The sequence below is a fragment of the Triticum urartu genome, chromosome 7A, assembly GCF_056163025.1.
Source record: "Triticum urartu cultivar PI428250 chromosome 7A, HENAU_Tu73, whole genome shotgun sequence".
Classification (NCBI taxonomy): Eukaryota; Viridiplantae; Streptophyta; class Magnoliopsida; order Poales; family Poaceae; genus Triticum; species Triticum urartu.
This window is the reverse complement of record NC_141879.1, coordinates 660,986,830-661,058,918: the sequence shown is the minus strand read 5'-3', so window position 1 is coordinate 661,058,918 and position 72,089 is coordinate 660,986,830. Positions and strand designations below refer to the sequence as shown.

At 44.9% G+C, this 72,089-nt stretch overlaps 2 protein-coding genes and 1 pseudogene across 2 annotated transcripts; 1 reads left to right on the top strand and 2 right to left on the bottom strand.

The window, feature by feature from the left end:
- The first annotated feature begins 44,290 nt into the window (after positions 1-44,290).
- On the top strand, positions 44,291-47,481 carry LOC147961175 (uncharacterized). The gene is made up of 2 exons (XM_087533704.1): positions 44,291-44,404; positions 46,600-47,481. Exons 1-2 carry the CDS (start codon positions 44,291-44,293, stop codon positions 47,479-47,481), a joined length of 996 nt encoding a protein of 331 aa, XP_087389830.1.
- A 1,133-nt stretch (positions 47,482-48,614) lies between these two features.
- On the bottom strand, positions 48,615-49,397 carry LOC147961174 (uncharacterized). The gene has a single exon (XM_087536797.1). It carries the CDS (start codon positions 49,318-49,320, stop codon positions 48,868-48,870), a length of 453 nt encoding a protein of 150 aa, XP_087392923.1. The 5' UTR covers positions 49,321-49,397; the 3' UTR covers positions 48,615-48,867.
- An 11,738-nt stretch (positions 49,398-61,135) lies between these two features.
- LOC147961173 (uncharacterized) lies at positions 61,136-64,475 on the bottom strand (annotated as a pseudogene).
- Positions 64,476-72,089: the final 7,614 nt, after the last annotated feature.

The following is a 72,089-nucleotide window of genomic DNA, read 5'->3' as shown; positions in this document are numbered from 1 at the left end:
CCAAAGAGAACATAGCTGTCGATACCCGCTTGATCGGCATCGCCAAAGCCACTGGGGGCTATATGGTCGTATCCGAATCTTAGCTTAATCCCTTTGGAACGGTTCACTGATCGTATTCGAATCAGAGGCCTTTAAATTTTATTTACTATTCATCATACTGTGTAAGTGTAAATGATTGACTATCTTGAGATCCTCTAGAAAGTACTATGGAGTGGATTATGTTCCACCGGTTTAATATTGGTTGCCTCGGGTTGTTAAGTTCCAGGTGAACTTTTATATACCAACTTTCAGGAGTTAAACTTACCCTCAGGGGTTGGGTCATACAAGCCGGTGAAATAACCACAAGAGTTACAGGTATGCTATTATGATTATGTCTAAAAGGTCTAATTGTAAGTCGGCCTTCCTAAGATTATTTGGTATACACTCCAGATTATCAATACCTTATGTGACCCCCGATGTGATAAGTCGCCAGAGAATTTTTGTTTGTCTCCTATGCAGGATAAGGCAGGCAACTTTTGTTTAACATAAAGGAACTAGAAGATCAATAAAAGCTGGAAGTATATAGCGATGGCGACTTAAGGAAGTATTGAGCGCCATAAACATGCACGAAGGCATGACAAAAATCGAGAGTTTTTCTACCCTATTACAAGACTCCCCGAGTCTGAATAGTGAGGCATTGTTTTCACAAAGACATAAACATATGACGCCCGACGTCTTTACTCCTTTGGTTGGCTTGACGATTCCGGGTTATCCTTCTCCGCCTCTCCGTCGGCTGCCCTGTCCTGGAAGGTTGATGAGGCCCAGTCAATGCCACTCAAGGCTTCAAACTCAGCTTCATCATCTGTTAAACCGGTTGGGTCGACTTCAGGGGCAAAGGTATGCTTACGAGTTGGAGGGATCAAGCTAACTTCATCATAATGAGGTGTTGGAATCCTCTGGTTCTCGCTGTCATAACCCGGCTGATACTTGGTAAGATCAGTGTCGTTCCCAATAAGAGTAGCCACGGGGCGTATGTCTTTTACACAGGCGGTGAAGTCTGCTTCATCAAACAAGGTTCCATCCTCCTTCAGACTGGGGTATCCAAGAGTGAGGTCGGCCGGGTCTAGTTCTGGAATCCATGCTTTAGCTCGGCTCAACGCAGCTATAGCTCCGGCTCTTGCAGACGCCCGCCTTAGTTCTTGAACCCGCTAAGGGAGCACAGCAAGCCGCTTCAGCACATCTTGCAGGAGATGAGGAATGTCATTTGATAAAGCCACAACGGCCAGAGCACATTGTGACCCGGTATAGAGCTGTTCCACCAGAGTATACACTGCCTTCAGCTTGATTAACATGTTCTGCTTAAGGTTTGTGCTCCTGGGGCCTACATTATTAAACACAAGGTGAGCCGGAGGTAATAGTTAAAGTGGTCATCAACGGAAGGCAGTACTTAAGGTTTATATATCATCAATTACCGAAGATGGTTGAGACCATTTGAGACATATGGCGCTTCAAGCCGGACAGCTCGGTTGTTGTTTCTGCAAGTGATGCTTCTGCTGTCTCGGCCCGGGTCACCAGTGTGGCCTTTTCATCAGCCCAAATTTTCTTCTCCACCTCAAAATTCTTCTTCAACTTCTCTTGTTCAGAGACGCTGAATTCAAACTTGGAGTTGGCCTTTTGAATTTCAAGTTCCTGGGCTGCCAGGCGGCTCTTCAGGTCAGCAATCTCCGACTCAAATTGACTAATGGTGGCCTGCATTAATGCTGGGTCATAGTCAGGATCAGGGTAAAATAACATTAAGTCCCAAGCACTTTGCAAGCAAAGATACTTGACACTTGGGGGCTAATGTATGCTGAAGAACTCTAAATTGCTACGCCAATTCATGAAAATTAAGTCCCAAGCACTTTGCAAGCTGATAACCCACAAGTATAGGGGATCGCAACAGTTTTCGATAAGTAAGAGTGTCGAACCCAACGAGGAGCTAAAGGTAGAACAAATATTCCCTCAAGTTCTATCGACCACCGATACAACTCTACGCACGCTTGACGTTCGCTTTACCTAGAACAAGTATGAAACTAGAAGTACTTTGTAGGTGTTTTTGGGTAAGCTAGCGAGAAAGTAAACAGCACGTAAATAAAAGTTAGGGGCTGCTTAGATAAAGACACAACTAAATTAGTTTTAGTAAAGAGCTTGTTGTTACGAGAAAGTTATTTGTCCCTAGGCAATCGATAACTAGACCGGTAATCACTATTGCAATTTTATTTGAGGGAGAGGCATAAGCTAACATACTTTATCTACTTGGATCATATGCACTTATGATTGGAACTCTAGCAAGCATCCGCAACTACTAAAGATTCATTAAGGTAAAACCCAACCATAGCATTAAAGCATCAAGGCCCCTTTATCCCATACGCAAACAACCTACTTACTCGGGTCTGTTCTTCTGTCACTCACGCCACCCATCATAAGCAAATCATAAGCATATTGCAAACCCTACAGCGGGAATCCCTCACGCTTGCGCGACACGGAGAGCACCATAGGACAGTGAAGGAAATATGCCCTAGAGGCAATAATAAAGTTATTATTTATTTCCTTATATCATGATAAATGTTTATTATTCATGCTAGAATTGTATTAACCGGAAACATAATACATGTGTGAATACATAGACAAACTTAGTGTCACTAGTATGCCTCTACTTGACTAGCTCGTTAATCAAAGATGGTTATGTTTCCTAACCATGAACAAAGTGTTGTTATTTGATTAACGAGGTCACATCATTAGTTGAATGATCTGATTGACATGACCCATTCCATTAGCTTAGCACCCGATCGTTTAGTATGTTGCTATTGCTTTCTTCATGACTTATACATGTTCCTATGACTATGAGATTATGCAACTCCCGTTTACCGGAGGAACACTTTATGTGCTACCAAACGTCACAACGTAACTGGGTGATTATAAAGGAGCATTACAGGTGTCTCCAAAGGTACATGTTGGGTTGGCGTATTTCGAGATTAGGATTTGTCACTCCGATTGTCGGAGAGGTATCTCTGGGCCCTCTCGGTAATGCACATCACATAAGCCTTGCAAGCATTACAACTAATATGTTAGTTGTGAGATGATGTATTACGGAACGAGTAAAGAGACTTGCCGGTAACGAGATTGAACTAGGTATTGGATACCGACGATCGAATCTCGGGCAAGTAACATACCGATGACAAAGGGAACAACGTATGTTGTTATGCGGTCTGACCGATAAAGATCTTCGTAGAATATGTAGGAGCCAATATGGGCATCCAGGTCCCGCTATTGGTTATTGACCGGAGATGTGTCTCAGTCATGTCTGCATTGTTCTCGAACCGTAGGGTCCGCACGCTTAACGTTACGATGACAGTTATTATGAGTTTATGCATTTTGATGTACCGAAGTTAGTTCGGAGTCCCGGATATGATCACGGACATGACGAGGAATCTCGAAATGGTCGAGACATAAAGATTGATATATTGGAAGCCTATGTTTAGATATCGGAAGTGTTCTGGGTGAAATCGAGATTTTACCGGAGTACCGGGAGGTTACCGGAACCCCCCGGGAGCTATATGGGCCTTAGTGGGCTTTAGTGGAAAGGAGAAAGGGGCAGCCTAAGGTGGGCCGCGCGCCTCCCCCCTCCCCTAGTCCTATTAGGACAAGGAGAGGTGGCCGCCCCCCCGCTCTCTCTTTCCCCCTCGGGGAATCCTATTCCAACTAGGATTGGGGGGGGGGAGTCCTACTCCCGGTAGGAGTAGGACTCCTCCTACGCCCTCCTCCTGGCCAGCCGCCCCCTCCCCCTTGGATCCTTTATATACGGGGGCAGGGGGGCACCTCTAGACACACAAGTTGATCCTTGAGATCGTTCCTTAGCCGTGTGCGGTGCCCATGCCACCATATTCCACCTCGATCATATTGTAGCGGTGCTTAGGCGAAGCCCTGCGACGGTAGAACATCAAGATCGTCACCACGCCGTCGTGCTGACGGAACTCCTCCCCGACGCTTTGCTGGATCAGAGCCCGGGGATCGTCATCGAGCTGTACGTGTGCTAAGAACTCGGAGGTGCCGGAGTAACGGTGCTTGGATCGGTCAGATCGGGAAGACGTACGACTACTTCCTCTACGTTGCGTCAACGCTTCCACAGTCGGTCTGCGTGGGTACATAGACAACACTCTCCCCTCTCGTTGCTATGCATCACCATGATCTTGCGTGTGCGTAGGTAAATTTTGAAATTACTACGTTCCCCAACAGTGGCATCCGAGCCTAGGTTTTATGGTTTGATGTTATATGCACGAGTAGAACACAAGTGAGTTGTGGGCGATACAAGTCATACTGCCTACCAGCATGTCATACTTTGGTTCGGCGGTATTGTTGGACGAGACGACCCGGACCAACATTACGCGTACGCTTACGCGAGACCGGTTCTCCCGACGTGCTTTGCACATAGGTGGCTTGCGGGCGACTGTCTCTCCAACTTTAGTTGAACCAAGTGTGGCTACGCCCGGTCCTTGCGAAGGTTAAAACGGAGTCTATTTGACAAACTATCGTTGTGGTTTTGATGCGTAGGTGAGATTGGTTCTTGCTTAAGCCCGTAGCAGCCACGTAAAACTTGCAACAACAAAGTAGAGGACGTCTAACTTGTTTTTGCAGGGCATGTTGTGATGTGATATGGTCAAGGCATGATGCTGAATTTTATTGTATGAGATGATCATGTTTTGTAACCGAGTTGTCGGCAACTGGCAGGAGCCATACGGTTGTCGCTTTATTGTATGCAATGCAATCACGCTGTAATGCTTTACTTTATCACTAAGCGGTAGCGATAGTCGTGGAAGCATAAGATTGGCGAGACGACAACGATGCTACGATGGAGATCAAGGTGTCGCGCCGGTGACGATGGTGATCATGACGGTGCTTCGGAGATGGAGATCACAAGCACAAGATGATGATGGCCATATCATATCACTTATATTGATTGCATGTGATGTTTATCTTTTTATGCATCTTATCTTGCTTTGATTGACGGTAGCATTTTAAGATGATCTCTCACTAAATTATCAAGAAGTGTTCTCCATGAGTATGCACTGTTGCCAAGGTTCGTCGTGCCCAGACACCACGTGATGATCGGGTGTGATAAGCTCTACGTCCATCTACAACGGGTGCAAGCCAGTTTTTGCACACGCAGAATACTCAGGTTAAACTTGACGAGCCTAGCATATGCAGATATGGCCTCGGAACACGGAGACCGAAAGGTCGAGCGTGAATCATATAGTAGATATGATCAACATAACGATGTTCACCATTGAAAACTACTCCATCTCACGTGATGATCGGTTATGGTTTAGTTGATTTGGATCACGTGATCACTTAGAGGATTAGAGGGATACCTATCTAAGTGGGAGTTCTTAAATAATTTGATTAATTGAACTTAAACTTATCATGAACTTAGTACCTGATAGTATCTTGCTTGTTTATGTTTGATTGTAGATAGATGGCTCGTGCTGTTGTTTCCATTGAATTTTAATGCGTTCCTTGAGAAAGCAAAGTTGAAAGATGATGGTAGCAATTACACGGACTGGGTCCGTAACTTGAGGATTATCCTCATTGCTGCTCAGAAGAATTACGTCCTGGAAGCACCGCTGGGTGCCAGGCCTGCTGCTGGAGCAACACCAGATGTTATGAACGTTTGGCAGAGCAAAGCTGATGACTACTCGATAGTTCAGTGTGCCATGCTTTACGGCTTAGAATCGGGAGTTCAACGACGTTTTGAACGTCATGGAGCATATGAGATGTTCCAGGAGTTGAAGTTAATATTTCAAGCAAATGCCCGGATTGAGAGATATGAAGTCTCCAATAAGTTCTATAGCTGCAAGATGGAGGAGAACAGTTCTGTCAGTGAGCATATACTCAAAATGTCTGGGTATAATAATCACTTGATTCAGATGGGAGTTAATCTTCCAGATGATTGCGTCACTGACAGAATTCTCCAATCACTGCCACCAAGCTACAAGAGCTTCATGATGAACTATAATATGCAAGGGATGAACAAGACTATTCCCGAGCTCTTCGCAATGCTGAAAGCTGCGGAGGTAGAAATCAAGAAGGAGCATCAAGTGTTGATGGTTAACAAGACCACTAGTTTCAAGAAAAAGGGCAAAGGGAAGAAGAAGGGGAACTTCAAGAAGAACGGCAAGCAAGTTGCTGCTCAGGAGAAGAAACCCAAGTCTGGACCTAAGCCTGAAACTGAGTGCTTCTACTGCAAGCAGACTGGTCACTGGAAGCGGAACTACCCCAAGTATTTGGCGGATAAGAAGGATGGCAAGGTGAACAAAGGTATATGTGATATACATGTTATTGATGTGTACCTTACTAGAGCTCGCAGTAATGCCTGGGTATTTGATACTGGTTCTGTTGCTAATATTTGCAACTCAAAACAGGGACTACGGATTAAGCGAACACTGGCGAAGGACGAGGTGACGATGCGCGTGGAAACGGTTCCAAAGTCGATGTGATCGCGGTCGGCATGCTACCTCTACATCTACCTTCGGGATTAATATTAGACCTGAATAATTGTTATTTGGTGCCAGCGTTGAGCATGAACATTATATCTGGATCTTGTTTGATGCGAGACGGTTATTCATTTAAATCAGAGAATAATGGTTGTTCTATTTATATGAGTAATATCTTTTATGGTCATGCACCTGTGAAGAGTAGTCTATTTTTGATGAATCTCGATACTAGTAACACACATATTCATAATGTTGAAGCCAAAAGATGCAGAGTTGATAATGATAGTGCAACTTATTTGTGGCACTGCCGTTTAGGTCATATCGGTATAAAGCGCATGAAGAAACTCCATACTGATGGACTTTTGGAACCACTTGATTATGAATCACTTGGTACTTGCGAACCGTGCCTCATGGGCAAGATGACTAAAACGCCGTTCTCCGGTACAATGGAGAGAGCAACAGATTTGTTGGAAATCATACATACCGATGTATGTGGTCCAATGAATATTGGGGCTCGTGGCGGATACCGTTATTTTCTCACCTTCACAGATGACTTAAGCAGATATGGGTATATCTACTTAATGAAACACAAGTCTGAAACATTTGAAAGGTTCAAAGAATTTCAGAGTGAAGTTGAAAATCATCGTAACAAGAAAATAAAGTTTCTACGATCTGATCGTGGAGGAGAATATTTGAGTTACGAGTTTGGTGTACATTTGAAAAATTGTGGAATAGTTTCGCAACTCACGCCACCCGGAACACCACAGTGTAATGGTGTGTCCGAACGTCGTAATCGTACTTTACTAGATATGGTGCGATCTATGATGTCTCTTACTGATTTACCACTATCGTTTTGGGGATATGCTTTAGAGACGGCCGCATTCACGTTAAATAGGGCACCATCAAAATCCGTTGAGACAACGCCTTATGAACTATGGTTTGGCAAGAAACCAAAGTTGTCGTTTCTTAAAGTTTGGGGCTGCGATGCTTATGTGAAAAAGCTTCAACCTGATAAGCTCGAACCCAAATCGGAAAAATGTGTCTTCATAGGATATCCAAAGGAAACTATTGGATACACCTTCTATCACAGATCCGAAGGCAAGACATTCGTTGCTAAGAATGGATCCTTTCTAGAGAAGGAGTTTCTCTCGAAAGAAGTGAGTGGGAGGAAAGTAGAACTTGACGAGGTAACTGTACCTGCTCCCTTATTGGAAAGTAGTACATCACAGAAAACTGTTTCTGCGACACCTATACCAATTAGTGAGGAAGCTAATGATGATGATCATGAAACTTCAGGACAAGATACTACTGAACCACGTAGATCAACCAGAGCGAGATCCGCACCAGAGTGGTACGGTAATCCTGTTCTGGAAATCATGCTGCTAGATCATGATGAACCTACGAACTATGAAGAAGCGATGATGAGCCCAGATTCCAAAAAATGGCTTGAAGCCATGAAATCTGAGATGGGATCCATGTATGAGAACAAAGTATGGACTTTGGTTGACTTGCCCGATGATCGGCAAGCAATTGAGAATAAATGGATCTTCAAGAAGAAGACTGACGCTGATGGTAATGTTACTGTCTACAAAGCTCGACTTGTCGCAAAAGGTTTTCGACAAGTTCAAGGGGTTGACTACGATGAGACCTTCTCACCCGTAGCGATGCTTAAGTCTGTCCGAATCATGTTAGCAATTGCCGCATTTTATGATTATGAAATTTGGCAGATGGATGTCAAAACTGCATTCCTGAATGGATTTCTGGAAGAAGAGTTGTATATGATGCAACCAGAAGATTTTTTCGATCCAAAGGGAGCTAACAAAGTGTGCAAGCTCCAGCGATCCATTTATGGACTGGTGCAAGCCTCTCGGAGTTGGAATAAACGCTTTGATAGTGTGATCAAAGCATTTGGTTTTATACAGACTTTCGGAGAAGCCTGTATTTACAAGAAAGTGAGTGGGAGCTCTGTAGCATTTCTGATATTATATGTGGATGACATATTACTAATTGGAAATGATATAGAATTTCTGGATAGCATAAAGGGATACTTGAATAAGAGTTTTTCGATGAAAGACCTCGGTGAAGCTGCTTACATATTAGGCATAAAGATCTATAGAGATAGATCAAGACGCTTAATTGGACTTTCACAAAGCACATACCTTGACAAGATTTTGAAGAAATTAAAAATGGATCAAGCAAAGAAAGGGTTCTTGCCTGTGTTACAAGGTGTGAAGTTGAGTCAGACTCAGTGCCCGACCACTGCAGAAGATAGAGAGAAAATGAAAGATGTTCCCTATGCTTCGGCCATAGGCTCTATCATGTATGCAATGCTGTGTACCAGACCTGATGTGTGCCTTGCTATAAGTTTAGCAGGGAGGTACCAAAGTAATCCAGGAGTGGATCACTGGATAGCGGTCAAGAACATCCTGAAATACCTGAAAAGGACTAAGGATATGTTTCTCGTATATGGAGGTGACAAAGAGCTCATCGTAAAAGGTTACGTTGATGCGAGCTTTGACACTGATCCGGACGATTCTAAATCGCAAACCGGATACGTGTTTACATTAAACGGTGGAGCTGTCAGTTGGTGCAGTTCTAAACAAAGCGTCGTAGCGGGATCTACATGTGAAGCGGAGTACATAGCTGCTTCGGAAGCAGCGAACGAAGGAGTCTGGATGAAGGAGTTCATATCAGATCTAGATGTCATACCTAGTGCATCGGGTCCAATGAAAATCTTTTGTGACAATACTGGTGCAATTGCCTTGGCAAAGGAATCCAGATTTCACAAGAGGACCAAGCACATCAAGAGACGCTTCAATTCCATCCGGGATCTAGTCCAGGTGGGAGACATAGAGATTTGCAAGATACATACGGATCTGAATGTTGCAGACCCGTTGACTAAGCCTCTTCCACGAGCAAAACATGATCAGCACCAAGGCTCCATGGGTGTTAGAATCATTACTGTGTAATCTAGATTATTGACTCTAGTGCAAGTGGGAGACTGAAGGAAATATGCCCTAGAGGCAATAATAAAGTTATTATTTATTTCCTTATATCATGATAAATGTTTATTATTCATGCTAGAATTGTATTAACCGGAAACATAATACATGTGTGAATACATAGACAAACTTAGTGTCACTAGTATGCCTCTACTTGACTAGCTCGTTAATCAAAGATGGTTATGTTTCCTAACCATGAACAAAGTGTTGTTACTTGATTAACGAGGTCACATCATTAGTTGAATGATCTGATTGACATGACCCATTCCATTAGCTTAGCACCCGATCGTTTAGTATGTTGTTATTGCTTTCTTCATGACTTATACATGTTCCTATGACTATGAGATTATGCAACTCCCGTTTACCGGAGGAACACTTTGTGTGCTACCAAACGTCACAACGTAACTGGGTGATTATAAAGGAGCATTACAGGTGTCTCCAAAGGTACATGTTGGGTTGGCGTATTTCGAGATTAGGATTTGTCACTCCGATTGTCGGAGAGGTATCTCTGGGCCCTCTCGGTAATGCACATCACATAAGCCTTGCAAGCATTACAACTAATATGTTAGTTGTGAGATGATGTATTACGGAACGAGTAAAGAGACTTGCCGGTAACGAGATTGAACTAGGTATTGGATACCGACGATCGAATCTCGGGCAAGTAACATACCGATGACAAAGGGAACAACGTATGTTGTTATGCGGTCTGACCTATAAAGATCTTCGTAGAATATGTAGGAGCCAATATGGGCATCCAGGTCCCGCTATTGGTTATTGACCGGAGATGTGTCTCAGTCATGTCTGCATTGTTCTCGAACCGTAGGGTCCGCACGCTTAACGTTACGATGACAGTTATTATGAGTTTATGCATTTTGATGTACCGAAGTTAGTTCGGAGTCCCGGATATGATCACGGACATGACGAGGAGTCTCGAAATGGTCGAGACATAAAGATTGATATATTGGAAGCCTATGTTTGGATATCGGAAGTGTTCCGGGTGAAATCGAGATTTTACCGGAGTACCGGGAGGTTACCGGAACCCCCCGGGAGCTATTTGGGCCTTAGTGGGCTTTAGTGGAAAGGAGAAAGGGGCAGCCCAAGGTGGGCCGCGCGCCTCCCTCCTCCCCTAGTCCTATTAGGGCAAGGAGAGGTGGCCGGCCCCCCTCTCTCTCTTTCCCCCTCGGGGAATCCTATTCCAACTAGGATTGGGGGGGAGTCCTACTCCCGGTAGGAGTAGGACTCCTCCTGCGCCCTCCTCCTGGCCGGCCGCCCCCTCCCCCTTGGATCCTTTATATACGGGGGCAGGGGGGCACCTCTAGACACACAAGTTGATCCTTGAGATCGTTCCTTAGCCGTGTGCGGTGCCCCCTGCCACCATATTCCACCTCGATCATATTGTAGCGGTGCTTAGGCGAAGCCCTGCGACGGTAGAACATCAAGATCGTCACCACGCCGTCGTGCTGACGGAACTCCTCCCCGACGCTTTGCTGGATCGGAGCCCGGGATCGTCATCGAGATGTACGTGTGCTAAGAACTCGGAGGTGCCGGAGTAACGGTGCTTGGATCGGTCGGATCGGGAACACGTACGACTACTTCCTCTACGTTGCGTCAACGCTTCCGCGGTCGGTCTGCGTGGGTACGTAGACAACACTCTCCCCTCTCGTTGCTATGCATCACCATGATCTTGCGTGTGCGTAGGAAAATTTTGAAATTACTACGTTCCCCAACAGACAGCACCAATAATAAAACATACAACTCAAACCAATCATGATCATCAAATAGCCATTAGGACAAAACAGATCTACTCAAACATCATAGGATAGCCATACATCATTGGGAAATAATATATAGCATTGAGCACCATGTTTAGGTAGAGATTGCAGCGGGTAAGAGAGAGGTTACACCGCTGCATAGAGGGGGGGAAGAGTTGGTGATGATGGCGGTGAAGTTGTTGGTGAAGATGACGGTGATGATGATGCCCCCCGGTGGCACTCCAGCGCCACCGGAAGCGAGGGGGAGAGGGCCCCCCTCCTTCTTCTTCTTCCTTGACCTCCTCCCTAGATGGGAGAAGGGTTTCCCCTCTGGTCCTTGGCTCCCATGGCGTGGGAGGGGCGAGAGACCCTCCGAGATTGGATCTATCTCTCTGTCTCTCTCTGTTTCTGTGTTCTGTTTTCTGGCCCTTCACCGTTTCTTAAATATCCGGAGATCCGTAACTCCGATTAGGGTGAATCTTTCGCCCAGATATTTCTCATAAAATTATCTTTCTTGCGGCAAAAGAAGAGCGTCAACCGCCTTACGGGGTGGCCACGAGGGTCAGGGGCACGCCTGACACCTTGGGGCGCGCCCCCTACCTCGTGCCCTCCTCAGACACCGTATCGTGAAGATTCCACTTCCCAAAAATCATAAATATTCCAAAATAATTCTCCATCCGTTTTTATCCCGTTTGGACTCCGTTTGATATTGGGTTTCTGCGAAACATAAAACATGCAACAAACAGTAACTGGCACTGGGCACTGGATCAATATGTTAGTCCCAAAAATAGTATAAAAAGTTGCCAAAAAGTATATGAAAGTTGAATAATATTGGCATGGAACAATCAAAAATTATAGATACAATGAAGACATATCAGCATCCCAAGCTTAATTCCTGCTCGTCCTCGAGTAGGTAAATGATAAAAAAGATAATTTTTTATGTGGAATGCTACCCAGCATAATCTTGATCATATGTCTAATCATGGCATGAATATTAAGACACGAGTGATTCAAAGCAATAGTCTATCCTTGACATAAAAATAATAACACTTCAAGCATACCAACCAAGCAATTATGTCTTATTGAAATAACATAGCCAAAGAAAGTTATCCCTACAAAATCATATAGTCTGGCTATGTCCATCTTCACCACACAAAATATTCAAATCATGCACAACCCCGATGACAAGCCAAGCAATTCTTTCATACTTTTGATGTTCTCAAACCTCAACTTTCACGCAATACATGAGCGTGAGCCATGGACATAGCACTATAGGTGGAATAGAATATGATGGTGGAGGTTGTGTGGAGAAGACAAAAAAGGAGAAAGTCTCACATCAACTAGGCGTATCAACGGGATATGGAGATGGCCATTAATGGGTATCAATGTGAGTGAGTAGGGATTGCCATGCAACTGATGCACTAAGAGCTATAAGTATATGAAAGCTCAAACTTAAAATAAGTGGGTGTGCATCCAACTTGCTTGCTCATGAAGACCTAGGGCATTTGAGGAAGCCCATCGTTGGAATATACAAGCCAAGTTCTATAATGAAAATTCCCACTAGTATATGAAAGCGATAACTCAAGAGACTCTCTATATATGAAGAACATGGTGCTACTTTGAAGCACAAGTGTGGTAAAAGGATAGTAACATTGCCCCTTATCTCTTTTTCTCTCATTTTTTCATTTTATTTTTTTATTTTTTGGTGGGCTTCTTTGGCCTCTTTTTTTATTTGGGCTTCTTTGGCCTCTTTTATTTTTCATAAAGTCCGGAGTCTCATCCCGACTTGTGGGGGAATCATAGTCTCCATCATCCTTTCCTCACTGGGGCAATGCTCTAATAATGATGATCGTCACACTTTTATTTACTTACAACTCAATATTACAACTCGATATCTAGAACAAAGATATGACTGTATATGAATGCCTCCGGTGGTGTACCGGGATGTGCAATGATCTAGCGTAGCAATGACATCAAAAAACGGACAAGCCATGAAAACATCATGCTAGCTATCTTATGATCATGCAAAGCAATATGACAATAAATGCTCAAGTCATGTATATGATGATGATGGAAGTTGCATGGCAATATATCTCGGAGTGGCTATGGAAATGCCATGATAGGTAGGTATGGTGGCTGCTTTGAGGAAGATATAATGAGGCTTATGTGTGACAGAGCATATCATATCACGGGGTTTGGATGCACCGGAAAAGTTTACACCAACTCTCAAGGTGAGAAAGGGCAATGCACGGTACCGAAGAGGCTAGCAATGATGGAAGGGGGAGAGTGCGTATAATCCATGGACTCAACATTATGAAGGAAATATGCCCAAGAGGCAATAATAAAGTTATTATTTATTTCCTTATATCATGATAAAAGCTTATTATTCATGCTAGAAATGTATTAACCGGAAACATAATACATGTGTGAATACATAGACAAACAAAGTGTCACTAGTATGCCTCTACTTGACTAGCTCGTTAATCAAAGATGGTTATGTTTCCTAACCATGGACAAAGGAGTTGTCATTTGATTAACGGGATCACATCATTAGTTGAATGATCTGATTGACATGACCCATTCCATTAGCTTAGCACCCGATCGTTTAGTATGTTGCTATTGCTTTCTTCATGACTTATACATGTTCCTATGACTATGAGATTATGTAACTCCCGTGTGCCGGAGGAACACTTTGTGTGCTACCAAACGTCACAACATAACTGGGTGATTATAAAGGTGCTCTACAGGTGTCTCTAAAGGTACATGTTGGGTTGACGTATTTCGAGATTAGGATTTGTCACTCCGATCGTCGGAGAGGTATCTCTGGGCCCTCTCGGTAATGCACATCACTTAAGCCTTGCAAGCATTGCAACTAATGAGTTAGTTACGGGATGATGTATTACGGAACGAGTAAAGAGACTTGCCGGTAACGAGATTGAACTAGGTATTGGATACCGACGATCGAATCTCGGGCAAGTAACATACCGATGACAAAGGGAACAATGTATGTTGTTATGCGGTCTGACCGATAAAAGATCTTCGTAGAATATGTAGGAACCAATATGGGCATCCAGGTCCCGCTATTGGTTATTGACCGGAGACGTGTCTCGGTCATGTCTACATTGTTCTCGAACCCGTAGGGTCCGCACACTTAAGGTTTCGATGTCAGTTATATTATGAGTTTATACGTTTTGATGTACCGAAGGTTGTTCGGAGTCCCGGATGTTATCACAGACATGACGAGGAGTCTCGAAATGGTCGAGACATAAAGATTAATATAATGGAAGCCTATATTTGGATATCGGAAGTGTTCCGGGTGAAATCGGGATTTTACCGGAGTACCGGGAGGTTACCGGAACCCCCCGGGAGGTACATGGGCCTTAATGGGCCTTAGTGGAAGAAGAGGAGAGCTGGCCAGGGCTGGGCCGCGCGCCCCTCACCCCTAGTCCGAATAGGACAAGGAGAGAGGGGGCCGGCGCCCCCCTCCTTCTCTCTCTCTCCGTTCCCACCTCGCGAATCCTATTCCAACTAGGATTGGGGGAGAAGTCCTAGTCCCTCCGGGAGTAGGACTCCTCCTGGCGCGCCCTATGGTGGCCAGCCGGCCTCCCCCTCTTGAACCTTTATATACGGAGGCAGGGGCACCCCTAGAGACACAAGTTGATCCACGTGACCATATTCTTAGCCGTGTGCGGTGCCCCCTTCCACCATAGTCCTCGATAATATTGTAGCGGTGCTTAGGCGAAGCCCTGCGACGGTAGTACATCAAGATCGTCACCACACTATCGTGCTGACGGAACTCTTCCCCGACACTTTGCTGGATCGGAGTCCGGGGATCGTCATCGAGCTGAACGTGTGCTAGAACTCGGAGGTGCCGTAGTTTCGGTGCTTGATCGGTCGGGCCGTGGAGACGTACGACTACATCAACCAAACGCTTCCGTTGTCGATCTACAAGGGTACGTAGATCACACTCTCCCCTCTCGTTGCTATGCATCACCATGATCTTGCGTGTGCGTAGGAATTTTTTTGAAATTACTACGTTCCCCAACAGTGGCATCCGAGCCTAGGTTTTTATGGTTTGATGTTATATGCACGAGTAGAACACAAGTGAGTTGTGGGCGATATAAGTCATACTGCTTACCAGCATATCATACTTTGGTTCGGCGGTATTGTTGGATGAAGCGGCCCGGACCGGCATTACTCGTACGCTTACACGAGACTGGTTCTACCGTCGTGCTTTGCACACAGGTGGCTGGCGGGTGTCAGTTTCTCCAACTTTAGTTGAACCGAGTGTGGCTACGCCCGGTCCTTGCGAAGGTTAAGACAGCACCAACTTGACAAACTATCATTGTGGTTTTGATGCGTAGGTAAGATTGGTTCTTGCTTAAGCCCATAGCAGCCACATATAACTTGCAACAACAAAGTAGAGGACGTCTAACTTGTTTTTGCAGGGCATGTTGTGATGTGATATCACTAGTAGAAAACAGGGCTTTGGTCCAGGCCGGGTTAGCCCATTAGTCCCGGTTCAGTCTAGAACCGGGACCAATGTGGGCATTGGTCCCGGTTCGTGAGCCTAGGGGGCCGGCCGGGCCACGTGGGCCATTGGTCTCGGTTCATCTGGAACTTTTGGTCCCGGTTGGTGGGATGAACCGGGTCCAATGGGCCTCGCTCCTGGCCCACCACCATTGGTCCCGGTTGGTGGCTTGAACCGGGACCAAAGGCTCCCCTTTAGGCCCGGTTCATGCCACCAACCGGGACCAATGAGGTGCCTATATATACCCCCTCGCGCAAGAGCAGAGCACAGTGCTCTGTTTTTTCTGGCCGAGGGGGAGAGGGCTTTGTGGTGCTCTAGCTCACCTCCTATGCACATGAGGTGTTCGATGGAATGCCCGAACCACACTACTTAAGATTTCTCCTCTCGAAGCTCGACCTCCAAGCTCCATTTTCCTCGAGATTTGTCTAGATTTAGCGGTCCGTCACGCCCGTTCCCCGTCTTCATCGTCGTCGATCACCCGCGCCGATCTCATCACCGACACCACCGTGGTGAGCCTCTTGTTCTTATCTTCTTTCTGAAAGGAAAAATATTCTTACTTGTATGTTTAGATAGATACTTGTATCATTTTCTTACATTTATTATTGCATCTTATATAGTGCGATGGTTTTGGTATCCGCCCCCGTCGGCCCTCATCCTGTCTATGATTCAGATGTGGTATGTATATTATCTTTATAACTATTGGTTCATTTATTGTTTATGAAAATTATGCCGACCAACGTGACATAGATTTTATTTATCTAGGATGTATGTGAATCGAAAATGCCAACCGACCCTATTGTCGAGAGGTTAAATTTAGTTGAAGAAGAAAACAATTTGTTGGAGGAAAAAATAAAAAAATTTAGGAGGAGAAGATGATATTGGAGTTGCATGTTGCGGATGTCGTCGATGATCACACGATCAAGATGGATGCAATGCGCTTGAAGATTAGAAAGATTAGAAAATATGCCATTCATACCGAGGCTTGGTATCATTATGTCGTTGGATCAATTGTTACCTTGGTTGCGATTATGATCGCATTTGTTTTCGCATTGAAATGTTTTACATAGTTTCAATGTATGGTTTAATTAATTAGATGCTCTGGAGAGCTATATGTTGTTAGATGAGAACTATGTATGCACTTTGGTTTTAATGTGATGATGAACTTCTATTAATTTGGACACTTAATTATATATAATGCACGCAAATGAACCGGCAATGGATGTACGGTGACAGACACACCCGCGAGTACATTAAGGGCGTGCATGAGTTTCTCGATGCGGCTGAGGCAAACAAGCAGAATGGTTTTATGTGTTGTCCATGCACTGAATGTGGGAATACGAGGTCTTACTCTAACCGAAAAATCCTTCACTCCCACCTGCTTTACAAGGGTTTCATGCCACACTATAATGTTTGGACGAGGCACGGAGAAATAGGGGTTATGATGGAAGACGGCGAAGAAGAAGAGTACGATGACAACTATGTGCCCCCTGAATACGGTGATGCTGCAACGGGGGGAGCTGGTGAAGATCAAGAGGAACTAGACGATGTGCCCGATGATGATCATCTCCGCCGGGTCATTGTCGATGCAAGGACGCAATGCATTAGTCAAAAGGGGAAGCTGAAGTTCGATCGCATGTTAGAGGATCACAAAAAAGGGTTATACCCCAATTGCGAAGATGGCAACACAAAGCTCGGTACCGTACTGGAATTGCTGCAGTGGAAGGCAGAGAATGCTGTGGCTGAAAAAGGATTTGAGAAGCTACTGAAAATATTGAAGAAGAAGCTTCCAAAGGATAACGAATTGCCCGACAGTACATACGCAGCAAAGAAGGTCGTATGCCCTCTAGGATTGGAGGTGGAGAAGATACATGCATGCCCTAATGACTGCATCCTCTACCGCGGTGCATACAAGGATCTGAACGCATGCCCGGTATGCGGTGCATTGCGGTATAAGATCAGACGAGATGACCCTGGTGATGTTCACGGCGAGCCCCTCAGGAAGAGGGTTCCTGCGAAGGTGGTGTGGTATGCTGCTATAATACCACAGTTGAAACGTCTGTTCAGAAATGAAGAGCATGCCAAGTTGATGCGATGGCACAGTGAGAACCGAAAGAAAGATGGGAAGTTGAGAGCACCCGCTGATGGGTCATAGTGGAGAAAAATCGAGAGAAAGTACTGGGATGAGTTTGCAAAGGACCCAAGGAATGTATTGTTTGCTTTAAGCGCGGATGGCATTAATCCTTTCGGGGAGCAGAGCAGCAATCACAGCACCTGGCCCATGACTCTATGTATGTATAACCTTCCTCCTTGGATGTGCATGAAGCGGAAGTTCATTATGATGCCAGTTCTCATCCAAGGCCCTAAGCAACCCGGCAATGAAATTGATGTGTACCTAAGGCCATTAGTTGAAGAACTTTTACAGCTGTGGAATGGAAACGGTGTACGTACGTGGGATGAGCACAGACAGGAGGAATTTAACCTTAAGGCGTTGCTGTTCGTGACCATCAACGTTTGGCCCGCTCTCAGTAACCTTTCAGGACAGACAAACAAAGGATACCACGCATGCACGCACTGTTTAGATGACACTGAAAGTATATACCTGGACAAATGCAGGAAGAATGTGTACCTGGGCCATCGTCGATTTCTTCCGACCAACCATCAATGTCGAAAGAAAGGCAAGCATTTCAAAGGCGAGGCAGATCACCGGAAGAAGCCCGCCATGCGCACCGGTGATCACGTGCTTGCTATGGTCAATGATTTACACTACGTAATCTTTGGAAAGGGTCCCGGTGGACTAGCTGTTCCGAATGACGCTGAGGGACACGCACCCATGTGGAAGAAGAAATCTATATTTTGGGACCTACCCTACTGGAAAGACCTAGAGGTCCGCTCCTCAATCGACGTGATGCACGTGACGAAGAACCTTTGCGTGAACCTGCTAGGCTTCTTGGGCGTGTATGGGAAGACAAAAGATACACCTGAGGCACGGGAGGACCTGCAACGTTTGCATGAAAAAGACGGCATGCCTCCGAAGCAGTATAAAGGTCCTGCCAGCTACGCTCTTACGAAAGAAGAGAAAGAAATCTTCTTTGAATGCCTGCTCAGTATGAAGGTCACGACTGGCTTCTCGTAGAATATAAAGGGAATAATAAATATGCCAGAGAAAAAGTTTCAGAACCTAAAGTCTCATGACTGCCACGTGATTATGATGCAACTGCTTCCGGTTGCATTGAGGGGGCTTCTACCGGAAAACGTCCGATTAGCCATTGTGAAGCTATGTGCATTCCTCAATGCAATCTCTCAGAAGGTGATCGATCCAGAAATCGTACCAAGGCTAAGGAGTGATGTGGCGCAATGTCTTGTCAGTTTCGAGCTGGTGTTCCCAACATCCTTCTTCAATATCATGACGCACGTCCTAGTTCATCTAGTCGACGAGATTGTCATCCTGGGGCCCGTATTTCTACACAATATGTTCCCCTTCGAGAGTTTCATGGGAGTCCTAAAGAAATATGTCCGTAACCGCGCTAGGCCAGAAGGAAGCATCTCCATGGGCCATCAAACAGAGGATGTTATCGGGTTTTGTGTTGACTTCATTCCTGGCCTTAACAAGATAGGTCTCCCTAAATCGCGGTATGAGGGGAGACTGACTGGAAAAGGCACTCTTGGAAGAGACTCAATAATATGCAGGGACGGATATTCTTGGTCTCAAGCACACTACACAGTTCTACAGAACTCTACCTTGGTGACCCCGTATGTCGATGAACACAAGAACAGTCTGCGCTCCAAACACTCGGAGCAATGCGACGACTGGATTACATGTGAACACATCAGGACTTTCAGCAGTTGGTTGGAAACACGTCTCAGAGGTGACAACACTGTTTGTGATGAGTTGTACTTGTTGTCCAGGGGACCATCTTTGACTGTATTGACTTACAAAGGATACGAGATAAATGGGAATACATTTTACACGATCGTCCAAGATCAAAAGAGCACCAACCAAAATAGCGGTGTCCGCTTTGATGCAGCAACCGAGAGCGGAAAGGACACATATTATGGTTACATAGTGGACATATGGGAACTTGACTACGGACCTGATTTTAAGGTCCCTTTGTTTAAGTGCAAATGGGTCAATCTGTTAGGCGGTGGGGTACAGGTAGACCCACAGTACGGAGTGACAACAATGGATCTGAAAAATCTTGGGTACACTGACGAACCGTTCGTCCTAGCCAATGATGTGGCACAAGTTATCTATGTGAAGGACATGTCTACCAAACCGAGAAACAGAAAAGATAAGGAAGCGAATACATCATACAATGAGCCAAAGCGCCACATAGTTCTTTCAGGAAAAAGGGACATCCTGGGAGTGGACGGCAAGACAGACATGTCTGAAGATTATGAAAAGTTTCATGAAATTCCTCCCTTCAATGTCAAGGCTGACCCAAGCATCCTGATAAACAATGAAGATTATCCATGGTTACGGCGCAATAAGCAAATGACACAAGCGAAGAAAAAGTGAAGACTTTCTCCCGCAACTATTATGATGATACCATGCTAAATTTGTAACAGACGAACATGCTACCATTGTCCGTTTTGTACATGCACATGCTATGTGGGTGAAATTATGATACCATCCCAACTTTCAACTTTTTCAGAGTTCATTTGAAATGCTTTCATGTCTTATGGTTCAAGGTTTTATGTGTTGAGGCAAATGGATCAATATGTCAGGAGGCGGGGTACAGGTAGACCCACAGTACGGTATGACAACAGTGGATCTAAACAATCTTGGGTACACAGACGAACCATTCATCCTAGCCAATGATGTGGCGCAGCTATTGTCCGAAACTTTGATACTTCGAAAGTGATTGTCCATTTTGTACACGAAGTGCATCAAGTTTTTGTCGTAACCCTCTCTACTTTTTGGAACATGCTATGTGGGTGAAATGATGATACCATGCCAACTTTCAACCTTTTCAGAGTTCATTTTTAAATGCTTTCCAATTTCAGAGTCATTTAGCTCAAAGAATAAATTAATAGCAAACAGAATGAACTACAAAACTTTTATGAAAATAAAAACAATCAATTAAAATATTATGTTATGATCAACTAAAATAAAACTATAATATTCTTCAATAGCAAAAAGAATATAATTTTTGTGACCTAAAATCAAACTATAAGTATTTAATTGTAAGTATAAATAAAAAATAAATAGCAAAAAAGAAAAAAAAATTCTATTTTTATAGTAAAGTTATTCATAAACTAGTGATTCACACAAATTTTAAAAAATACAAATTTAAACTATTCAAAATTTTAAAACTAATGGCACTAACAGAAAGTTTATAATTTTTGTGACCTAAAATCAAAAAGAAATCACTAAAAAACTATAAGTATTTAGTTGTAAGTATAAATAAAAAATAAATAGAAAAAAAATTCTATTTTTATAGTAAAGTTATTCATAAACTAGTGATTCACACAAATTTTAAAAAATTCAAATTTAAACTATTCAAAATTTAAAACTAATGGCACTAATAGAAAGTTTATAATTTTTGTGACCTAAAAGCAAAAAGAAATCACTAAAAAACTGTAAGTATTTAGTTTTAAGTAGAAATAAAAAAATAAAAAACCAAAAAAATGTAGAAATAAAAAAGAAAAAACCAAAAAGAATGCCACCTACTAGGCCTCCACGGCCTGAATACGACTAGAAACCCTACATGGGCCAGGATTCAGGCCCGCAGAAGGCCCAATAGGCCCACAGGCAGTAGCAAGTTTAGGCCCGAAAGCCTGCATTAGAGAGGAGCTCGAATGGGGAGGCACACCGGCGCTTATAAACAAGTGCCGTCGCCCTTCAGCTAGCGATGTGGGACTAAACTTTTGGGCGCGGGGCAGCACAAGGCCATTGGTCCCGGTTGGTGGCACCAACCGGGACTAAAGGGGGCATTGGTCACGGTTCGTGGCACCAACCGTGACCATTGCCCCCCTTTAGTCCCGGTTGGTGCCACCAACCGGGACCAAAGGCCGCCGCTTCCCGCCCTTTCGGCTGTTGAAAATTGGCCTTTGGTCCCGGTTCGTGGCACCAACCGGGACTAAAGGGAGCATTAGTCCCGGGTCGTAGCACGAACCGGGACCATTGCTCTAGCTATATAAGCCAACACTTGTGAAATTTTGGCCAACCGCTCCCATTCGCCCCGACGCCCCCAGGCCGTTCGTCGTCGTCGTCGCCGCCCCGAGCCCGTCGTCGCCCCGCGCCGTCGCCCCGCGCCCGCCGCCATCGCCCCGCCCCGTCGCCGCCCCGAGCCCGTCGTCGCCCCGTGCCCGTCGTCGCCCCGCGCCGTCGCCCCGCGCCTGCCGCGCGCCGCCCCTTCCCTGACACTGTTGCCGTCGCCGCGCGCGCCGCCCCTTCCCCAACCCCGTCGCCGTCGCCCCGACCACACGCCGCCACCTTCGGTCCGGCCGCCGGCGCCCTTTATCACTGATTTTAGGTTGATGATATGATGATGTTTTTTTTTCTGTTGATGATATGATGATGTTTTTTTTTTCTGTTGATGATATGATGATGTTTTTTTTCATATATGCATTTTTTTATATATGTATTAATTTTTTTAAGTTGTTAGTAGATATCAATTTTAGGTTAGTGCATTTTATCACTAATTTTAGGTTAGTTGATCGATTTAGTGGATTTTATGTTTGTTGCATTTTAGGTTAGTGCATTTTATGTTAGTGCATTTTATGTTAGTGGAGAGGAAAAAGTAAAATAAGGAAAAGGAAAATAAGTAGAGAAAGAAGGAGAAGAAGAAGGAGAAGATGAGGAGAGGAAGAAAAGGAAGAGGAGAAGAAGAAAGGAATGGAGGAGAAGAAGAAAAAATAGAATTTTTTTTCTATTTTTTCTTCTTCTCCTCTATTCCTTTCTTCTTCTCCTCTTTTTCTTCTTTTTTTTCTTCGATCTTCTCCCCCTCCCGATAGGAAAGTTTTATATAGAAAGTTACATTTTTAGAAAAGTTTTATATATGCAAAAGTTACAATTTTAGAAAAAGAAGGATAGGAAAGAAGAAAATAAGAAGAGGAAAGAAAGAAGAAGAGGAGAGGAAAAGAAGAGGAGAAATAAATAAGAAGAAGAAAAAAGAAGAAAAAGAAGAGGAGAAGAAGAAAGGAATAGTGGAGAAGAAGAGAAAATAGAATATTCTATTTTCTCTTCTTCTCCACTATTCCTTTCTTCTTCTCCTCTTCTTTTTCTTCTTTTTTTTCCTCGATCTTCTCCTCTAGCTATTCCTTTCTTCTTCTCCTCTATTTTCTTCTTCTTCTTATTCTTCTTCTTCTTCTTCTTCTTAATTTTTATCGGGAACGAGGGTGTCGAGGATCGGGAACTAGGGTAGAGGGTCGAGGGTCGTTAAGGGGTCAAGGGTCGAGGGTTTCAGGGTCGAGGGTTCTATAGGGTCGAGGGTCGAGGGTTCCAGCAGGGTCATCTAGGGGTCGAGGGTTCCAGGGTTGTCGAGGGTTCAAGGGGTCGAGGATCGCCGAGGGGTCGAGAGAGGTTTCCTAGTGTCAAAGTATTGAAGAAATCCATGCCTTCATCATTAGCCGGAAGTAACCAGGGCATGTTGGTACGAAGTTCTGCAAAGTTGTTCTGGAATGGAGTCCCGAATAGACTAATCCGCCTTTTGGTACAAATTCAGCAAAGGCCTTCCAAATAGCGATATTCGGAAGGCTCTTGCTGAACTTTGTACCAAAAAGCGAATTATCCTATCTGGGACTCCGTTCCAGAACAACTTTGAAGAGCTTCGTACCATCAGGCACATGTTACTTTTGCCTAATGATGAAGACATGGTTTTGTTGAATCCTTTGACACTAGGCAACCTCCCGACCCCTCGGCGATCCTCTCGAACATGAGAGGAAGAAGAGGGTCGTCTAGGGGTCGAGGGTTCCAGGGCCGTCGAGGGTTCGAGGGGTCGAGGATCACCGAGGGGTCGAGAGAGGTTTCCTAGTGTCAAAGTATTGATGAAATCCATGCCTTCATCATTAGCCGGAAGTAACCAGGGCATGCTGGTACGAAGTTCTGCAAAGTTGTTCTGGAATGGAGTCCCGGATAGACTAATCCGCCTTTTGGTACAAATTTAGCAAAGGCCATCCAAATAGCGATATTCAGAAGGCTCTTGCTGAACTTTGTACCAAAAAGCGAATTATCCTATCTGGGACTCCGTTCCAGAACAACTTTGAAGAGCTTCGTACCATCATGCACATGTTACTTTCGCCTAATGATGAAGACATGGTTTTGTTGAATCCTTTGACACTAGGCAACCTCCCGACCCCTCGGCGATCCTCTTGAACATGAGAGGAAGAAGAGGGTCGTCTAGGGGTCGAGGGTTCCAGGGTCGTTGAGGGTTCGAGGGGTCGAGGATCGCCGAGGGGTCGAGAGAGGTTTCCTAGTGTCAAAGTATTGAAGAAATCCATGCCTTCATCATTAGCCGGAAGTAACCAGGGCATGTTGGTACGAAGTTCTGCAAAGTTGTTCTGGAATGGAGTCCCGGATAGAATAATCCGCCTTTTGGTACGAATTCAGCAAAGGCCTTCCAAATAGCGATATTCGGAAGGCTCTTTCTGAACTTTGTACCAAAAAGCAAATTATCCTATCTGGGACTCCGTTCCAGAACAACTTTGAAGAGCTTCGTACCATCATGCACATGTTACTTTCGCCTAATGATGAAGACATGGTTTTGTTGAATCCTTTGACACTAGGCAACCTCCCGACCCCTCGGCAATCCTCTCGAACATGAGAGGAAGAAGAGGATAAAAAAAGAAGAGGAAGAAGAAAAAAAAGAGGAGAAGAAAGAATAGAGGAGTTCTTCTCCTCTATTCTTTCTTCTCCTCTTTTTTTTCTTCTTCTTCCTCTTTTTTTATCGGGAACGAGGGTCGTTGAGGGACATAGATGTAGTGTCGTCATTGTCGATATAGACCCCCTCCCGATAGCTTACTATGATTAGGTAGCTAGTTCTACGTTTGGCACTAATATATCCATCTGTCATGTTTGAATAATAATTGCCATGTTGTAAATATTTGTAGAAACTATGGACACCGCCCTAGACGAAGCAACAAAAGAAGCGTTGTTGAGGGACATAATCGCAGAAGGAAGTGATGCCATCTCGTTGTTTCTCAACGAAACCGATGGTCTGGAAGGAGAGGGTGAACAAGCTGGCTACGGTGACCTAATGCCGGTGCAAGAAGAAGAACATGAGGACGGCTCCGGTGACCCAATGCCGGTGCAAGAAGGAGACCGTGATGACGGCTCCGGTGACTGAACCGAGTCCGGCTAGGTATATATATTAGTTAAGCCTATGCTGACAAGCTGATTGATGCATTCATTGTTTTGGTATGTACACATATTAATTAAGTCTTTGTTCTTTTTTCTAGCCCTCCGGATCGAGCACAACTTCAGTAAAGAGATGAGGCCCGAAGAAAAAGTTGAGCTCGGATGAAAAGTTTGAGATCATAGCAATCGCATCCGACGGCCAACCTATTGAACCCCTCCGGACAAAGAGCGCATTTGTTGCTCAGTGCGGGGTTCTGGTTAGGGACAAGATCCCGATAAGCATCCAGCAATGGTTTAAGCCGGCTACAGAAGACCCTGAGGTGTCTTATGTCAATGATATGCAGAAAAATGATCTTTGGACTGACCTGAAGTCAAATTTCACCCTACCGCCAGAGGATAATCCAGAGAACCCAGTTAAAGAGAAATTAATCAAGTCTTTTGCTCTGAAGAGGATGGCAGAACTATTCAGGAGGTGGAAGAAAGAGCTGAATAAGTTTGTCAAAAATAATGAGACACCAGAATTCAAGGGCAGATATGAGAAGATCAGAGATCACTGGCCCGCATTTGTGGCCCACAAGACATCGGAAAAGAGTAAGAAGATGTCGGCGACAAACAAGCAAAATGCTGGGAAGAAGAAGCTTCACCATCGCACGGGGTCAGGTGGCTACCTCGTAGCCCGGCCTAAGTGGTCCAAGACTGAGAATGATCTGGTTGATAAAGGGATCGAACCAGAGACAATTAACTGGCCAGACCGTTGCCGGACTTGGTTCTTCGGGGCTGGCGGAACCTTGGACCCTGTAACAGGGAAGTGCATTTGGACGAACGATCAAATGGACATACCAGTCAGTAAGCTTAAGCAGTATATCGAAGCAGCGCAAGAAGGGACGTTCTTTCCAGACAGAGAGAACGGCAAGCTCACAATGGCCCTCGGGAATCCTGAGCACCCTGCACGGACACGAGGCACGCCAGGCTCCTTTCCGTGGAAGGTTGGGTTTCCGGACGCAGGCGGTTACAAATCCCATGAGAGGAGGAAAAAAGTGCAGCAGACCCAAATGCAGGTGCTGCAAGCAAGGGTAGACGCGATAGAGGAACGAGAAGCAAATCACAGCAAACGTACTGCCGAAGCCTCCCCCGAAGCTACCCCGCCATCTCAACGCAGAAGCAGCGTGGCTTCCACCGAGCTGCTTCAGCCGGAGCATGCCTTGACGGCTCCTGCCAGCTATCCCGTGGATGCTATAACGGAGTCTCAAAATTTCCACCTTATGACGCAATGGATGGATTTGAAGGTCAAGGCGGCTGTTGGCTCTGTTTATCCTACTGAACCCGGCGCAACTTTTCACTGCCGGCCGATTCCAGAAGGATATGCTAGGGTGATGGTGGATGAGATAACGGAGGGATTTGAGGACCTCCATCTTGACCACCCTACCGGTGAAGGGGAGACTCGGCTGGGGTCTGCTCTAAAGACTCCATGCCTATGGCGAAAGGAGCTCATCAACCTTCCGAACTGGACGCCTCCGCCGCCTCCTCCTCCTCCGGCAAGTCAGGGCACTCCGCCTCCACCGCCTCCTCCTCCGGCGAGTGACAATCAGGGCCCTCGGCCGGCTCCTTCTCCGGCGCGTGGCGGCACTCCGCCTCCTTCTCCGCCTGCGCCGACGCGCCCGAGCAGCCAGCCTCCTCCTTCTCCGCCTCGTCAGCAAGGGCGGAAGAGACCTGCCGCCGCTCCAGCTGCTCCGGCACATCGTAGTCCTTCTCCTCCACCTCTTAAGCAAGTTAAGAAGACAATCGCTCCGTCTGCTCGGTCGGCGTCTAGCAGTACAACCAGAGGCGGGAGGACATACATATTCGGTCCTTCTCTGAAGACTCCAGAGAAGTTACCATATGAGAGGACCCCGGAGGAGAACGCCGAGATCACGCGAAATGAAGTGGATGACTGGTTTCAAGGGTTGAGAGCAAAGAGACATCCACCTCCGAAGGAGAAGGTAGATCCGGTGAAAGTGAAGCGCACTCTGGCTGCCCTGACAAAACCACCGAAGTCTCCGCCGAAAGGAAACTATGAGCGCATTATTGGAAAGGAATTTACCGAAGCGGAGCAGTCGGGAAGTACTGTCAGTGATCAAAGGCTGAAAGAACGACGAGCTAGGAAACAAATTGCCCAGCTCGGCGAACAAGCGAAGCAATCGTGCCCCCCGCTCAAGGTGCCTAGCCACAACGTCGCTAATGATCCGAGGATGGTGCCCGGTTATAGCAATCTTGCAGATTAACTGCCCGACGAAGTACATTATGAACCCATGGACATGCAGATACAAAGATACGAGTACGGGAAGCCTCTCGTCAAAGATGGAAGATCTCTATCAACGATGATGCGAAGATTGCATGATTGGTACTTGAAAATCTGCAGAGACTCTGGGGGGAGGAGTACTTTGTATGTGAAAGTTAAGAAGGAGCATGACCTCGTTGGAATTGATCTGTTGCCTGTTCCATTTGAGGAGTTCTATCAGTTTTTCAATCAATTGGCCCTCGATAAAACAACGGTCGACTGCTACTGTCTGTAAGTAGTACTACTTCTGTCATTAAGTTTCTCTATATAGCTTAGCTCTTTCATTTCATGTATTTATAATCATCCTCACTATATTATGCAGATTGAAGATCGCCGAATTGAAGAAAAGACAAGTCGGTGATATTGGGTTCATTAACACATATCTCATAGATGCAACTCAGGTTAAATTTCATGCCGCAGCTACCGAGGCCAACTTGCTACGATCGTTCGTAATAAATGAAAACAAAGATATAATACTCTTTCCTTACAACTTCAAGTGAGTGTTACTGTCTTGTGCGTATTCAGTTTCCCTTATATATTAGTCAAGGTTATAGTAATGTAATTGATGAGTTATGCATGCATATGCAGTTTCCACTATATTCTCCTAGAGATTAAGCTTGAGCAGGGACTAGTACCGTCTTTGACTCAAGACGAAAAGATCCCCAGGACTATGCAGACATGACTCAAATACTCGAGAAGTAAGTTAAATCGATAATTATCCACCATATCAGCAACTTTGTTCATTTCCTGATATATCAAGTAATTGTTTTCTTTGTCCGGCAGGGTTTGGAGAAAATTCACCAGAAAAGCTCCGGGACTGCCGAAGGAGCTGCAATTTAGACACCCGAAAGTAAGTACTATAGTAGCATTTTAAGCGCATCTACTAGTCATTCAAGCGCTAGTTTCATCAATACCATTTGGCATTCTTGCTTATCAGTTTGATTAACCTCTATTTCTTGTAAAGTGGTTGTGGCAGGAACAAGGGAATGATTTCTTTGGATACTATGTTTGCGAGTCCATCCGCCACACGACCTGTGAGCGGGGCTACACTGACGAACAATATGAAGTACGTAAATAACAACATTCACAATTTTATTTATTACCATCATTTGTGTTGAGTTTCATTCATTCATATATATATGTATTGACCCCCTTCTTTAAATTAGATGTTTCGGAAGCGGGATGAACTCCTAGCACCAGCTCGCATGCGAGCAATTCAAGAGGAATTGGCGGCATTCTTTCTTGACCACGTGATCCCTGAAGACGGAGAATTCTATGTGGACCCTGAGTCCGTATGATTATATTTGTAAGAGATAATTATTGTATATATGTAGCCGGTAGTGTCAGATAGATATACGAGAACTTGTTGTTCGACCAATCTCTCGGAGAAGGAGAGGTGGTCGATATCACTTCTCTCTGTATGCATATATGTTCATGACGATCTTCTGTTTCCTTCGTTTGCTTACTAGCTAGCCAGCATGTCTAGTCCTCTCTATACCTATGTATATTACGTAGCGTCGACCAAGCACGGACATAAGAGAGGACACTTCTCTCTATTAATTATAGCTAGCTAACACAATATATGAAACACCTAAATTAACCCCCCAAAACCCCCAAACCCCCCCCCTTAAAAAAAACAAAAACCCCAGCCACAGAAATGCTGACGCGTGGATGCCTATTGGTTGGTGCCACCAACCGGGACCAAAGGGTCTCCTGCCTGGGCTCTGCGCACTGCCCACGTGGAGGCCCATCAGTCCCGGTTCTGGATTGAACCGGGACTAAAGGGTTGGGGCATTAGTACCGACACTTTAGTCCCGGTTCAGGAACCGGGACTAAAGGCCCTTACGATCCGTGACTATAGGCCCTTTTTCTACCAGTGTATGGTCAAAACATGATGAGATATAAGCTGTTGTATGAGATGATCATGTTTTGTTGAAGTTATCAGCAACTGGCAGAAGCCTTATGGTTGTCTCTTTATTGCATAAGATGCAAGCGCCAAATAATTGCTTTACTTTATCGCTATGCGATAGCAATAGTTGCAAGAGCAATAGTTGGCGAGACGACCATGTGACGACACATTGATATAGATCAAGATGATGGAGATCATGGTGTCATGCCGGTGACGATGTAGATCATGACAGTACTTCGGAGATGGAGATCACAAGCACAAGATGATGATGGCCATATCATATCACTTATATTGATTGCATGTGATGTTTATCTTTTATGCATCTTATCTTGCTTTGATTGACGGTAGCATTATAAGATGATCTCTCACTAAATTTCAAGATAAAAGTGTTCTCCCTGAGTATGCACCGTTGCCAAAGTTCGTCGTGCCCAGACACCACGTGATGATCGGGTGTGATAAGCTCTACGTCCATCTACAACGGGTGCAAGCCAGTTTTGCACACGCAGAATACTCAGGTTAAACTTGACGAGCCTAGCATATGCAGATATGGCCTCGGAACACTGGAGACCGAAAGGTCGAGCATGAATCATATAGTAGATATGATCAACATAATGATGTTCACCATTGAAAACTACTCCATTTCACGTGATGATCGGTTATGGTTTAGTTGATTTGGATCACGTGATCACTTAGAAGATTAGAGGGATGTATTTCTAAGTGGGAGTTCTGAAGTAATATGATTAATTGAACTTAAATTTATCATGAACATAGTCCTAGTAGTATTAGCATATCTATGTTGTAGATCAATAGCTCGCGTTTAGCTCCCCTGTTTTATTTTTGATATGTTCCTAGAGAAAACTAAGTTGAAAGATGATAGTAGCAATGATGCGGATTGGATCCGTGATCTGAGGTTTATCCTCATTGCTGCACAGAAGAATTATGTCCTTAATGCACCGCTAGGTGACAGACCTATTGCAGGAGCAGATGCAGACGTCATGAACGTTTGGCTAGCTCAATATGATGATTACTTGATAGTTTAGTGCACCATTCTTAACAGCTTAGAATCGGGACTTCAAAGACGTTTTGAACGTCATGGATCATATGGATGTTCCAGGAGTTGAAGTTAATATTTCAAGCGAATACCCGAGTTGAGAGATATGAAGTCTCCAACAAGTTCTATAGCTAAAAGATGGAGGAGAATAGCTCAAGCAGTGAGCATGTGTTCAGATTGTCTGGGTACTACAATCGCTTGAATCAAGTGGGAGTTAATCTTCCAGATAAAATAGTGATTGACAGAATTCTCTAGTCACCATCACCAAGTTAGTAGAACCTCGTGATGAACTATAATATGCAAGGGATAACGGAAACAATTCCCAAGCTCTTCGTGATGCTGAAATCGACGAAGGTAGAAATCAGGAAAAACATCAAGTGTTGATGGTTAACAAGACCACTAGTTTCGAGAAAAGGGCAAAGGGAAGAAGGGGAACTTCAAGAAGAACAGCAAGCAAGTTGCTGCTCAAGTGAAGAAGCCCAAGTCTGGTCCTAAGCCTGAGACTAAGTGCTTCTTCTGCAAAGGGACTGGTCACTGGAAGCAGAACTGCCCCAAGTATTTGGCGGATAAGAAGGATGGCAAAGTGAACAAAAGTATATTTGATATACATGTTATTGATGTGTACTTTACTAGTGTTTATAGCAACCCCTCAGTATTTGATACTGGATCAGTTGCTAAGAGTAGTAACTCGAAACAGGAGTTGCAGAATAAACAGAGACTAGTTAAGGGTGAAGTGACGATGTGTGTTGGAAGTAGTTCCAAGATTGATATGATCATCATCGCACACTCCCCTATACTTTCGGGATTAGTGTTGAACCTAAATAAGTGTTATTTGGTTTTTGCGTTGAGCATGAATATGATTTGATCATGTTTATTGCAATATGGTTATTCAGTAAAGTCAGAGAATAATTGTTGTTCTGTTTACATGAATAAAACCTTCGATGGTCATACACCCAATGAAACAAGTTCGTTGGATCTCGATCGTAGTGATACACATATTCATAATATTGAAACCAAAAGATGCAAAGTTAATAATGATAGTGCAACTTATTTGTGGCGCTGCCGTTTAAGTCATATTGGTGTAAAGCGCATGAAGAAACTACATGCTGATGGGCTTTTGGAATCACTTGATTATGAATCACTTGATGCTTGCGAACCATGCCTTATGGGCAAGATGACTAAAACGCCGTTCTCCGGAACAATGAAGCAAGCAACAGATTTGTTGGAAATCATACATACTGATGTATGTGGTCCGGTGAATATTAAGGCTTGCAGCAGGTATCATTATTTTCTGACCTTCACAGATGATTTGAGCAGATATGGGGATATCTACTTGATGAAACATAAGTCTGAAACATTTGAACAGTTCAAAGAATTTCAGAGTGAAGTGGAAAATCATCGTGACAAGAAAATAAAAGTTTCTACGATATGATCACAGAGGTAAAATATTTGAGTTACGAGTTTGGCCTTCAATTAAAACAATGTGAAATAGTTTCACTACTCACGCCACCTGGAACACCATAGTGTAATGGTGTGTCCGAACGTCATAACCGTACTTTATTAGATATAGTGCGATCTATGATGTCTCTTACCGATCTACCACTATCGTTTTGGGGTTATGCATTAGAGACAGCTGCATTCACGTTTAAAAGGGCACCATCTAAGTCCGTTGAGACGACACAATCTGAACTGTGGTTTGGCAAGAAACCAAAGTTGTCGTTTCTTAAAGTTTGGGATTGCGATGTTTATGTGAAAAAGTTTCAACCTGATAAGCTCGAACCCAAATCGGAGAAACGTGTCTTCATAGGATACCCAAAGGAGACTGTTGGGTACACCTTCTATCACAGATCCGAAGGCAAGACATTCGTTGCTAAGAATGGATCCTTTCTAGAGAAGGAGTTTCTCTCGAAAGAAGTGAGTGGGAGGAAAGTAGAACTTGACGAGGTAACTGTACCTGCTCCCTTATTGGAAAGTAGTACATCACAGAAACCTGTTTCTGCGACACCTACACCAATTAGTGAGGAAGCTAATGATAATGATCATGAAACTTCAGAACAAGATACTACTGAACCTCGTAGATCAACCAGAGTAAGATCCGTGCCAGAGTGGTACGGTAATCCTGTTCTGGAAATCATGCTACTAGATCATGATGAACCTACGAACTATGAAGAAGCGATGGTGAGCCCAGATTCCGCAAAATGGCTTGAAGCCATGAAATCTGAGATGGGATCCATGTATGAGAACAAAGTATGGACTTCGGTTGACTTGCCCGATGATCGGCAAGCAATTGAGAATAAATGGATCTTCAAGAGGAAGACGGACGCTGATAGTAGTGTTACTATCTAAAAAGCTAGAATTGTCGCAAAAGGTTTTCAACAAGTTCAAGGTGTTGACTACGATGAGAGTTTCTCACTCGTATCTATGCTTGAGTCTGTCCGAATCATGTTAGTAATTGCCGCATTTTATGAAATCTGGAAAATGGATAAACAAAACTGCAGTCCTTAATGGATTTATTAAAGAAGAGTTGTATGTGATGCAACCAGAAGGTTTTGTCAATCCGAAAGGTGCTAACAAAATGTGCAAGCTCCAGCGATCCATCTGTGGACTGGTGCAAGCTTCTCGGAGTTGGAATATACGCTTTGATGAGTTGATCAAAGCATATAGTTTTATACAGACTTGTGGTGAAGCCTGTATTTACAAGAAAGTGAGTGGGAGCACTACAGAATTTCTGATAAATATATGTGAATGACATATTGTTGATCGGAAATAATGTAGAATTATTCTGTAAAGCATAAAGGAGTTTTTCAAAGAAAGACTTCGGTGAAGCTGCTTACATATTGAGCTTCAAGATCTATAGAGATAGATCAAGATGCTTGATAAGTTTTTTCAATGAGTACATACCTTGATAAGATTTTGAAGTAGTTCAAAATGGAGCAGTCAAATAAAGAGTTCTTGCCTGTATTACAAGGTGTGAAGTTGAGTAAGACTCAAAGCCCGACCACGACAGAAGATAGAAAGAGAATGAAAGTCATTCCCTATGCCATGGCCATAGGTTCTATAAAGTATGTCATGTTGTGTACCAGATCTATTATATACCCTGCACTGATTTGGCAAGGGAGTACAATAGTGATCTAGGAGTAGATCACTGGACAGCGGTCAGAATTATCCTTAGTGAAATAAGGATATGTTTCTCGATTATGGACGTGACAAAAAGGTTCGTCGTAAAGGGTTACGTCGATGCAAGTTTTTGACACTGATCCAGATGATTCTAAGTCTCAATCTGGATACATATTGAAAGTGGGAGCAATTAGCTAGAGTAGCTCCGTGCAGAGCATTGTAGACATAGAATTTTGCAAAATACATACGGATCTGAATTTGGCAGGCCCGTTGATTAAATTTCTCTCACAAGCAAAACATGATCACTCTTTGGGTGTTAATCACATAGCGATGTGAACTAGATTATTGAATCTAGTAAACCCTTTGGGTGTTAGTCACATGGAGATGTGAACCAATCACATAAAGATGTGAACTATTGGTGTTAATCACATAGCGATGTGAATCTAGATTATTGACTCTAGTGCAAGTGGGAGACTGAAGGAAATATGCCCTAGAGGCAATAATAAAGTTATTATTTATTTCCTTATATCATGATAAAAGTTTATTATTCATGCTAGAAATGTATTAACCGGAAACATAATACATGTGTGAATACATAGACAAACAGAGTGTCACTAGTATGCCTCTACTTGACTAGCTCGTTGATCAAAGATGGTTATGTTTCCTAACCATGGACAAAGGAGTTGTCATTTGATTAACGGGATCACATCATTAGTTGAATGATCTGATTGACATGACCCATTCCATTAGCTTAGCACCCGATCGTTTAGTATGTTTCTATTGCTTTCTTCATGACTTATACATGTTCCTATGACTATGAGATTATGTAACTCCCGTGTGCCGGAGGAACACTTTGTGTGCTACCAAATGTCACAACGTAACTGGGTGATTATAAAGGTGCTCTACAGGTGTCTCCAAAGGTACATGTTGGGTTGACGTATTTCGAGATTAGGATTTGTCACTCCGATCGTCGGAGAGGTATCTCTGGGCCCTCTCGGTAATGCACATCACTTAAGCCTTGCAAGCATTGCAACTAATGGGTTAGTTACGGGATGATGTATTACGGAATGAGTAAAGAGACTTGCCGGTAACGAGATTGAACTAGGAATTGGATACCGACGATCGAATCTCGGGCAAGTAACATACCGATGACAAAGGGAACAACGTATGTTGTTTTGCGGTCTGACCGATAAAAGATCTTCGTAAAATATGTAGGAACCAATATGGGCATCCAGGTCCCGCTATTGGTTATTGACCGGAGACGTGTCTCGGTCATGTCTACATTGTTCTCGAACCCATAGGGTCCGCACACTTAAGGTTTCGATGACAGTTATATTATGAGTTTATACGTTTTGATGTACCGAAGGTTGTTCGGAGTCCCGGATGTCATCACGGACATGACGAGGAGTCTCGAAATGGTCGAGACATAAAGATTGATATATTGGAAGCCTATATTTGGATATCGGAAGTGTTCCGGGTGAAATCGGGATTTTACCGGAGTACCGGGAGGTTACCGGAACCCCCCGGGAGGTACATGGGCCTTAATGGGCCTTAGTGGAAGAAGAGGAGAGGCGGCCAGGGCTGGGCCGCGCGCCCCTCACCCCTAGTCCGAATAGGACAAGGAGAGAGGGGGCCGGCGCCCCCCTCCTTCTCTCTCTCTCCGTTCCCACCTCGCGAATCCTATTCCAACTAGGATTGGGGGAGAAGTCCTACTCCCGGAGGGAGTAGGACTCCTCCTGGCGCGCCCTATGGTGGCCGGCCGGCCTCCCCCTCTTGAACCTTTATATACGGAGGCAGGGGCACCCCTAGAGACACAAGTTGATCCACGTGATCATATTCTTAGCCGTGTGCGGTGCCCCCTTCCACCATAGTCCTCGATAATATTGTAGTGGTGCTTAGGCGAAGCCCTGCGACGGTAGTACATCAAGATCGTCACCATGCTATCGTGCTGACGGAACTCTTCCCCGACACTTTGCTGGATTGGAGTCCGGGGATCGTCATCGAGCTGAACGTGTGCTAGAACTCGGAGGTGCCGTAGTTTCGGTGCTTGATCGGTCGGGCCGTGGAGACGTACGACTACATCAACCAAACGCTTCCGTTGTCGATCTACAAGGGTACGTAGATCACACTCTCCCCTCTCATTGCTATGCATCACCATGATCTTGCGTATGCGTAGGAATTTTTTTGAAATTACTACATTCCCCAACACATTAGTCATAAGGAACTCACATACTTATTGCAAAAATCTATTAGTCATCGAAACAAAGTACTACGCGCATGCTCCTAGGGGGGTAGATTGGTAGGAAAAGACCATCGCTCGTCCCCGACCGCCACTCATAAGGAAGACAATCAATATATAAATCATGCTCCGACTTCATCACATAACGGTTCACCGTATGTGCATGCTACGGGAATCACAAACTTCAACACAAGTATTTCTCAATTTCTCAATTACTCGACTAGCATGACTCTAATATCACCATCTTTATATCGCAAAACTATTGCAAGGAATCAAACATATCATATTCAGCGATCTACAAGTTTATGTAGGATTTAATGACTAACCATGTGAATGACCAGTTCCTGTCATCTCTCTAAATAGATATAAGTGAAGTAAGAGAGTTTAATTCTTTCTACAAAAGATATGCCCACGCTCTAACAAATATAAGTGAAGCAAAAGAGCATTCTACAAATGGCGGTTGTCTAAGTGAAGAGAAACAGGCAATCCAAACTTCAAATGATATAAGTGAAGCACATGAAGCATTCTATAAAGCCATACTCAAAAGATATAAGTGAAGTGCAAAGAGAATTCTATAAATCAACCAAGGACTATCTCATACCAGCATGGTGCATAAAATAAAAGGTGAAAACTAAATGCAAAAGACGCTCCAAGATTGCACATATCGCATGAACGAAACGAATCCGAAAACATACCGATACTTGTTGAAGAAAGAAGGGATGCCTCCCCAGCATCCCCAAGCTTAGACGCTTGAGTCTCCTTGAATATTTACTTGGGGTGCGTCGGGCATCCCCAAGCTTGAGCTCTTACCTCTCTTCCTTCTTCTCACATCGGAACCTTCTCAATCATCGAACACTTCATCCACACAAAACTTCAACAGAAAACTCGGTAAGATCCGTTAGTATAATAAAGCAAATCACTACTATAAGTAATATTGCAAACCAATTCATATTTTGTTTTTGCATTGTTTCTAATGTAATATAACTTTTTTTCATGGCTTAATCCACTGATATAAATTGATAGTTTCATCAAAACAAGCAAACTATGCATCAAAAACAGAATCTGTCTAAAACAGAACAGTCTGCAGAAATCTGAACATTAACCATACTTCTGATACTTAAAAAATTATGCCAAAATTAGTAAAAATAAAAAATTTGTAAATAAAGACAGTGCAAAAAGAATCAGAACCATTTGATGTTCCAGTAAAAAATTAAAATTCATGCACTACAGCCAAAGTTTCTGTCCTGCACCGCACAAACCAACAAGCATCGTAAACATCCTAAAGGCAAACCTTGGCACATTATTTTTATAATACAATGGAATTGTACAAGTGGATACTTTTTTTTGAGAAGTTTCTGTAATCAAGATTCACAAAGTTGCTGTGAGCATGAACAAAGTTCAAGGAGCTCTCCCACTTCAACAATGCTTGTCTTTCTCACTTTCACTTTCCTTTTTGAAAAGTTTTGGGTTCCCCTCTTTATTTTTGTTGTTTTTAAACTATATAAAAGCACTCAACTGAAATAAATGACTCTCTAAAACTTCCGGGTTGTCTCCCTGGCAGCGCTTTCTTTAAAGCCATTAAGCTAGGCATATAGTGCTCAAGTAATGAATCCACCCGGATCCCAAGGTATATCAAAGCCAATTTTAATTAGCAATGATTTGTAATTTAGTAGTGAGCACAAAGTAACATATATCATGTAATGACGAAGTCTAACTCTCTTCCTATGCATCGGCATGTCATAAAAGAACAATTCATGCACACATAGTAAAGGCCAATGCATAGTATAAACAATTTCTTGCAATTTTATCGTGTTGGAAACATAGGGAGGTGTAGATATAGTTACTCTCTCATAATAATTGCAAGTAGGAGCAGCAAGCACATGCATATTATATTCATCAAAATCATCATGTGCAACGGTAAAAGGCAACCCATCAATGTAATCCTTAATAAGTGCAAACTTCTCCGATATAGTGTAGTTCGGAGAATTCAAAAAGATAATAGGACTATCATGCGTGGGTGCAATAGAAACAATTTCATGTTTAACATAAGGAACTATAGCAAGTTCATCTCCATAAGCATAATTCATATTGGCATCTTGGCCACAAGCATAGCAAGAATCATCAAAAAGGGATATTTCAAAAGAATCAACGGGATCATAACGATCATCATAGCAATCATCCTTCGGTAAGCACGAAGGGGCGTTAAATAATGTATGAGTTGAAGAGTTACTCTCATTAGAAGGTGGGCACGGGTGATCAATCCGCTCTTCCTCCTTTTGTTCTTCGCTCTCCTCCTCATCTTTTTCATCCAATGAGCTCACAGTTTCATCAACTTCTTCTTCCATAGCTTCCTGCAAAATATTAGTCTCTTCTTGGACAGCGGAGACTTTTCAATAAGTGCATTAATTTCGTAATTGTATTTATAATTCTCATAACAATATTTCAGGATAGCTAAATTTTCAGCTCTATAACAAGCATCATCAAAATCATCAAACTCTTTAAACATAGATTCAATTTCATAAGCACCCATAAAAGCAACAAATTCTTCTATTTGTTCCACATCATAGTAATCATATATACCTCTAGCATAAGAAGCCATGGTTTCATTATCATTAAATCTGCATGAAAAGGGGAGGTGTGGAGCATGCATTCATCCTAGAGCAACAAGTATAATCATATTCCGAGCATAGTTGTCTAGCATACCACTTCAATATATAAATTTGATCCCATAATAGTTTCCCTTTTTGTGTCAAGCGATAATCCCTAAAGTACTCACGTTGATCCAACGTTACTCCCATTACCAAATTGAATGAGGTTTTCTCAGGATTATCAAAGTGGTACATAATATTTTTCACATATTGAGCATCGAGGGTTTTAGGAGGTTCCCCATCTCCATGAGCAGCAAGTACACCTAATTTTTTGGTATTTCGTGTTCCATATCCATAACTAAAGATAAAGAACAACTAAGAGCAGCAAATAAAAATTACTTAGTGATAAAGCAAACAAGCACACACGAGAATATTCACCCCGCGCTATTGCTCCCCGGCAACGGCGCCAGAAAAAGGTCTTGATAACCCACAAGTATAGGGGATCGCAACAGTTTTCGATAAGTAAGAGTGTCGAACCCAACGAGGAGCTAAAGGTAGAACAAATATTCCCTCAAGTTCTATCGACCACCGATACAACTCTACGCACGCTTGACGTTCGCTTTACCTAGAACAAGTATGAAACTAGAAGTACTTTGTAGGTGTTTTTGGGTAAGCTAGCGAGAAAGTAAAGAGCATGTAAATAAAAGCTAGGGGCTGTTTAGATAAAGACACAACTAAATTAGTTTTAGTAAAGAGCTTGTTGTTACGAGAAAGTTATTTGTCCCTAGGCACTCGATAACTAGACCGGTAATCACTATTGCAATTTTATTTGAGGGAGAGGCATAAGCTAACATACTTTCTCTACTTGGATCATATGCACTTATGATTGGAACTCTAGCAAGCATCCGCAACTACTAAAGATTCATTAAGGTAAAACCCAACCATAGCATTAAAGCATCAAGTCCCCTTTATCCCATACGCAAACAACCTACTTACTCGGGTCTGTGCTTCTGTCACTCACGCCACCCACCATAAGCAAATCATAAGCATATTGCAAACCCTACAGCGGGAATCCCTCACGCTTGCGCGACACGGAGAGCACCATAGGACAGCACCAATAATAAAACATACAACTCAAACCAATCACGATCATCAAATAGCCATTAGGACAAAACAGATCTACTCAAACATCATAGGATAGCCATACATCATTGGGAAATAATATATAGCGTTGAGCACCATGTTTAGGTAGAGATTGCAGCGGGTAAGAGAGAGGTTACACCGCTGCATAGAGGGGGGAAGAGTTGGTGATGATGGCGGTGAAGTTGTTGGTGAAGATGATGGTGATGATGATGGCACCCGGTGGCACTCCGGCGCCACCGAAAGCGAGGGGGAGAGGGCCCCCCATCCTTATTCTTCTTCCTTGACCTCCTCCCTAGATGGGAGAAGGGTTTCCCCTCTGGTCCTTGGCTCCCATGGCGTGGGAGGGGCGAGAGCCCCTCCGAGATTGGATCTATCTCTCTGTCTTTCTCTGTTTCTGCGTTCTATTTTCTGGCCCTTCACCGTTTCTTACATATCTGGAGATCTGTAACTCCGATTGGGGTGAATCTTTTGCCCAGATCTTTCTCATAAAATTATCTTTCTTGCGGCAAAAGAAGAGCGTCAACCGCCTTACGGGGTGGCCACGAGGGTCAGGGGCGCGCCTGACACCCTGGGGCGCGCCCCCCTACCTCGTGCCCCCTCGGACACCGTCTCACGATGATTCCACTTCCCAAAAATCATAAATATTCCAAAATAATTCTCCGTCCGTTTTTATCCCGTTTGGACTCCGTTTGATATTGGGTTTCTGCGAAACATAAAACATATAACAAACAGGAACTGGCACTGGGCACTGGATCAATATGTTAGTCCCAAAATAGTATAAAAAGTTGCCAAAAAGTATATGAAAGTTGAATAATAATGGCATGGAACAATCAAAAATTATAGATACGATGGAGACGTATCACAAGCAAAGATACTTGGCACTTGGGGGCTAATGTGTGTCGCAAGTTCAAGGCATTATGCTATAAGCTGGGTTAAGTATTCTTTTTCTAAAGCCGGACAAGCAGTGCTAGGCAGTTTTCTAAGTCTACAGCATATTTATTCATAAGCAATAGACTTGGGGGCTAGTACAGTAAGTATGATTAAGAAAAGGTAGCATAAGTCGTACCTCAGATTTTTGCTGTATCCGCTTCACCATGTCAATTTCCAGGTCACGGCTGCTATGTACTTGGTTGATATAGCCGAAAACGATCTCTCCAATACTCAAATGAGTATAGTCAGTGACGTCCAACTTGGCCTTTCGGCGTTCTAATAATTCCTCCTTAGCAGAACACTTGGCGAGTACAGTGGGCCGTGCCGGCTCAACGAATTGAGTCTTGAGAATTTCAACTTCTGGATCATCTGCCTTGGCGGGGCTATGATAGGGGCTAGGAGCCTCCGGGTTATCAGAATCATTGATGGCTTGCCCAGCGGGCGGGTCAGAAGAAGTTAGAGGAACGTCATGAGTTGGTTGAGGCGGCAGCTCGTGAGCAGAGGCATCAGGAGCAGCCGTTCCAAGCGCTGGTTCTGTTACAACAGGGTCCTGGGCCGGCTTATCCTTCTTTGATTTCTTCCTGGGCTTCACTTGCACGTTGTGGACAAGGCAGAAGGATGAGTACAAAACATGAATAAGATAAAGCATAAGGTAACCAAATTTACATTACCCGGGGGCGGTTTTGAAAGCCGGCATGTTGGATTGCATAGACTCGCCAGAGGAAGGAGAGGTATCCTGATAATTGGAGCCAGAGGAATTGAGAGGTTGGCGAATTAAACCCGCCAAAGGTGAAACAGAACGTAAGTCGGAGATAACCTCATTCCGGCGCTTCCTGGTTACGTCAGGTAAGCCGGAGGAGAGCTCTGCATCCTTACTGGTCCGGGTCTGCCTCCGGCTTTCAATTTGTTGTCGCTTCAAAAGAAAGTCAGGATCTTGGTAAGCCAAAGGATGTGAAAATCTTACTTTCCGGGTTACTCTTCGAATTTTCTGACGCGGCCAAAGCTCGGAGTCGGAGGAGATTATAGTTACCTCTTCCTCGACGGGTTGGCTGTTTCCCGTGTCTTCCTGAAAGGGAAATAATGTCAGTGAGGTGATGATAAAAGAGTCAGGAAAGTTAAAGGTTACCTCTTCTTTGTCATCATCAGAATCATCAAGTTTGAACATCTCTGAGGCGCTTGGTTTCCTCTTCTTTGAAGTGGTAGGCTTGGCGGCTTTTCTTTCGGCTCTCTTGGCCGCTCTGGCTTGTTTGGCCGCCTCATGGTCATACTTGACCTTCCAGAAGTTGTCATTAGCCTGTGAAAGATGATAAAGAGTTATGAGTAAACGCGAGGTATAACATTGTAAAGAGTATATATTGAAGTTGATGACTCATAGCAGGGGTCGGGTTCTTCTTGCAAAAGGGAAGTAAGCCAAAGGCATTACTAGTCACCGTGCCCTCTTTCAACAAGGTCTGGGTCATAGCCTCCACTGCATCATCTGGTAAGTCGTCAGGGCTATGACGCAGGGGGTCATCCTTCTTGCCGGAGTAAGTACACATTAAGCCGGGGCGGCGGCTTAATGGAATCACTCGCCAAGCAACCCAGACTCGGACTAGGTAGATGCCATCTAAGCTGTTCCCCAAAAGAGCTTTGATCTTCTTGATAGTGGGGGTGAGTGGCAGACGTTCAACAGCAGTCAACTTGTCCGGCAACGGGTGGTTGGATTCAAGGCGCAAGGCACGGAAGCCGGGCAGCGGGTTCTCACCAGCCGGAGAAGTGTCCTGGCAGTAGAACCACGTCTGGTTCCAATCTTTTGGATGACTCGGCAGTTCAGCATAAGGGAAAAGGCAATCTCTCCGCCACTGAATTGAAATACCACCAAGCTCTAGACTGGGCCCGTTGGCGTGCTCGTTCTGCCGGTTTAGATAAAACAGCTCTCTGAATAAAAGTAAGCTGGGCTCTTCTCCAAGGTACACCTCGCAGAAGACTTGGAAGTTACAAATATTTGACACGGAATTGGGCCCGATGTCTTGAGGTCTCAGGTCAAAGAATTTCAGAACATCCCTGAAGAATCTTGAACCGGGTGGAGCAAATCCCCAGCTCATATGATCAGTGAAAATGGTCACTTCCCCCCTCTTTGGGATGAGGTTTCTCCTCAGACAGGTCAGGAGCGCGATAAGACATGATTTCCTTCTTGGGCAGATAGCCGGATTTCACAAATTCAGACAATTTGCTTTCTGTGACAATGGACGGGACCCAATTACAGGTCACAGGAGCCTTGGGAGCCTTAGGTGCCATGGCGTAAGTGGAAGCCTATGACAAAGTAAAATGTCCGGTTTAAACTCATAACCCGGAAGGGAGCATTCTTAATTTATTCAAGGTGGCAGCTTAAGAAGGGGCCTAATGACATATAGGTAAACTATGCAGTAATATTTAAGCCGCTGCAGGTATCAAAGGCGGTTAAATATTCTTAAGCCACTGGAAGCAAGCGAGACTGACAGCCGGTGTTGTCTTAAACCGGTCACATGAACCACTATGGCCAGAACAGATTCAACAGAAGCAATTTTTTTGACTAAGTGTGGAACAAACAGGTTTCACAAGTTGCAGTTATTATTTTGGATCAAACGGTCGCCCTGAAAAGAAAAATTTCTAGACCTAAAATAGTGCAGAGAAGTTCGTACATTCCTAGAGGGCCTTCAAACAAGGGAAATGAGATATGTTTCTGTACAAGATAAGTACAAGCCATCACCGCAGCAGTTCTACGCTATTTTTTACGATCTAAACAGGGTATTAGAGGCGAAAACTATCAAGGGTTTGCAGCGGGCGGTGATGAACACCGACGAACTCAAGAAAGTTCTAATGCAGATCTGAGAAAGGAAAGGAGAGGAACTCACGGATGTGGACAGGCTGCGGAGGTTCGCCGTTGATCTCTGATCGGATTCAGGTTGATGCAGCGGCCTGAGTCGGTGAAGACGAGGGGTTCGACGGCGGCGACGACGGAGCTCGAGAGATAGAGAGGCAGCAAGAGGAAGAAGACGACTGAAAGAGGGGGAAATGGAAGACCTAGGTCGTACCTATTTATAAGGGAAGGACGGCTGAGATGACATGAGAAACGAGGAGGCCAAACATCATTATCCAGCGGCCCCGACGCCTCGGTTTTCGGAAGGGTCAGTAAAGGCAAAGATCCGTTGGAGGATATGATGGAGTAAAATATGAATTTAATTGAAGATGACGTCACGGCGGGTTAACGCAGATCCAAAAGATGATTTCATGGTGGGTTAAAACCTTTGCGCAGGTAGAAGACTGAAGATTTATTTCTTAAAGGTATTTTAAGACTGACATGAACCGGTTCAAATCAATCTGGGGCCTAATGTTGGGGATATAACTAATTGTGTAAGCCGCCCAGGAGGGGCCGGGTTATGCAAAGAGTATTCATGAGAAGAAGCCCAAGACCAAGAATGAAGATGGCGGTTCAATAAAGGGTCTAAAGCCCACAGGCGACTTAAGGCCCATAGTGATAAACCGCCATGATGGCATAACTTGTGTTGTAAGGTAGAATTAACTAGTCACCGAGCCGGACGTTGTTTATGAGCCGGCCGGGACTCTGTAGGACGCAGGGCGTCAACTCGTGTATATAAGGGGACGACCCGCCGGCGGCTTAGGGCAAGAAACAACTCATCGAGAGCCAGGCATAGCGTATCTCGCTCCCTGGTCATCGAAACCTCATCAATACCAACCCAACTAGACGTAGGCCTTCCTTCACCGTAAGGGGCTAAACTAGTATAAACCTCTCGTGTCCTTTGTCCCAATTAACCCCTTTAAGCTTCCTAGTTGCGATGGCTCCATGACTACGTCCTTGCAAGAGGACATCTGCCGTGACAATTCCATGACACCTGGCGAGGCGCGCCATCCGCATCGCAGCTAGCATGCCTCCGGACTCGCCTGAGCCAGAGGAGGAGGAAGAGGAGGGGGAGCAGCAACCGGAGCCGGAGCAGCAGCCAGTGCCGATGGAGGTGGCCAATCCTAAGGAGGAGGAGGAGGCAATGGAGAAGGAGGAGGAGGCGGTAGAGAAGGAGGAGGCGGCGGAGCCAAAGGAAGAGCCGGCGCCGGTTGCGGGCTTCGCAATGGAGGACGTCAGGTCGCCAAAGCAGCAAAGAAGGCGGAGCAGCAGGCCATCCTAGAGATCCATCCAGGATGAGGCCTACGTGAAGGCCAATAGGCGCTTCATTCGGCAAGAACGGGCGGAGGTCGACGCCCTTTATGATGAGCTGGATGCCGAGGAGGAAGCAGAGGCCGAGGATGAGGCGGAGGAGGAGCCGCTAGAGCCGGAGTTTGCACCTACCGCCCATGTACCCGGAGTCCGGCACGAAGATTGTGGACACCTACGACAACCGGCGCGTGGAAGGGATTTAGTCCCGGGTCATGGCCAACTGAGACTAAACAGGTGGGGGCCTTTAGTCCCGACTTATTAGTCCCGGTTGATGAACCGGGACTAAAGGCCCTTACAAACTGGGACTAATGGCCGATCCTCTACTAGTGACAATGAGTACTGTAGTGTAGGTTTAGTTGATCTACGTAGTACATAGCTGCTTCTCTTGCATGCTTTGGATGGTTTTAAGATTTCAACTATGAGGAGTTCGGATGCAGAGAAGGATATTTGAGGAGGGTTCGGTCAGTGCCCGTGGACGCACCCAGGCGTGTCCGTGTGCGTTCGAGGGGGGGGAGATTTATGTGTCACGCCTATAGATGCTCTAAGTTGTCCAAGCCCAACATGGTTCCACATCAGACCCGTTCGAAATCCCATAAACCAGACGCAAATCATGAGAGATTTGCGTGAGTCTGAACATCCTCACGTACGCGTCTGATGCCATGTCTCACCCAAAGTTCTCTCCGCGCATTCATGCTGATCAAAGCTACGTTTCCAGATGAGTGGCGGCCACCGAGAAGCCTACTCCATGCCACACCTATGCACAGTTTCAACGCCGTCCATGCCACACCTCTCCTCTCCTCCCGTATCACCGTTGATCCGATCCTCTCCGTCTCCACTCACCACCGTCGATGATGCTAAAGTCTCATTTCTCCATACTGGCAGGAGATGGCTTCGGATCTCCTTTCGGATCATAGGGCAGTCGCCGTCCCTCTCCTGGGCCATCATCCATCACGACGCCCGACTCTGATGCCGAACCTAGGACTTGAAATTTGATAGGCTGGTTCTACTGAACAAGGCCACCACACCAGGAGCCTATGACCACCGCATGAGGCCGGGCTGCTAGGGCCTCAGTGCCACCTTTGTGTGCGCCACACCGTATTGCGAACGACCAAACTCTACTAGTGGCGAGGCAGGGTAGGGACGGGGAGGGGGAGGCGCCGCGCTAGGGTTTGCCAAGTGAGGGCAGCTCCAGAAAATTGCTCATATGGTTGCGGTTGGTTCCGTTACAAGTTTGGATATTTAGCGATTCCAAAAAAAAGGGTCGGGATAGTCAGACACCATCGTTAGGCCAACTCCACCGCGCGACCCTATCCTGTCCGCCCCGTCCGTTTGGGGTAAAAGGGACAAACGAGACGGCCCAGCGCGTGGGCGCAAACGGACAAATGTCCGGATTCCGTCCGCTTTCGACCCATCCCCGGCCCAAACTTGCGCTTGGTTTGGGGTGAAACGGACGCGCGCGGACGGCCTCGACGCACGCCCTTGTCCCCCCCCCCCCCGTGGCCCGCCTGTCGGGGACACTAGCAGTCCCTCCGCTCCCAACGCTTCACCCTCTCTCCCCGCCCCGCCCCGCCGCCGCTATTCTCCGGCCGCCTCCTCACCGCGCAGCCCCCCCGCCGTCCATACCAAACTACGTCTCGACATGGCCGCCACCACGCCCGCGCTTCCGCCGTAGTTTTGGTCGTCGATCGGAGGAGGTTTGGCCCTCGCCGTCCTTGCCGGTGGCAGAGGGGACACGACTGCCGGCGACGTACCACGGCGGCCGAGGCAGATTCCGACGAGAGCTCCAGAGCGGCCTGTAGCCGGCCGGCAACCACCCTGCTGCGTCGAGGTGATCATCGCGGCCTCTTCGCCACCACGAGCGCAAGGTGTTCGACCTTTTGCCAACAAAGGTATGGACAGTGGAGACGAGTTTTTCTACCATCACTTCCTTTATTCATCAAACGATTCGTCGTCGGATGATGACAATCTTGTGGTGGTTGCACTTGTTGTTCACGACCATATTCAACGGCAGCTTCCTCGGTACAGGGGTCAATCCCTGGCCGTGCTCCCAACCTGAACCGCAACAGGGAGAGAGGCCACGCCCTGCTCTATGCAGATTACTTTGCCAACACCCCGCTCTTCAGGCCGGATAAATTTCGTCGCCGTTTTCATATGGCCAGGCATGTGTTCAATCGTATCCGAGAGGGAGTGGTTGCTCATGACCCATACTTCGAGTGCAAGACGGATGCCCTTGGCAAGCTTGGATTCTCCTCCTACCAGAAATGCACCCCGGCCATCCGCATGCTTGCATATGGAATTCCAGGCGATCTGGTGGATGAGTATGTGCGTATGAGTGAGACAACATGTCTGATGTCAATGTACAAGTTTTGCCAGGCTATGATCGAGGTATTTGGCCCAGAGTACTTGAGGCAGCCAACTGCCGCTGATACAGAGAGATTGTTGGCGACCAACGCAGCTAGAGGCTTTCCAGGTATGCTTGGCAGCATAGATTGTATGCACTGGGAGTGGAAGAACTGTCCATTTGCTTGGCAGGGCCAGTACAAGGGGCATGTTAACGGGTGCACTGTCATATTACAAGCGGTGGCATCACAAGATCTTTGGATATGGCATTCTTTCTTCGGCATGGCAGGTTCTCACAATGATATCAACGTGCTGCAGCGTTCTCCAGTCTTCGCGAGGCTTGAAGAAGGCCACTCCACACCTGTCAACTTTGAGATCAACGGCCACCATTACAACAAGGGATACTATCCAGCAAATGGTATATATCCTCAGTGGTCAACTTTTGTGAAGACAATCTCGAAATCCCAAGGTGAGAAGAGAAAGAGATTTGCCCAAATGCAAGAGAGTGTTAGAAAGGATGTGGAACGTGCTTTTGATGTGCTTCAATCCCGGTGGGGTATCGTTTGAAACCCTGCACTGTCATGGGATGAAAGGAAGCTTTGGGAGGTGATGACTGCTTGTGTGATCATGCACAACATGATCGTCGAGGACGAGCGTGATGAGAGTATCTTCGACCAAGGATTTGATTATCAAGGTAAAAATATTGAGCCCCTGCACTAAGACCCGGCCACATTTGAACAGTTTGCCCAATTCCACCGTGAGATGCGTGATTGGCACACTCATGTGAATCTTCAAAATGACTTGGTTGAGCACGTGTGGGATCACATTGGCAACCAATAGATGTATTTGTCCATTTTATGTTCAGTCAAGACAATTTCGATTTGGTTGTAAAACTATTTTATTAAAGACAATTTCAATTGGGTTGTAAAACTATTTTAATTTTCAGACAAATATTTGAGTTTGAAACTAGTTTTAATGAAATTTAGGCATTTCTTGGCCCTGACGGACAGGATGGGGCAAAAGGATGCGGCCGCGCGCTGGGCGCACGGCCACCGCATTCCAGGACAGACCCGGACACGACCCCAAATCCCTATCCAAAGGAACAAAAACAGGACAAAACGAATGTCCGTTTGGGGTCGCGCGGTGGAGTTGGCCTTACTCACCCCTCGCACGTCGCCAGTGCTTTCGCTCCAGGATTCTCCATGAGCAGATCCAGCCGGACCTCGTGTGAAAGGACAGCGGCTAACCAGATACATGCAACTAGTCCGTGCCATCTGTACGCTCAACCGGCTCCGCATGGTCCTTTTACGTCAAAAGACGCGTACCACAGACGAGCCCACTAGCACGACCTGGCAATCGTATTCTTTGTATCTAGTGATGTATACCGCCGTGGTCATTTCCACACCTATTTAATGCACGGATCACCTCGACAGAGCGTGTGGCTGGATACGTGCGTTCATATGCCGCTGCGTCCAGGACCTGCCCTCTCCTCTTGGGCTCACACTTGCGCCACAGATTATACTTGTAATAACACAACAACTACAATCAACCACCACTGCTGCCGGTAAATCCAATGTCGAAGAGACGAGGGCAAAGCTAGCCACACCAATGGCCAATGAAAACAAACAACAGAACTTATGTAGTTCAACAAACATCAGCAATTAAACGACAACACTGACCTGCGAAAACAAACAAAACACATGTTGTTCAACAAACATCAGCAATTAAACGACACCATCAAGCTGTGAAAGCAAACAACGCAACACACATCGTTCAACAAACATCTTAAACTGAAAAGGTACAAGGACAGCAACATACAACACAACTAACTAATTAAGGTCGATCTAATAGCACAACTAAGTAATAACACTAACAATGAGCCAAGACGACGTGTATCGTCGTCTATGTCGGAACTTCAATATTTAGGACGCATCGACGGATCTTCTAATAAGATTAGAGACGGCCTAGGATGCGTTCCGCTTCTTGGCCTACTTCGTCGCTGTCGTCGTGGATGATGTCGTAGTGGTGGTCGGGGAGGTTGGCCCTTGGGTCGTCGTCGTTGAAGACATCGACCTGGACGTAGGCGTAGCCGTCGCGCTTGAAGTCGGCGAGGACCCTCTCGTCGTGGTCGCGCTGAGCCTTGATGGCGTCCATGGCCTCGCGGCATTCCTCGGGGAGGTTGGGCAGGGGAGGGCGCGGCTTCTTGTCCCACTCGAGCAGCCACTTGATGTAGCCGTTCCGATGGTCCATCTTCACCATCCTCTGCTCCTTGAACCCGTATCCATCAACCAGATACAGGTCGAGCCTCAACCAATCGGGGGTCGCAGCACCACCAGCAGGCGCCGCCTCTTTCTCCGTCTGGATCGAATCCTCCTTGTCAATCGGGATCGAAGCCTCCTTCTCCATGTAGATCGATTTCGTCGAAACCCTAGGTCTGGCGATCCCCTTCCCGATCTGGCTTGTGGGTTGCGGCAGTGGTGAGGCGTGATGGTGGGGTGGGGGAGGGGGCATACATATAGTTGCCCAAGCCTTAGCTCTGCTCGGAAACGGACGGAATCGTCACATGGGCTTTTACCACAGCCCCACCGATTTTATTGGGCTCGTCACGCCACTTACCTACGGCCCAAATCATCCTATTTAAAGCCCGTTGCACCACTTATATAGTCATATTGACGCACACCAGTTCAATATAAGTGGTCCGGCCCATCAGGGTAGCGCTTTCCTACACCAGCTCGGTTTCTTTCTATGTTTTTTCTGTGGCTTTTTCCAATGGGTTTTGTTTGTTTTTTTCTTCTAGGTTCTATTTTTAATTTTCATTATTTATTTGAATCATTTTCAAACACATGACCTTTTTCATAATTCACGAAATTCTTAAAATCCGTAAACTTTATCAAATTACGTGAACTTTTGAAATGTGCAAACTATTTTCCAAATTAATAATTTTTCTCAAATGTGTGAGTTTTTTTTTCATATTTGTGATTGTTTTCCCAAATTTATGTACTTTTGCCAAATGCATGAACTTTTTTCCAAATTCATGAACTTCTGTTCAAATCCACGAAGATTTTCAAACCTTTGATTTTTATTTTTCAAATATGTGATTTTTTTAATCAAATTTTCGTACCTTTTCAAAATAAAAAATTACTACTTGCAAAAAATACAAATCCAATTTTTTTTGCAAAATCGTAAACTTTTTTCAAAGTTGGGAACATTTTTTAATTTGTTAACTTTTTTTAATAGGTTAACTTTTTTCATGAACATTTTTTAATTCATGAGCAATTTTTCAAAACCACGCACATTTTTTCCATTTTTGTAAACTTATTTCATAATATAGTATTTTTTGAAGTCAACTTCTTTTTTAGGGGTTGAAAGTCAACTATTGAACGACCAAACAGTCAACCATTGACTGGGGGAGCGAAAAAGTGGGGCGACAATCAATGATGCATGTTAGGCTCGTTGTTTGATGGGCCGGCCTACACCAGTGAGCGCGTGAAACTTTTTAAGAATACGCATCAAATATTTTTATTTTGGAAAAAACTGAAAGGTAAAAACCAAAGAGAAAAACATCCAACAACTAGTTCTTTCGGAAAAAGGCAAAAAATGCAAAAGTCTGGGTCATATGAATTGGGTCGGCCTATTGGCAGTGGCTTTCAGGCGCTGCCTGCACTTTTTGACGTCTGCGAGCGTAGAACATAAGGTCTTGACTTCCTAGAGGGCATTCCCCATCCGACAAGTGAGCAAGCTAGGGCATGGACTTTTTTCTTCTGTTCTTTCTTGATTTGTTTGGTTTTTCTCTCAGTTTTCCTCTTTCATTTCATTGTTTTTGTTTCCATGTTTTCGTAATTTGTTTTTCATTTCTCATATGTCAGGATCACTGTTGTGCTTCATCCCAGTGGGAGTACATGTGAGTTCACTTGTGTTGGTACTAAAACCGGTAGACCTCGGGGTAGAGGATCCCGAGCTATGGATCTCGGATCTATGGGTAACAAGAGACGAAGGGGTCACTATTTACCCAGGTTCAGGCCCTCTCGAAGAGGTAATACCCTACGTGCTACTTTGCGATGATGATGTATCGAATACAAGCTTGATCTACCTCAAGACCATAAGTTGTGTTCTAACCCTATGGCTAGGTGGTTGTAATTGTGACCGCGACCTCTATGGACTAAACTCCTCAGCTTATATAGACGTTGAGGGTAACTACGGTTACACATGGTCGGTTGCCCATCTAGGGAAAAGGCTAGCAGTGGCGTGGGGTTTTACCTTATCTGTAGCGCGGGCATCCGCGCTACTGATAAGACACTACAACTAAACTTTAGAAGTAGCGATGGTTTAACCATGCTACTACTAACTTCACATAGCAGTAGCGTTCTTAGTAAAATGCGCTGCTGCTAATAGCAGCAGCGCCTCTCTCCAGAGCGCGCTGCTGATAAAAGAACGATGCTGCTATGTGCATACCCGCGCTACTACTAACTTTTCCTGTACTTTTTCTGGAGCATTTTGCCGCTGTATTTGTACAACTTTTATACGGTAGTCTCATCGTATGCTTTTATGATCATGATGAGTGGATTAGATTCGAGTGGAGGAAACATGGTGCAGATCGAAAGTACTACTAATCCGAACTTGATCACTTTAGTTTGATTAGTAGTACTTCCGATCTGCACCATGTTGTCTCAAGTTGAATTTAATCCACGTCTCTTTCACCCACTGATATATATATACTCCCTCCATTCCTAAATATTTTTCTTTCTAGAGATTTCAACAAGTGACTATATACGGAGCAAAGTAAGTGAATCTACACTCTAAAATATGTCTATATACATCTGTATGTGGTAGTCCATTTGAAATCTCTAAAAAGACAAATATTTTGGAACCAAGGTGTTGACGCTCAAAAGTGGCACGTTTATGAAGAGTGGCTTGAAGCTATGTCAAGATTAATTCAAACATACTGTTGAAAGTCACCATGAGATGGCTCTCTTCGAGAAGATGAAAATGAATATGAAGATGGTCTAAAAGGGAGCTCGGATGTAAAAGTTATGACAAGTTTAGAGATGCTCATGTTGACACCAGATTAAAGAATGGCTAGAAACCCAATTAATATGGCTTCAAATGGAGAAAGTTTCAACGTGAAGGTTGTGCGACCCGTCGAAACGATCGATTTTGATATAAAGATCATCCCAATCCGAGGTCGTATACAAAAGTTAGAGCCTGCACGGCGCGACCCTTCAGTGAGCAAAATATGACGCCCGGAACCAGACACATATGTGGGTATGTCTGATGAGCTGCGTGAATAATTAGCTGTTTTGCGCAAGCGATTTGACCCTCAAGATGACCTCTGATGAAAAACCATTCAACATGAAAGTTGTTCGTCTCGTCGAAATGGTCAAGAATGCTTTTGGACTCATTTCCATCCGAGGTTGTTTACCAGCACAAAAAAGACCCGCAAGGTGCAGCTAGTTTTAGACCGAACAGTTTTGGAAAGTTCGAATAAAACCAATCCGAATTTGACTACGGTTTTGGACGTGAATCCAAACATTTTCCTTGCACGGGAAGTCCAGCCGCCTCTTATATACCTAAGGGGTGACGACCGATTAAACAACACACAATTGATCAAATCATCTACCACTTTTTATCTTTTATCTTTTCTCCTTAACCCTAGTTCTTCTTCTTCCCCGTTCTTCGTTCGTTCTTCTTCATTGCAGGGTGGTGAACCTCGAGGCCCTAGGGGCGGTCAGGCCGACCTAGGGCAGCCCATAGCCGACGTGCGCCCTGATGGGGTCCCTCCCGGGCGTGTGGCGTTTCGGGTCTACAAAAGCGCCTACCATATTGCTGGCGTACCGCGCTTCCGGACGGGTCTCCTTCGACGTGAGCTGCGGTGCATCACCCTTGGCGTTGGAGGTCCATGGTGATGTGTTCGTGTGCGAACACACTTTTTCATGCCCCCCTGTTTTTCGGCAAAGCTAGCGTGCCGAAAAACAACTTGTACCAAGTTTGTTCTAAGGACGATGTCAACACTCCATCGGCCATTTATATGTTCTTAGGACGATAAGTATATATCGTCCATGTCTTGTGTGAACTTTCTGATGCAAACTTGGGTGAAACCTTCTCAGCTTCATTAACAATCCAGTGATAAAGTTCCATAGATATGTATCTCAAGGTCATCCTCCGAACCATATTCTTCACCCTTTTGCTAGGATTTTGTAGATAATCAACAATAAACTTTCTCCAATCCTTACTTTCGCCTGCATAAAAAATTCATTAGTGGCCGAAGTTGTGGACTTCGGTTCGGCCTTACCTATGTTGACTAGACTAAGCATCGGCTATTGAGAGAAATACAATACAACATGATGGACATGGTAGCCGGATGCTTGCTATGCCAACTCTCTCCAATTGTCATGTCTAAATACATGAATTTTTTTAATGCAACCCAAGGTAAATTTTGCATCTAGACATACCCCAAGATAAACTATAAGTGATTTGTCAAAACATTGATAACCATTGGATATTTGTTGCACTACTCATAACGAATCACCGAAAGCCTCAATATGTATAGCACCTATAGCAAGTAAAAGAGTCAATTCGAATAACAATGCATATTCAGCCTTGATTAATCGTGCATAAAAATATTCTAAGCGGCATAAGGCTTCAAAAATAGCACCATAAAGAGATATATAAACAACACCAACACTTTGGCCATTGCTATGAATTGAACCATCAAAACATAATCTCCATAGTACTAGAGAGATAAGGCTAATATCAATATGATGCATGACATTAATATGATGTTTAGTAATAAAATCAGCTATTATTTGGCCTCTTATAGATCTCAAAGATGCATAAGCCAAATCATATCCAAACAAAGTATAAGCCCACTAACCAATTTTGCAGCTACGAGTTGGTCTATGCAGCATATATTCAATGACATCGGTCATGATGTTTCAACTCCATTCAATCATAATATAGGCATACATATAAATTTCCATGAGCACGTACCTTGTTTCGCTCTCCAATCAAACTAAGGATGATGTTAGAATACTACCACTAGTAGAAAACCGGCCTTTTGTCCCGGTTCATAAGGGCCTTTAGTCCCGGTTCCTGAACCGGGACTAAAGGGTCGTTACTAATACCCTCACCCTTTAGTCCCGGTTCAAACCAGAACCGGGACAGATGGGCCTCCACGTGGCCTGTGCGCCGAGCCCAGGCAGGAGGGCCTTTGGTCCCGGTTGGTAGCACCAACCGGGACCAATAGACCTCCACGCGTCAGCATTTCTGTGGCTGGGCTTTTTGGTTTTTTTTGAAGGGGGGGGGTTTGGGGGGTTAATTTAGGTATTTCATATATTGTGTTAGATAGCTAATTAATAGAGAGAAGTGTCCTCTCTTATGTCCGTGCTTGGTCGACGCTACGTACTATACATACGTATAGAGAGGACTAGGCACGCTAACTAGCTAGTAAGCAAACGAAGGAAACAGAAGATCGTCATGAACATATATGCATACAGAGAGAAGTGATACCGACCACCTCTCCTTCTCCGAGAGATTGGTCGAACAACAAGTTCTCGTATATCTATCGTCCGACACTACCGGCTACATATATACAATAATTATCTTTTACAAATATAATCTCTTAAATTATGGACGCATGGTCCACATAGTATTCTCCGTCTTCAGCGATCACGTGGTCAAGAAAGAATGCCGCCAATTCCTCTTGAATTGCTTGCATGCGATCTGGTTCTAGGAGTTCATCCCGCTGCCGAAACATCTAATTTGAAGAAGGGGGTCAATACATATATATATGAATGAATGAAACTCAACACAAATGATGGTAAAAAATAAAAATTGTGAATATTATTTCTTACGCACTTCATATTGTTTGTCAGAGTAGCCCCGCTCACAGGTCGTGTGGCGAATGGACTCGCAGACGTATTATCCACAGAAATCATTCCCTTGTTCCTGCCACAACCACTTTACAAGAAATAGAGGTCAATCAAACAGATAAGCAAGAATGCCAAATGGTATTGATTAAACTAGCGCTTGAATCAATAGCTAGGAGACGCGCGGAACATGGTACTATAGTACTTACTTTCGGGTATCTAAATTGTAGCTCCTTCGGGAGTCCCGAGGATTTTGTGCTGAATTTTCTCCAAACCCTGCCAGACAAAAGAAAACAATTACTTGATATCAGGAAATGAACAAATTTGCTGATATGGTGGATAATGATCGATTTAACTTACTTCTTGAGGATTTCAGTCATGTCCGCATACTCCTGGGGATCTTTTTGTTTCGAGTCCAAGACAATTACTACTCCCTACTCAAGCCTAATCTCCAGGAGAATATAGTGGAAACTGCGCACGCATGCATAACTCATCAATTACATTACTATAACCTGGACTAATATATAAGGGAAACCGAATATGCACAAGACAGTAACACTCACTTGAAGTTGTAAGGAAAGAGTATTATATCTTTGTTTTCATTTTTTTTGAATGATCGTAGCAAGTTGGCCTCGGTATCTCCAGGATGATGTTCAACCTCAGTTGCATCTATGAGATATGTGTTAACGAACCCAATATCACCGATTTGTCTTCTCTTCAATTCGGCGATCTTCATTCTGCATAATATAGTGAGGATAATTATAAATACATGCAATGAAAGAGATGAGCTATATAGAGAGACTTAATGACAGAAGTAGTAGTACTTACAGACAGTAGCAGGTGATCGTTGTTTTATCGAGGGCCAATTGATTGAAAAACTGATAGAACTCCTCAAATGGAATAGGCAACAGTTCAATTCCAACGAGGTCATGCTCCGGTTTAACTCTCGCATACAAAGTACTCCTCCCCCCAGACTCTCTACAGATTTTCAAGTACCAATCATGTAATCTTTGCATCATCGTTGTTAAAGATTTTTCATCTTTGACGAGAGGCTTCCCGTACTCGTATCTGTGTATCTGCACCTCCATGGTATCATAATGTACATCGTCGGGCAGGTAATCGTCAACATTGCCATAACCGGGCACCATCCTCAGATCGACGATGTCGCTAGGCACCTTGAGGGGGGGGGCACGATTGCTTCGCTTGTTCGCCGAGCTGGGCAATTTGTTTCCCAGCTGCTTGTCGTTCTTTCAGCCTTTGATCACTGACTGTACTTCCCGACCGCTCCGCTTCGGCAAATGCCTTTCCAATAATGCGCTCATAGTTGCCTTTCGGCGGAGACTTGGGTGGTTTTGCCAGGGCAGCCAGAGTGCGCTTCACTTTCACCGGATCTACCTTCTCCTTCGGAGGTGGATGTCTCTTTGCTTTCAACCCTTGAAACCAGTCATCCACCTCGGTTTGCGCGATCCTCGCGTTCTCCTCCGGGGTCCTCTCGTATGGTAACTTCTCTGGAGTCTTCAGAGAAGGACCGAATCTGTATTTCCTCCCGCCTCTGGCTGTACTGCTAGACGCCGGCAGAGCAGACGGAGCGGCAGTCTTCTTGACTTGCTTACGAGGCGAAGGAGAAGGACTACGACGCGCCGGAGCAGCTGCAGGAGCGGCGGCGGGTCTCTTCCGCCCTTGCTGACGAGGCGGAGAAGGAGTAGGTTGGCTGCTCGGGCGCGCCGGCACAGGCGGAGAAGGAGGCGGAGTGCCGCCACGCGCCGGAGAAGGAGCCGGCCGAGGGCCCTAATCGTCACTCGCCGGAGGAGGAGGCGGTGGAGGAGGCGGAGTGCCCTGACTCGCCGGAGGAGGAGGAGGAGGCGGAGGCGTCCAGTTCACAAGGTTGATGAGCTCCTTCCGCCATAGGCATGGAGTCTTTAGAGCAGAACCCAGCCGAGTCTCCCCTTCTCCGGTAGGGTGGTCAAGCGGGAGGTCCTCAAATCCCTCCGTTATTTCATCCACCATCACCTTAGCATATCCTTCTGGAATCGGTTGGCAGTGAAAAGTTGCGTCGGGTTCATTAGAAAAAACAGAGCCAACAGCCGCCTTGACCTTCATATTCATCCATTGCGTCATAAGGTGGCAAATTTGAGCTTCCGTGATAGCATCCACGGGATAGCTGGCAGGAGTCGTCAAGACAAGCTTCGGCTGAAGCAGCTTGGTGGAAGCCACGCTGCTTCTCCGCTGAGATGGCGGGGTAGCTTCAGGGGAAGCTTCGGCAGTTCGTTTGCTGCGATTTTCTTCTCGTTCCTCTATCCTGAGTACCCTTGCTTTAAGCGCCTGCAGTTCGGACTGCTGCACTTTCTTCCTCCTCTCCTGGCTTTTGTAACCGCCTGCGTCCGGAAACCCAACCTTCCACGGAATGGAGCCTGGCGTGCCTCGTGTCCGTCCGGGGTGCTCAGGATTTCCGAGGGCCTTTGTGAGCTCGTCGTTCTCTCTGTCTGGGAGGAACGTCCCTTTCTGCACTGCAACGATATAGTACCAAAGCTTCTTCAAGGGTATGTCAAGTTGCTCATCCGTCCAAATGCACTTCCCTGTTACAGGGTCCAAGGTTCCGCCAGCCCCGAAGAACCAAGTCCGGCAACGGTCTGGCCAGCTCATTGTCTCTGGTTCGATCCCTTTATCAAGCAGATCATTCTCAGCCTTGGCCCACTTAGGCCGGGCTACGAGGTAGCCACCTAACCCCGTGCGATGGTGAAGCTTCTTCTTCGCAGCATTTTTCTTGTTTGTCGCCGACATCTTCTTACTCTTTTCCGATGTCTTGTAGGCCACAAATGCAGGCCAGTCATCTCTGATCTTCTCATATATGCCCTTGAATTCCGGTGTCTCTTTTTTCTCGACAAACCTATTCAGGTCATTCTTCCACCTCCTGGATAGGTCTGCCATCCTCTTAAGAGCAAAAGACTTGATTAATTGCTCTTTAACTGGCTTCTCCGGATCATCCTCTGGCGGTAGGGTGAAATTTGTCTTCAGCTCAGTCCAAAGATCATTTTTCTGCATATCATTGACGTAAGACACCTCAGGGTCTTCTGTAGCCGGCTTGAACCATTGCTGGATGCTGATCGGGATCTTGTCCCTAACTAGAACCCCGCACTGAGCAACAAATGCCTTCTTTGTTCGGATGGGTTCAATAGGTTGGCCGTCGGGTGCGATTGCTATGATCTCAAACCTTTCACCCGAGCTCAACTTTTTCTTCAGGCCTCGTCTCTTTACCTTAGTTGTGCTCGATCCGGAGGGCTAGGAAAAAGAGCAAAGACTTAATTAATATGTGTACATACCAAAACAATGAATGCAACAATTAGCTAGTCAGCACAGGCTTAACTAATATATATACCTGGCCGGACTCGGTTCGGTCACCGGAGCCGTCATCACGGTCTCCTTCTTGCACCGGCATTGGGTCACCGGAGCCGTCCTCACGTTCTTCTTCTTGCACCGGCATTAGGTCACCAGAGCCAGCTTCTTCACCCTCTCCTTCCAGAGTACCATCGGTGTCGTTGAGATACAACGAGACGGCATCACTTCCTTCTGTGATTATGTCCCTCAACATCGCTTCGTTTGCTTCGTCTCGGGCGGTGTCCATAGTTTCTACAAATATTTACAACATGGCAATTATTATTCAAACATGACAGATGGATATATTAGTGGCAAACGTAGAACTAGCTAGCTAATCATAGTAAGGAATCATATATATTAATTAGTGGCCTCGATGCTGCTTCTCTAGGGTTTGGGGTGGCCTCGACAACGCTTCAAGGGTTTGGGGTGGCCTCGAGAACGCTTCAAGGAGGGGGTAATATCGACCCCCCCACGTGTTGAAGCTATCAGGAGGGGGTATATCGACAACGACGACACTACATCTATGTCCCTCGACGACCCTCGTTCTCGATAAAAAAAAGAGGAAGAAGAAGAAAAAAAAGAGGAGAAGAAAGAATAGAGGAGAAGAACTCCTCTATTCTTTCTTCTCCTCTTTTTTTTTCTTATTCCTCTTCTTTTTTTATCCTCTTCATCCTCTCATGTTCGAGAGGATCGCCGAGGGGTCGGGAGGTTGCCTAGTGCCAAGCGATCCTCGACCCCTCGAACCCTCGACCCTAGTTCCCGACCCTAGACCCCTCGGCGATCCTCGACACCCTCGTTCCTGATAAAAATTAAGAAGAAGAAGAAGAAAAAAAAAGAAGAAAAAAAGAGGAGAAGATCGAAGAAAAAAAAGAAGAAAAAAAAGAGGAGAAGAAGAAAGGAATAGTGGAGAGGAAGAGAAAATAGATATTCTATTTTCTCTTCCTCTCCACTATTCCTTTCTTCTTCTCCTCTTCTTTTTCTTCTATTTTCTTCTTCTTATTTATTTCTCCTCTTCTTCCTCTCCTCCTCTTCTCCTTTCTTCCTCTTCTTATTTCCTTTTTCCTCTCATTCTTTTTCTTCTTCTTCCTTTCCTAGGTAGATATATAAAACTTTTCTAAAAATGTAACTTTTGCATATATACATGGAAAAAAATGTTATCGAGGAGGGGGTATATCGACCCCCCCCTCGACCCTCTCTTCCTTCTTCCTTTCTTCCTCTTTTCTTCTCCAACACAAAACAGATCTCATCTCATCTCATTTCATCCAAAAATAATTCTTTGCATATGAACATTTTTTTAAATATTAATGAGCATATGAACATACATATCACCAAAAATAGACCTTTTTCTTGGTAACAAAAAAAAATGCAAAAACGAGCATTATACAGCATATACAGAGCATTATACAGTGAACATACATACATACATACATACATACATATATATACATACATACATACATACATACATACATACATACATACAGTGAGCATATACATAGCATTATACGGCGACGGCGACGATGGTTGGTGGTGGCGCGCGCTTACGGATGACGTGCGGGGATGGCAATGAGAAGGAAAGGGGAGGAGGCAGGGGCTCACAGCGCGGGGAGCGGTCGAGATCGCCGGCCGGAATTGGTGCGGCGGCGGACGAACGGCCTCGGGGACGGGTCACGGGAGCCGGCGTGGTGCTTCCCCGCAGCGACGGCGACGACGAGCGTGGGCGACGGCGACGGCGATGACGGGCGCGGGCGGCGATGACGGCGTCGGCGGGGGCGGCGCGGGCGGCTTCGGGGCAGCCTGGCGGCGACGGGCTGCGGCGACGACGGGGGCGTGCGGACGGCGCCTGGGCGGCGGGCGGCGTCGGGGCAGCGGACGGCGTCGATCTGGGCAGCCTGGCGGCGTCGATGAGCTCGGCGTCGTCGGGCGGGCCGGGGGGCAACTGGCGATGAGTTCGTCAAATTTTCCTAAGTGCTACTTATATACCCAGGCCATTGGTCCCGGTTCGTAGCACCAACCGGGACCAATGCCCCCCTTTAGTCCCGGTTGGTGCCACCAACCGGGACCAAAGGTCCCTTTTCAGCAGCCCAAAGGGCGGGAAGCGGCGGCCTTTGGTCCCGGTTGGTGGCACCAACCGGGACTAAAGGGTGGCATTAGTCCCGGGTCGTAGCACGAACCGGGACGAATGGCCCCCTTTAGCCCCGGTTGGAGCCAACAACCGGGACCAAAGGCCTGTGCTGCCCCGAACTCAAATATTTAGTCCCACCACGCTAGTTGAGAGGGAGGCGCACCTGTTTATAAGGTGCGGTGCGCCATCCCTCTCGAACTCCTCTCTAAAGCAGGCTTTCGGGCCTAACACTGCAATCTGTGCCTGTGGGCCTACTGGGCCTCCCGCGGGCCTGAATCCTGGCCCATGGTAGGGTTTCTAGTTGTATTCAGGCCGTGGGGGCCCAGTAGGTGGCACTTTTTTTGTTTTTTTTGTTTCTACTTAGAACTAAATACTTATTGTTGCTATATTTATTTTTTTTCCAGTTTTTTTGTTTTGTTTTCTGCATTATTTATTTTCTTTTGTTTCTTGCTTTATTTTTTTAATTCTTTTAGCTTTTAGTTTTAGAAAAATTATAAACTTTCTGTTAGTGCCATTAGTTTTCAAATTTGAAAACACTTTTTTAGTTTTTTTGTTTTCTTTGTTGCTTTATTTATTTTATTTTGTTTCTTGCTTTATTTTTTAATTCTTTTTGCTTTTAGGTCAGCAAAATTATAAACTTTCTGTTAGTGCCATTAGCTTTAGAAAAAATATAAACTTTCTGTTAGTGCCATTAGTTTTCAAATTTGAATAGTTAAAATTTGAGCATAGATGGACCTATAGAGAAAATTCGACCTAAATTCATAGTTTTCAAATGAACTCTGAAAAAGTTGGCATAGCATACTCGTCTGTTACAAATTTGGCATGGTATCATCATAATAGTTGTGGGAGAAAGTCTTCACTTTTTCTTCGCTTGTGTCATTTGCTTATTGCGCCGTAACCATGGATAATCTTCATCGTTTATCAGGATGCTTGGGTCAGCCTTGACATTGAAGGGAGGAATTTCCTTTCATAATCTTCAGACATGTCTGTCTTGCCCTCCACTCCCAGGATGTCCCTTTTTCCTGAAAGAACTATGTGGCGCTTTGGCTCATCGTATGATGTATTCGTTTCCTTATCTTTTCTTTTTCTCGGTCTGGTAGACATGTCCTTCACATAGATAACCTGTGCCACATCATTGGCTAGGACGAACGGTTCGTTAGTGTACCCAAGATTTTTCAGATCGACTGTTGTCATTCCGTACTGTGGGTCTACATGTACCCCGCCTCCTGACAGATTGACCCATTTGCACTTAAACAAAGGGACCTTAAAATCTTGTCCATAGTCAAGTTCCCATATGTCCACTATGTAACCATAATATGTGTCCTTTCCCTTCTCGGTTGTTGCATCAAAGCGGACACCGCTGTTTTGGTTGGTCCTCTTTTGATCTTGGTCAATCGTGTAAAATGTATTCCCATTTATCTCGTATCCTTTGTAAATCAATACAGTCAAAGATGGTCCCCTGGACAACAAGTACAACTCATCACAAACAGTGTTGTCACCTCTGAGACGTGCTTCCAACCAACTGCTGAAAGTCCTAATGTGTTCACATGTAATCCAGTCGTCGCACTGCTCCGGGTGTTTGGAGCGCAGACTGTTCTTGTGTTCATCGACATACGGGGTCACCAAGGTAGAGTTCTGTAGAACTATGTAGTGTGCTTGAGACCAAGAATATCTGTCCCTGCATATTATTGAGTCTCTTCCAAGAGTGCCTTTTCCAGTCAGTCTCCCCTCATACCGCGATTTAGGGAGACCTATCTTGTTAAGGCCAGGAATGAAGTCAACACAAAACCCGATAACATCCTCTGTTTCATGGCCCATGGAGATGCTTCCTTCTGGCCTAGCGCGGTTACAGACATATTTCTTTAGGACTCCCATGAACCTCTCAAAGGGGAACATATTGTGTAGAAATACGGGCCCCAGAACGACAATCTCGTCGACTAGATGAACTAGGACATGCGTCATGATATTGAAGAAGGATGGTGGGAACACCAGCTCGAAACTAACAAGACATTGCGCCACATCACTCCTTAGCCTTGGTACCATTTCTGGATCGATCACCTTCTGAGAGATTGCATTGAGAAATGCACATAGCTTCACAATGGCTAATCGGACGTTTTCCGGTAGAGGCCCCCTCAATGCAACCGGAAGCAGTTGCGTCATAATCACGTGGCAGTCATGAGACTTTAGGTTCTGGAACTTTTTCTCTGGGATATTTATTATTCCCTTTATATTCGACGAGAAGCCAGTCGGGACCTTCATACTGAGCAGGCATTCAAATAAGATTTCTTTCTCATCTTTCGTAAGAGCGTAGCTGGCAGGACCTTCATACTGCTTCTGAGGCATGCCGTCTTTTTCATGCAAACGTTGCAGGTCCTCCCGTGCCTCAGTTGTATCTTTTGTCTTTCCATACACGCCCAAGAAGTCTAGCAGGTTCACGCAAAGGTTCTTCGTCACGTGCATCACGTCGATTGAAGAGCGGACCTCTAGGTCTTTCCAGTAGGGTAGGTCCCAAAATATAGATTTCTTCTTCCACATGGGTGCGTGTCCTCAGCGTCATTCGAAACAGCTATTGCGCCGGGACCCTTTCCAAATATTACGTGTAAATCATTGACCATAGCAAGTACGTGATCACCGGTACGCATGGCGGGCTTCTTCCGGTGATCTGCCTCGCCTTTGAAATGCTTGCCTTTCTTTCGACATTGATGGTTGGTCGGAAGAAATCGACGATGGCCCAGGTACACATTCTTCCTGCATTTTTCCAGGTATATACTTTCAGTGTCATCTAAACAGTGTGTGCATGCATGGTATCCTTTGTTTGTCTGTCCTGAAAGGTTACTGAGAGCGGGCCAATCGTTGATGGTCACGAACAGCAACGCCTTTAGGTTAAATTCCTCCTGTCCGTGCTCATCCCACGTACGTACACCGTTTCCATTCCACAGCTGTAAAAGTTCTTCAACTAATGGCCTTAGGTACACATCAATGTCGTTGCCGGGTTGCTTAGGGCCTTGGATGAGAATTGGCATCATAATGAACTTCCGCTTCATGCACATCCAAGGAGGAAGGTTATACATACATAGAGTGACCGGCCAGGTGCTGTGATTGCTGCTTTGCTCCCCGAAAGGATTAATGCCATCCGCGCTTAAAGCAAACCATACGTTCCTTGGGTCCTTTGCAAACTCATCCCAGTACTTTCTCACGATTTTTCTCCACTGCGACCCGTCAGCGGGTGCTCTCAACTTCCCGTCTTTCTTACGGTCCTCATTGTGCCATCGCATCGACTTGGCATGCTTTCCATTTCTAAACAGACGTTTCAACCGTGGTATTATAGGAGCATACCACATCACCTTCGTAGGAACCCTCTTCCTGTGGGGCTCGCCGTGAACATCACCAGGGTCATCTCGTCTGATCTTATACCGCAATGCACCGCATACGGGGCATGCGTTCAGATCCTTGTATGCACCGCGGTATAGGATGCAGTCATTAGGGCATGCATGTATCTTCTCCACCTCCAATCCTAGAGGGCATACGACCTTCTTTGCTGCGTATGTACTGTCGGGCAATTCGTTATCCTTTGGAAGCTTCTTCTTCAATATTTTCAGTAGCTTCTCAAATCCTTTGTCAGGCACAGCATTCTCTGCCTTCCACTGCAGCAATTCCAGTACGGTACCGAGCTTTGTGTTGCCATCTTCGCAATTGGGGTACAACCCTTTTTTGTGATCCTCTAACATGCGATCGAACTTCAGCTTCTCCTTTTGACTTTCGCATTGCGTCCTTGCATCGACAATGACCCGGCGGAGATCATCATCATCGGGCACATCGTCTGGTTCCTCTTGATCTTCAGCACCTTCACCCGTTGCAGCATCATTGGGCACATAGTCTGGTTCCTCTTGATCTTCACCAGCTCCCCCCGTTCCAGCATCCCAGTATTCAGGGGGCACTTAGTTGTCATCGTACTCTTCTTCTTCGTCGTCTTCCATCATAACCCCTATTTCTCCGTGCCTCATCCAAACATTATAGTGTGGCATAAAACCCTTGTAAAGCAGGTGGGTGTGAAGGATTTTCCGGTCAGAGTAAGACTTCGTGTTCCCACAATCAGGGCATGGACAACACATAAAACCATTCTGCTTGTTTGCCTCAGCCGCATCGAGAAACTCATGCACGCCCTTAATGTACTCGGAGGTGTGTCTGTCACCGTACATCCATTGCCGGTTCATCTGCGTGCATTATATATAATTAAGTGTCCAAATTAATAGAAGTTCATCATCACATTAAAAGCAAAGTACATACATAGTTCTCATCTAACAACATATAGCTCTCCAGAGCATCTAATTAATTAAACCATACATTGAAACTATGTAAAACATTTTAATGCGAAAATAAAGGCGGTCATAATCGCAACTAAGGTAACAATTGATCCAACGGCATAATGATACCAAGCCTCGGTATGAATGGCATATTTTCTAATCTTTCTAATCTTCAAGCGCATTGCATCCATCTTGATCTTGTGATCATCGACGACATCCGCAACATGCAACTCCAATATCATCTTCTCCCCCTCAATTTTTTTTATTTTTTCCTTCAAGAAATTGTTTTCTTCTTCAACTAAATTTAACCTCTCGACAATAGGGTCGGTTGGAATTTCTGGTTCACATACATCCTATATAAATAAAATCTATGTCACGTTGGTCGGCATAATTTTCATAAACAATAAATGAACCAATAGTTATAAAGATTAATATATATACCACATCCGAATCATAGACAGGACGAGGTCCGACGGGGGCGGATACCAAAACCATCGCACTATATAAGATGCAATAATAAAAGTAAGAAAATGATACAAGTATCTATCTAAACATACAAGTAACAATATTTTTCCTTTCAGAAAGAAGATAAGAACAAGAGGCTCACCACAGTGGTGTCGGTGATGAGATCGGCGCGGGTGATCGACGGCGGTGAAGACGCGGGTGGGGCGTGACGGACCGCTAAATCTAGACAAATCTCGAGGAAAATGGAGCTTTGAGGTCGAGCTTCGAGAGGAGAAACCTTAACTAGTGTGGCTCGGGCATTTCATCGAACACCTCATGTGCATAGGAGGTGAGCTAGAGCACCACAAACCCCTCCCCTCGCCGACCCAGAAAAACAGAGCACTGGAGTGCTCTGCTCGCGGGCGAGGGTATATATAGGCAGCACTATTGGTCCCGGTTCATGGCACAAACCGGGACTAAAGGGGAGCCTTTGGTCCCGGTTCAGGCCACCAACCGGGACCAATGGTGGTGGGCCAGGAGCCAGGCCCATTGGTCCCGGTTCGTCCCGTCAACCGGGACCAAAAGGTCCAGACGAACCGGGACCAATGGCCCACGTGGCCCGGCCGGCCCCCTGGGCTCACGAACCGGGACCAATGCCCCCATTGGTCCCGGTTCTGGTCTGAACCGGGACTAATGGGCTGCCCCGGCCTGGACCGTTGCGCCCTTTTCTACTAGTGCACACCGGCCATGCATTGACATACTCTTAGGACGATAGATAAATATCGGCCATTACCAGGTAAACTTCATTCAAAGCACATATAGCCGAAATAAACAAATGAAATGACAAATCAAGTATTTCGGCCCTTTGGATCAGCAACAAACTTGTAGCTAATCAAATGTATAGTGACTTGGTAATACCCTTTCATGACGTAAGAAATTATATTGCATCCATGGATTAAAATAAGCCCATTGAGGGTTAGCAATCATACCTGATGACGAATTCCATGGCATAGGCGTTAATGGCATAGTAGAAGAATATGGATAATGTGTAGATCAAACATGTTGAAACCTTCGGCTTGGTCCTTCATAGTTTTCACTCTTTTCCTTCTTCACCTTTTCCGCACTTCTTGTAATGGAAGCTTGTACATAATTCTTATTTTGAGCACTTCCTTTGGGAACCCATGCCATGTTCCTTTCTTCAAGTTCTTGTGCACTAAGTTTTTGTAATTTCTTCTTTTGCCAATACGATAAGCCGAGCAGGCATCTCGGCTGTGATTCTGTTTTGACCAGTGGCAATTCCTTTTTGGCCTTGTGCACTCTCAACTTCTTTTCTTCAGATTTGGCACTTCGACTCTCAATAATTGGTTGCTTTGTCTCATTGTCTTTAGTAGTCAATGTCAACACATTAATTTGCACTTTTTCATTTGAGATAAAATCTGAAGTTGCACTCTTACGACCATCTCTTTTAACACGGTAAACTTGCTTGACCACCTCTTTCTTCTTCCTTGAGCTCTGGACCGATTCCTTATGATTGAAACGGTCTTTAACATGTGATTGTTCAAATGTTGATCTTCTCGGAGCTGCATAATATTGGTGAGATGGTCTAAAATAAGATGGAGAATGTGCCCTTGTATCATACCTGTCCCATGATGGATATGGATCTATATGAGCATAGGGAGGCATCCACGGCATTGGCGTTGGCGGCCCAAAATAAGGATATGAATATGCTGCATTAAAATTCTCACTTTGCCAATACCAATCCTCATATTTGCGCCTTGGGGGTGATCTTGGTTTCTTTGCATGATTTGGCTGATAAATATTCTTCATTTCACTCTTCTTTTGATATTTATCCAATAGTTCAGCGAAGGTGATTTTTGATCTCTTACACTTGCGCTTATTTCGGCCTTTGTTTTCTTTTGGTTTGCATTCGTCGATCATTGGATTTGCTTGCTGCCCCCCAGTCCTTGGCGTCTTCATTATAGCTTCAATGGAATTCTCGCCCTCAAGATTATGTTCATTGTGCTCTTCAACAACTTGATTACTTGAAAGCTTGATCCCATCACCTGTAGTTTTTACCTTCTCTTTAAATGGATCGGCTTGAAGCAGCCGATGCAAAAACCTTTTGCCATCAGGACCAATTGGAATAGACTCATCATCTGTTGGTGTCTCAACAAATTTTAATCGTCCTTTATCAATGGCCGATTAAACTATTTGACGAAACATGTTGCAATCCTCAAAACTATGATTGAACGAATCATGCAACTTACAGTACATTCGTCCTTGAATAGATGGCTTGACATGGTGATCAAGAATTCTAATGTAATTATTTTTCAATAACAAATCAAAGATTTGGTCACACATGTTTGAATCGAAGGTATACCTTTTGTTTTGTAGACGATCTTGTTGTGAGAACGGCTTTGGAGTTAAGCAAACGAATGGTTCAGATTTGGCACCTTCCCATTCGGCTATGAATTCTCTTTTGCATTCTTTTTTCGATGCATTTAAATAAGAAACTATACTAGCATCGGTTTTCTCAAAAGATTTTAACCTTGGCTTTAAATTTCTGAAATCAAAGTAGTTAGAATATACATGTCTTAATTGAGACCATGCGTAAGCCAAGTATGAAGCAAGCAAAGCTACCCAATTAGATATGAACTTTAAATGAAGCAATGGGAAAAGCTTTGGCTGCAGCAATAAGTCACTATCGGTCTCTTTGAATGGTACAATATATTGACCAATATGCTTAGTAACAATTTTATTGCTAACAAGTAAATTGCCCTTCTTCATTGGTCTTTGAAAATTACTTATGAGAATTTTTCTAATAGATGCATCAACAATAAAGTTGTGACCAAATCTGAAAATAGGTAAATTACTTGCTAGACATACCTCTTCAAATACGTTGGGAGAGCATGATGATTGCATGGCATGAATAATATCGTGCTTTGCTTTTGGATGGCTTCCCAACGCCTTGTCATCATCTTTCTCTTGATTTCGTGCATCATTAGTTTGAAGATCTTTTTCAATCGAACTTTGTTCTGCTACTTGTTCTTGTCCTTGAAGCTTGTCCATTTCTATGGCACGAAACTCATAGGGCAGGAAGTAGGTTCCATTAATTTCAGAAAAATCAAGCATGGTTGTTTTGCTATGCTTTCCATGCCCTTTCTCAATAATTCTTGCCTCTTTGGATTTGATGGACTCAGAATATATACTACTTGATTCAGCTTTTCCAATAACCAAATTTTCTTTGTTACCTGAATCAATAACTTTATCTTTTTTAATTTGCAAGGCTTCTCGCTCTTGTCTAATTTTAGCCCACATCTCAGCTTGGCGAGCTTTAAACTTTTTCGTCTCAATTTCCATCCACTCCTCATGAGATTGCCCCCCAATACTTTCTTTCCGTCAATGAGGTGCCGAAACTTTGCAATTGTTTAGTGGGTGCACTGGATGGTACAACACTGGGTGACTGCATCATTTGCACAACTCTAGCTTTTACTGCAGCAAAATCATGAGGCTTCCCGCCTTCTATTAGTTCCTTTCGAATGGAGTTGCACAAATCCCAAGAGAACGTAAGCTTGTTCTCCACTACCTAGTCTGGATATGGTTGCCCCCCGATGCTCTTAGACTCTTTCGGCAATGAGATGTTGCCGAAATTCTATAATTGTGTAGGGGGAACATGATATGCTACAGTAGTAGGTGAACACACATGTGATCCTATAGAATTTTCACTTATTCGGCTATTAGAAAGAAGGTGCAAAGCTGAATTATGAATACCTACAGTTGCATATGGTGCCAAAAAATTAGAAGCATGAGGTGTAGCATATGATTGTTGATGGCAATTGGCTGAATAACTAGTAGTAGCATGGCCAATTCCCCTATCCACCGGCATGTTCAGATTAACATGTTGCATATTAGTTGCCGATAAATAAAAAGGTGAAACACTTTGTTGCATGCTATTGAAAGTTCCTACATGAGGTGTTTCAACTTGATTAACCGAACTCATCATGTTGTTCATCGGCATATAAATTTTTGGGGTTGCCGATGCATGGGAGTTGGAATACATATGTTGCATGTGGATAAAATTATATGAAGTTGAAGCATGAAGATTATTCTGAATCGGCTGTTGCGCATAACTAGATGCTTGATTGACAAAACTAGGGCTAGCCGACACATTATGTTGATTAAACGATCTAGCAACAACATATGCGTTATTTGCATCTACATAAGTGAAATGGGTATTCATATTACCTTTGTAGATTGCAAACCCTAGATGATGATCTCTTCGTAGCAAGAACGGGCTGGAGACCGTTCAAAGCTTCGTCCCCAGTGGAGTTGCCAAAAAGTGTGTTCGCACACGAACACGTCACCGTGTACCTCCAACGCCAAGGGTGATGCACCGCAGCTCACGTCGAAGGAGACCCTTCCGGAAGCGCGGTACGCAAGCAATCTGGCAGGCGCTTTTGTAGACCCGAAACCCCACACACCCGGGAGGGACCCCGTCAGGGTGCGCGGCGGCTATGGGCTGCCCTAGGTCGGCCTGACCGCCCCTAGAGCCTCGAGGTTCACCGCCCTGCAATGAAGAAGAACGAACGAAGAACGAGGAAGAAGAAGAACTAGGGTTAAGGAGAAAAGATAAAAGATAAAAAGTGGTAGATGATTTGATCGATTGTGTGTTGTTTAATCGGACGTCACCCCTTAGGTATATAAGAGGCGGTTGGACTTCCCGTGCAAGGAAATGGTTTGGATTCACGTCCAAAACCGTAGTCAAATTCGGATTGGTTTTATTCGAACTTTCCAAAACTGTTCGGTCTAAAACTGGCTGCACCTTGCGGGTCTTTTTTGTGCTGGTAAACAACCTCGGATGGAAACGAGTCCAAAAGCAATCTTGACCATTTCGACGAGGCGAACAACTTTGATGTTGAATGGTTTTTCATCAGAGGTCATCTTGAGGGTCAAATCACTCGCGCAAAATAGCTAATTATTCACGCAGCTCATCAGACATACCCACATATGTGTCTGGTTCCGGGCGTCATATTTTGCTCACTGAAGGGTCGCGCTGTGCGGGCTCTAACTTTTGCATACGACCTCGGATTGGGATGATCTTTATATCAAAATTGATCGTTCCAACGAGTCGCACAACCTTCACGTTGAAACTTTCTCCATTTGAAGCCATATTAATTGGGTTTCTAGCCATTCTTTAATCTGGTCTCAACATGCGCATCTCTGAACTTGTCATAACTTTTACATCCGAGCTCCCTTTTAGACCATCTTCATATTCATTTTCATCTTCTCGAAGAGAGCCATCTCATGGTGACTTTCAATAGTATGTTTGAATTAATCTTGACATAGCTTCAAGCCACTCTTTATAAACGTGCCACTTTTGAGCGTCAACAGGAGGGAGTATAATAACTCATCATGCTCATATAACAACTCATCATCATCATCATAATAATAACTCATCATCGTTATCATAATAATAAGTCATAGTCATCTAACAACGTCTACTCTCTATCATAATAACAAGTCATACTCATCATCATCATAGTCATAACCAACCCTAGTTAATTATTCTTAACACGTGATCATGAGTATTAGCTAGGACCTACCCCTCTCTAAGGTAAAATAGCGTAAAACAACGTAGCCCCTGACTCTCCATTATTGAGAATGGAGATTATCCTGTCTCCAATTCGTGGGCTTCACACAATGTTGCTTCCAAGTACCTCCCAACGATCATTCATAACTTTTTTCCATTCTTTGATTATGAGGTCTTCATGTGTTCGAGAAATCTTTCATAAACAACATGACCCGTAGGCGGACTTGGCCGTAAGCTAACAACATCCATGTGACCTTTCGTATCCATTAGATGAGGCACACAATTCTTCGGGATTTTCTGTTGAAGAGCATAATAGTAACGTAGTTAGCAATGTAGTTTAACTTTGGTAGAATGTAGGGAAAAGATGCATTGGTGTCATAATAATAAAAAATCTTACCATGCCATTTCTATGGATGTTGGCCTAGTTCAACACGTGGACTAGTGACACGTATTAACCATAATGGGGAGGAGTTTCATAATTCTTATTGAAAGTCTCAACATCAATAATGAAGGAGACAAGATGATCTTTCTCCTTGTAATTTAGTTCAGAGCCATCAGTGTAGTAGGTTATGTCTACTATTTTCCGAACATTTTTTGAAGAATGGAAATAAGTTGTCAAGTAAATATATAAGCTGTCAACTATTTATATATAAACAATATAAATTACTTAATAAATATGTTTGAGAAACTCACATAGAGGTAGAAGTGGAAGCGTATCAACAAGGACCCAAATGTCGATATTAGCTTCATTGATATTATCTTCATCGACATTATCTTCGTTGATGTCATCTTCAGGATCACCAAGATCAAAGGTGACATGCATACCTATTCGGGAAAGTAGTATAAAAAATTTCCTATGAACACGCAAGATCTATCTAGGAGAATCATAGCAATGAGCGGGGAGAGTGTGTCCACGTACCTTCGTGGACCGAAAGCGGAAGCGTTTAGTAACGCGGTTGATGTAGTCGAACGTCTTCGCGATCCAACCGATCCAAGCACCGAACGTACGAGACCTCCGCGTTCAGCACACGGTCAGCTCGATGACGTCCCTCGAACTCTTGATCCAGTTGAGGCCGAGGGAGAGTTCCGTCAGCACGACGGCGTGGCGACGATGATGAAGTTACTCGCGCAGGGCTTCGCCTAAGCACTACGATGATATGCCCGAGGTGTGAAACTGTGGAGGGGGGCACCGCACACGGCTAAGAGAAACTTGTGTGTCCTTTGGGGTGGCCCCCTCCCACATATATAAAGGGGGGAGGAAGAGGAGGCCGGCCTAAGGGGGGCGCGCGCCATGGGGAGTCCAACTAGGATTCCCAATCCTAGTTGGAGTCCCCTTCCGTCCAAGAGAGGGAGAAGGATGGAAGGAGGAAGAGGGGAGAAGGAAAGAGGGGGCGTCGTCCCCCTCCCTAGTCGAATTCAGATTGTCCATGGGGAGGCGCGGCCTCCCTTGTGGCCCTCCTCTCCTTCCTACT

Coding starts and splice junctions, on each gene's coding strand:
- LOC147961175 (XM_087533704.1), top strand. CDS start 44,291: ATGCCTCCGGACTCGCCTGAGCCAGAGGAGGAGGAAGAGGAGGGGGAG. Junction 44,405..46,599: donor ATCCTAAGGAGGAGGAGGAG/GCAATGGAGAAG, acceptor TCCTCGGTACAG/GGGTCAATCCCTGGCCGTGC.
- LOC147961174 (XM_087536797.1), bottom strand. CDS start 49,320: ATGGAGAAGGAGGCTTCGATCCCGATTGACAAGGAGGATTCGATCCAG.